This window comes from Rutilus rutilus, assembly GCF_951802725.1.
Source record: "Rutilus rutilus genome assembly, chromosome: 16".
NCBI lineage: Eukaryota > Metazoa > Chordata > Actinopteri > Cypriniformes > Leuciscidae > Rutilus > Rutilus rutilus.
Genome location: NC_140224.1, coordinates 11,561,845 through 11,622,792, shown reverse-complemented (window position 1 = coordinate 11,622,792; position 60,948 = coordinate 11,561,845). Strand labels below are relative to the sequence as shown.

The following is a 60,948-nucleotide window of genomic DNA, read 5'->3' as shown; positions in this document are numbered from 1 at the left end:
CATATCTTTTAGTTTGTCAGTGCGTTGTGTGGTTTTAGAAATTGTTTTTCTGCGCATTCCCGCACTCGAAACGTGCGTACACCACCTCCTGAGCTGGCGTAGGATTTGAGCGTGCCGTACGCCAACGTCCATATTGATAAATCTCAAAGTCACCGTGGTTTTGGGTGTACGCCAGGTGTACGCTGGAAATTTGGTGTACGCACTTTTGATAAATGAGGGCCAATGTGTGCAGTCTGCATTGTGACTGAGTTTAAATAGGAATTCCTAGGTGTGTGTATGCATGCAAGTGTGTTCTGCATCGGGGATGTTCTATAGTCTCATGCCTTCGTGCGTGTGCGTGTGTGTCCTGTATTGAGAGATTTTTATTTTATTTTTTTGACAAAAAAAAAAAAAAAAAAAAAAAAACACATTTCCCCCCAATTCCTATGGGGGTCAAATTGACCTGCAAGGGAAGGATTTGTTACTATTTTTATTACAATCACATAAACTCCTTTAAACCAGTAAAAAAAATTGTGTATCTAAAATTGTGTATTGCAAGCTCAAGAGCAACAATTCTCCCAAGGTGTTGGACCACTCCGATGAACACTCAATGTCTAAAACTGAAAGGAAAATGAATTTCGGGTCAAAATGACCCAAGGAGAGGATGAGGTTTGAACTGGCAAGAATAACAATTCTAGGCTTCAGTATGCACACAATCAAACATATTAATGGTTTGGTTTATTTGACAAATTTTTTCTCTTTTTAAAACATATCAACAGTGTGAATTAGATTAACAAACGAAGCAGATTTATACACAAAACAACAACCAAGAAAGATAATTAAGCCTTCATTAAGGGATGCAACTCCCTTCCTATAACATCCTACTTTTTTCTTTCACTTTCTGCTGCCCTACCCTTCATCACTATCTCTCTCCTGACGCTCTCGCTCTCGTCTCATCTCCTTCAGTTCTTGCCGGTACTTCCTTTCGATGAAGCGCTTCTGATGAGCCATCTGAGGAAAGTTATCTGCAGAAAACAAGAAAAAAAACATGTAAATTAGAAAATCTGCACTGTAACATTATTTCCATTACATGTTTGCTACAGTGCACTTAAACCTAAAGTGTCATTTCTGCACCATTAGCAGCACCAAATTCAATTGCAAAAGTAACGTCCATTGCTCCCGCCCCATCAAACAGGTGTCATTTGGCACAAGACACTGTGGTATTTTTCACAAAACTGTAAATGGTTTTAAAAGAAACATTCTCATGTAGGAATGATTAATAGCTGTGATTATTGATAGAGAATGACAATGTTTATGAAGCTTTTCACAAAATCACCCACATTTCTCCAGGGCATCCATGGCTGCACCCATCTCGGCTTGTTGAATACTGTTGGGATAAAATGGAAAGTTATAAATGTTTAGTAGCTCAAACAATGGATCATTATCATTCTACTGAAAGGATTACATCCAGCATGGATTTAATGACCCAAAGAATCTACGGTAGGGATCTTTATCCACTTTTTCTTGACAGCCAGATATTATAAATTAAAATTCAAGGGAGGCCAAACATTTTAATGCATCTAAATACCAAATTCTTAGTTATAGAGCCTTCAAACATGGCAAACTGATGACATGGTTTGCAATTAGAATGTTTTGTAAAGTTTAAAGGTTTGGGCATTTGCCAATGAGCTCACAAGATACAGGTAACGCCTGTCGCAGAAGCTGTGCGTATGCAGAGCGGGAGCAGCACACACACATTGTGCTTTCACACAGGCAGTGTTTGTCACGCACAGGACTGCGGCTTTTGTACTGCAAATATAGATGAGTATTGTCCGTTCTGTCACGTTTTTCAGGTGTTCTCTGACGACCACTGTCTGTCGTGTATTATGATTATATCATTATATTTATGATGGGCAGCATACTCTGCTGCGATGCGACCGTGTTCCCCTCCTACTGTCCCATACACATGTATATAAAATGTGTATATGTGTGTATATATATATATATATATTATATTATATTATATTATATTATATTATATTATATTATATATTATATTATATATATATATATATATTATATATATTATATTAATTAATATTAGGGATGAGCGAGTACAGCATTATCTGTATCTGTATCTGTTAACCATATGAATTATCTGTATCTGTATCTGTACTCGGACTGGGTGTAATGAACAAGAGTTTTCATCTCAACTAGGGCAGGGTGATATGGACCAAAAGTCATTTCCCGATATATTTAGGCTGAATTTCGATATATGATATATATAGGCTATCCCGATATTTTTTTATTTTTCATGTTTTATTTTTTTTCAAAATTTGTTGACACACACACTGAAGTACTGTCCCCCTTTACTTAACATAAATTGTAAGAATATGACTAATAGTAAAGACTAGTACTAATAAACATTAGTCTATGCTAAAGGTATTAAATAGCAGTCCCAAACTAGTTTTTGTTAATGTTGGTATGAGCCACCACAGTCATTTAAAAAATATAAAAAAATAACACAAAGACAAATAGTGGCATTTTGGGGTTAATATTGAAACGACAGTTACCATGGTGAATACACAATACTAACAAGAACTGTTAATGAAACATGGAAACTGCTCCTGGTGAATAGAATGAGAATTATACCTGCATTACTTTTATTTCGTGTAATTTACAACGTAACGGCGTTGCATGCTCGTAGTTTATTTTGCCCTTTATATTCACCTTATTTTCGAACGCGGAAGTAAACATGGGTCCAGTATCCGGTTTTTGTGCGGCACTTCCGTTTCCTCGCTTCCCTGGGCTAACTAACGATATCAATCGCAAAGGATTATGCAGAATTGACAGAAAAATGTTACACATAACGTAACAGATGAATACAACAAAGATCTAAAGCCCCGCCTCACCCAGTTCGGGTACCGGACCTGGTTGAAAACACTCATGCATCTAGCTGGCAGAGTGCCAACTTCGCCGGCGCCTTCAGCACCGCCCTAAACATGGCCGAGCCAGCGCTGGACTAATATCTATGGAGGTATTTTTGTCATGTCAAATGTATTAATAATGCCATCAGAATGCAACCAAAGCACAGGACAGCAATAAGTAGATGGCTATAAATAATTGTAAATCATACAAAATAAACGCCATGATGACTAGATTTTATACAGGGGTTACTATGATTTTGTTTCTCCTTAGAGTTTTTTATTGGGACTTCATAGCCCAGCCACTTTTCTGGTATCGGGTGGTCTTCTGTAGGTCTTGTGTTCACGAAATGAAAAGAACAAACATACGGTCGTTTCGGCGGTTTCTTCAAATGTAAAGCTTTTAACCACAGGCGAAGGGTGCGGTAAAGTAGGTTTTATGTTGGACATTCGTTAGACATTCGCCAAGCAAATTAAGGGACTGTCTCAAAACTGCACACACACACACACACACACACAAATAAGCATTCCAAGGTGCGAAACCACGCAAAGCATACTAATAAAATGTAAAGATGTGAATTAAGTGGACAATCTATTTTGCGTCAATACTGCCGACGTTGTCTTTGCTGCTATATATTTATGTTTAACATAGGCCTTCCACAACTCTCTCCCCATATGTCGAATATATCACCAATGAGGCTTATCATATGTCACCAAGCAGCAGCAGCGCCGCGTCAGACACGTTTCTGGTGTGCAGAGATATAGAAAACGCCACGCAACAGAAACGCCAAGTAAATCTTTCTTTTGTACCAGTTATTATGACAACCTCTAACTGCACAAACAACCCCGTCTTCCTTGAAGCCATAACGATGAGTTAGTTGTTATGAATACTTGTTTGATTAACCGCTACGGTGAGCTCGCCAGTGACCGGAAGTGCCTGACCGGAAGTCTCGCACAAAATACCGTCAACTGGCTGCGTCCGTATTTCCGTTAAAAATAAGGTGAATACAGTGAGGCGATACACAGCGCGCGCCGCCGCATTTGCGCGTGCAATTGAGTGTGCGCTACTACGACTACAGTATAACGGCTGACAGGACAAGAAAGTCCGTTTTTCTGAGGTGAAAGACTTTATTTCATGTTATAACATAACATGCTCAAAACACGCACGCAAAGTGGAAAAGGATGGGCGGGGGCGCGGGGAGCAGTGCAGAGAGCTCCGGGTCAGGATCACAGCGCAAATTTGAACTATATTGATATATGCGATATGGTCTAATTCCATATCGCATTTAAAAAAAAAATATATATATATTCTTTATATCGATATATCGCCCAGCCCTAATCTCAACATAACTTTCTTTTTTTTTTTTTTATCCGAGCACAGATATTGACTCGTATTACTCGTACTCGACAAAAGTGCTTTATCCGTACCGGATACTCGTTTCAGCCGAGTATCCGGCTCAACTCTAATTAATATATATATATTAATATAAAAAATATATTATATTATATATATATATATATATATATATATATATATATATATATAAAAAATCCAGAAATCACAATGTATGATTTTTTTTAACTATTTATTTGTATGATACAGCTGCAAATAAGTATTTGAACACCTGACAAAATCAATGTTAATATTTGGTACAGTAGCCTTTGTTTGCAATTACAGAGGTCAAACGTTTCCTGTAGTTTTTCACCAGGTTTGCACACACTGCAGGAGGGATTTTGGCCCACTCCTCCACACAGATCTTCTCTAGATCAGTCAGGTTTCTGGGCTGTCGCTGAGAAACACGGAGTTTGAGCTCCCTCCAAAGATTCTCTATTGGGTTTAGGTCTGGAGACTGGCTAGGCCACGCCAGAACCTTGAGAGCCACTCCTTGGTTATCCTGGCTGTGTGCTTCGGGTCATTGTCATGTTGGAAGACCCAGCCTCGACCCATCTTCAATGCTCTAACTGAGGGAAGGAGGTTGTTCCCCAAAATCTCGCAATACATGGCCCCGGTCATCCTCTCCTTAATACAGTGCAGTCGCCCTGTCCCATGTGCAGAAAAACACCCCCAAAGCATGATGCTACTTTCCCCATGCTTCACAGTAGGGATGGTGTTCTTGGGATGGTACTCATCATTCTTCTTCCTCCAAACACGTTTAGTGGAATTATGACCAAAAAGTTCTATTTTGGTCTCATCTGACCACATGACTTTCTCCCATGACTCCTCTGGATCATCCAAATGGTCATTGGCAAACTTAAGACGGGCCTTGACATGTGCTGGTTTAAGCAGGGGAACCTTCCGTGCCATGCATGATTTCAAACCATGACGTCTTAGTGTATTACCAACAGTAACCTTGGAAACGGTGGTCCCAGCTCTTTTCAGGTCATTGACCAGCTCCTCCCGTGTAGTTCTGGGCTGATTTCTCACCTTTCTTAGGATCATTGAGACCCCACGAGGTGAGATCTTGCATGGAGCCCCAGTCCGAGGGAGATTGACAGTCATGTTTAGCTTCTTCCATTTTCTAATGATTGCTCCAACAGTGGACCTTTTTTCACCAAGCTGCTTGGCAATTTCCCTGTAGCCCTTTCCAGCCTTGTGGAGGTGTACAATTTTGTCTCTAGTGTCTTTGGACAGCTCTTTGGTCTTGGCCATGTTAGTAGTTGGATTCTTACTGATTGTATGGGGTGGACAGGTGTCTTTATGCAGCTAACGACCTCAAACAGGTGCATCTAATTTAGGATAATAAATGGAGTGGAGGTGGACATTTTAAAGGCAGACTAACAGGTCTTTGAGGGTCAGAATTCTAGCTGATAGACAGGTGTTCAAATACTTATTTGCAGCTGTATCATACAAATAAATAGTTAAAAAAATCATACATTGTGATTTCTGGATTATTTATTTTTTTGATTATGTCTCTCGCAGTGGACATGCACCTACGATGACAATTTCAGACCCCTCCATGATTTCCAAGTGGGAGAACTTGCAAAATAGCAGGGTGTTCAAATACTTATTTTCCTCACTGTATATATATATATATATATATATTCACACACACACACAATTTTTTGATAAAATGATAAAAGTAATCTTCAAGTTAAGATATACCTCTAGTTTTATTAATTTAAACAGACTTTTGAAGTATGGCCAAAAACTCCTGGCAATGATGTTTCCTAGTTTTTTTCTTTAACAGAGCTGTATGTAATATGGTGATTGTGAAACACTGAAAACCTCACTGATTTTATGGTGAAATGTGTTATTTTTCATGTTAACTCTCTAAGCAATCTGGCTTTAATTTAGATTGATCGGTGCGGCAAAAATATACTCTCCCCCGAAACGATCGTGGCACAGCTGCTTCTGCTCTGCACTGCTGTTTCACCTCGGCGTCAGTGTGAATGCTCTAATCTGTTCATATGCGTAGTGAAAATATGCTCTGTTTAGGTGTCCAGTGTGAAAATCTAATTTGTGAGTTAGTGGATTGTCCATAGTATGTGTGTGATGAGAGGGTTTTTTTGGTGTTGAAGTTAGGGTTTCAATTATGCCATATTCAGGTGCTAAAGCCAAAAACCAAACACTGCACTTCAAAAGAACCACCTCAGTCACACAAGATGGTAGTTTGATAGTTTGGGGATATTTGCACAGTATTTGCAGTTCTGCTTCAAATTCTGAATTAAATAGAAACAGAAAAAAGTTTTGCTAAAGCTGACGAGACTCCGAAGTAGAGAATTAGAATAAAGTATAGAATCAAGATTGTATGACCTCCTAAGGATATTGAAAACTGAAGTCTGATTGTGTCAACATAAAAAAAAACTGAAACAATCAGAAGACCATATAATATCTTGGAATAAATTAGGTAGATGGAAAAATGTATGCATCAGTGGTTTGTGTGAGGGAATTGAAGGTGATAGTGAAGGTTTTCAGATCTTCTGAAAGAAGAAAGGATGGAAATAATGAGAGTTATAAACTCAGTATCTGTACAGTCAAAGAAGCAGAAAAGAGCTGAAGCCAGAAGACAAAGACACAAAATTAGCATAAACATTGGTATGGTGTGGAAAGATTAGATGACAAAGAAAAAGTTGCTTCTTTTTTGTAGGACAAGTAAGGGAATTAATAGTAGTTTAGACCACTCTTAAAATGCACCAGTATCAGTGTAATTTACATAAAACTCATAAAAGTATCCTTTGATACGATCATGCAGATCCATGTCGATAAACGGCATTGTGATATTAGTACTTAAAGTACACGATCACAGGTAGAAAGAGTACTGAAAAATATACACAAGTAAAAGTACAATTACTTTACAAAAAATGTAGTGTGAGTAGAGTAAAATTACTTTTCCAAAAACCCAACAACTATCTTGAGTCAGAGTAAAAGAGTAGCTTATTTAAAAGTGCTCGAGTAGTGAGTACTGAGCTGCGTATTATACCCCCTTATAATAAACACTGTACACTGCAATTAAAAAATTTAGAAATAGTGCACATACTGTATTTCATATTATCTTTTGTTGTTTGTCAGAAAGAATGAAGAAAATCTATCCAACAGTTTTAATTTTGACTGCCAACATTTATAAGAGGAGATACCCAGCAATGTAGCAATGAGGGCAAATAAATGAGTGTATTATTAGTACCTTGGTCCTTTTCCACAGCCAATACGTTCACCTTTGAAATACACTGCCACTGTGTACGTCCTGGCATGAGAGGGTCCAACTGTCTGAAGTGTTCTGTAAAACAAGATGAGGAGCATCACACTGGAGATGAGCCAAACCAGTTTTAACATCCACAATTAAGTGGATTTGTGGTCACATTATACTATTATTATATCAGAATAAAAAAAGGGAGGATAGGACTTTAAACAGTCCAGTGGCCTTACAGCAGTAAATGTAAGTAAACGTATAACAACATGCCTTAAAGCTACAGAAAAAGTATCAAAACTCAACCATTGAACATCCAATGTTTATAAAACCGTTAGTTCCAATCCTTGATTCTGATTGGTCAATAGCTGTGTTTTATTCACAATAAAACACGGCTATGACCGCTTCACCCAACGGTTCTATGTATCACTACACAACACCCCTAGCAACCACTCTTGGACTCTCAACCACTCTTGCAGTAAAGTTATACACTCCCGCAAGTGTATAACTTTATCCCACATAAATACAGTATAGCAAGAGTTCTCAAGGTCCACTTTGGAGGTTACCTCCAACCCTAATCAAACACACCTGAACAAGCTAATCAAGGTCTTCAGGTTTACTGGAAAGTTACAGGCAGGTGAGTTTGATCAAGGTTGGAGCAAAACTCCACAGGAAAGTGGACCTCGAGGGCCAGAGTTGAGAACCCTTTCAGTATAGTCACATAGCGATATACTATATAGCAAGTCTCAACTCTCCAGAGATGTTTGATTAGGTTCAAGTCTGGGCCACTTTCATAGCGTTAGCAGTTTTACGGTCATTATCCTGTCAGAAGGTGAATTTCTGGCCCAGGTTTTTCATTAATATCTCTGTATTTTGCTATATTCAGCAGCATTTTCTACTGTGACTAGTTCCTGCCACTGAAAAACACCCACAGAATAATGCTACCACCACCATTCTTCACTTCTGGGATGGCATTAAAAATGTGATGAGCTGTGCCTGGTTTCCATCAGACATGACGATTCGAATCAAGGCCTCAATTCCAAGAATCTTATTCTCAGAGTCAAAGTGGGATTTAATTTTTATTACGGAGTAGAGGCTTCCATCTGGCCACTCTGCCTTAAATCCTGGATTGCTGGATCGTGGCAGAGATGGTTGTCCTTCTGCAAGGTTCTCCCATCTCCATGCATGAACTCTGGAGCTCAACCAGATTGACCATCAGATTATTGGTCACCTCTTACCAAGGCCCTTTTCTTAAGATTGCTCAGTTTGGCTGGATGACTAGCCCTAGGAAGAGTCCTGGTCCATCCAAACTTCTTCCATTTAAGAATGATGGAGGCTACTGTGTTCTTGGGAAACTTCAATGCAGAAGAACATTTTTGTAGCCTTCCTCAGATCTGTGCCTCTACACAATGCTGTCTCTGAGCTTTGCAGTCAGTTCCTTTGTCCTTGTGGCTTGGTTTTTGAAAAGGTGTACACCTTTTCAAAGTGTAGAAACATCTCAAAGATAATCCGGAGAAATTGAATTTTATTACAAGTGTAGCAAAGGGCTTGAGTACGGATTCAGTTTTTTTCTTTCTAATAAATTTGCAAAGTTATCACAAATCTGTTTTGCTGTTTTTGCTGTCATTTTGGAGTATAGAGTGTAAATTGATGTGGAAAAAACAGCATAAGGCTGCAACAAAAAATTCGTAAAAAATAAAGGGGTTTGAATAATTTCGCATGGCACGGTGTTCGTACAGACTGAATGTGATACTATACAGATCATGTCTTTCCTGTGCAGCAGCATGCCGTGTGAAAATGCAGGACCTTTTTTCCTGTGATTTGCATTCTCTAAGGCCACATGTGTATTCCTTTGTGTCCAGATACTGTTTGGGCTCACTGTAAAGGCCGTTACATAGTCAACGCATCGGTACGCATACGCGTCCACAAGGCTACGCGTCGCTACGCTTCGGCCGCCATTATGCGTCGATGCGTAGCCAAATGTGTTGTCCCTAGTTTTTGATACGCGACGCGCCGATGCACGCAATACTATGCGTTGTCGGCAGGGGTGACATTGCAAGTATTGTACATTAATTCAAGTATATTATGTTTACAGAAGAAGGTTTGAATACAATGGCGGGCGAAGAGAAAAAATTATGCGAGCTTATGCACATACATCTCGTCTACAATGTGTGCGTGTGATTTTGGTTGGGTGACAGTTGAAGGTTACAGTTTGACAAAAGCACAATGTTGTGTTTTAAATAAATAAGTAGGCTAAACACTTGGCAGTTTTAATGATGTCCTGTATGAACAAAATGCACACACACACATTCCAGCATTGCAATCTTGACATCGGAGCCTGTTATTAAGCTGCGTCCAAAACGCGAATAGAGCGTCAAATTCGCGTCTATCGCGTCTAGTTCGACGCTTGAACATTTTGAATCCATTCGCGCGTCCAAAGCGAAAGCGAGCGTTTGAAGCGAAATAGACGTGCGTTCAGAACATAGGTTCAGAACTATGACTCTACTACCCCCTGTTGCGTGAGCGGTGTATTGCATTGCATGCATCGCCCGTGACGCTTGCGTCTGCTTGCGTCCACTGTTTTGACTATGAAAGGGAGCGCGTCGCTCGCGTTGCTTGCTTGCATTTGCTCGCGTTGACTATGTTAACGGCCTAAATCTCTTAAAACAGATAATCAAAGGTGGAAAGAGATGAAGAGGTGAATCAAAGGATGTTTATGGACAGAAGCTTCTTACTTGTATAGTGGAATGTCTGGCTCTTTGCCCTCTGTCCGCAAGGTTAAACAGCACTGCTGTAGCTGCGATTTTGGATCATTCCAGTCCTGGTTCAAGATAAACTCCTGAAACAATAATTAAACTGGTCAAACAGCAGTACATTGAAAAATAAAACATTTTTATATACAAATACAAAACAATCAAAAGATACAGCAGTTATTTTAGGACAAAAGCAGACAGACTGCACATGTCCACTGGCGCAGAGCTGAAGGCTTTGAATGTGGATTTGGATTAGAGTGCGGATCGGGCCGAATTTTTCTGTCCGAGTCCGGCCCGCGTCCGACAGAGCAGTAACCAAACCCGACCCGAGCCCGACAGGCATAAAGATATATTTATGTCCGAGCCCGACCCGAGACCGACAGTTAAAATCCCATTTTTTTCTCATACTAATGACACATGTACGTTTGTTTGTGTGGAAAGCCCGCTTTTATTAAGCAACTGTAGGAAGGCATTCGGAATGTCAACAGGATGAGTGCATCAGCGCGCACGGAGAAACAAGCGCACTTAACATAGGCGCGCATGCACGTGTTTGGTTGTCACGGCTACATAAACAAATTTGAAATTTGCGCACACAGGAAGACAGATGTTATGGTAAAATTTTACATGCATTTTAATCACAAAAACGAACGTTTGGATCAAATGAAAGCATCGGGCACATTGGCTAACGTTACCTACATAATAAGCTGTTTTCAATTTAAAATGTTCAATGCCTTATCGCGCTGATGTGACCGAGCCCGACCCGAACCCGAACATAATTTCTAAATATCTGTCCGAACCCGGCCCGGCCCGTCGGGTACCGACGGGTCCCGTCGGGCTCGGGTCGGGTATCCATCCTCTAATTTGGATGTGTAGGCTAAGACCAGATGAATGGTGAACAGAATCTCATGATGAATTCCTATAGATCAATCTCAGTGTCTACAAACTTTGCAGTGTAAGTGAAGACAGCAAGCCAGTTTAGTGTTGCTGTGTGTCTATGCAAGCGAGTAGCAAGCTGACTCAAGAAGTTCAATGAATCCTGAAGAATTGTCAGTGGTTGTGTGATCTAAACTTCAATAAAAAAAAAATCATAATATTTTAAGTGATCTTTAAAGAAAGATTTGAATGTTCACTTTTTAGTTTTAATCACAGTTCATCTTTACAGGGTACCCTGTTCTCTTCTTTTTCCCAACCACAAGTGCTGTATCAGGGGTGATTTATTACTTTTAACTTGACACAGTGTCTTAAAAGCATAAGACTTTGACAGATAGAAAACACATGAGTGGAGCTGTGAATCTTTGGGTAAACAGTAAATTGATTCAATTTGCGATTCATAGGTTTTCGATTTGATTTCGATATTTGCAAACGATTAGATTCGAGACGATTCTCAGTGAGATTTAATGCGATTCGATTAACAATTTGATTCTACATTTTTTAAGTGCATTCATAAGATTATTTAATGCTTCCCCTAATGCATCTTGGTCAGGGTGCGAATTACACAGCGAACTTCATGGGGTCAGAGAGTGAGGGCTAAAAAACCCTTAAGTCCACTGTTAAATGTTAGTTCATGTTAGTTCTTAATGATGCTACATCACTTTGATAGCCTATGAAAATAGGTATATGTAGAAATGTACATATACCAAGTTCAAGATTGTGTAGTCCCGCCCCTTTACAACGCTGCACTTGTTGTGTTGTCTTCCGGTTTGTATTTCCACGGCATGAAGGAAAGATCTTACGGATTAATGAATAAGCCGCTCATTTTAAAATCTTCCCGGTCTACTGACATTTGTTATGACATCCGCTTTAAACATTACAATACTCATGATAACTTCAGTTAACTCTATAATACGTAAATCCACTTCACTAGCTAATTACTCTTCGACAGCAACGCCATAGAAATATACAAAGCCACCACAAAAACAGAAGTTCAGCTTCAAACACAAAATTCTAAAGACAGCTCCATGCTTGTTTCTCTGGCGCATAAGACATAGTCCACATGGCCTTATTACAGTGTTCCAGATGCATTAATGATTACATGGATAGACTACCCTTGTATATCATGCACTTTCCCAACTATTCCTAAACTTACTTTTATTCACTGAATAGTAAAGAAGCCCTCTTTGTTCTCTTTCTCATGTCTTCATTTGTAATTGAAAGCTTAGTGCATTATTCTTAAAGTATTCATAAAATGGATAGTTCCGGTCCATGATTATGATTGGTTGAGCCACGTTCAAAGCAGTTGTAAATTACTCTACAAATGCTTTAATTTACACAGAACATCTCATAAGATGCCTCTGCATGACATGAGGTTCTTTATCTTATTTAAAATAAAATACTAGTTTTTTACTTTTCCTTTCTACCAGCCAATGATGATTCTGAAATAAAATTTGCCAGGTGTCTACTGTTGCTATCCACATTTTTCCAAGACTGAAACAAAACATTTTGTGTTTTTTGTGTTGAACACACAAGGTTGTGCTCCAGATAAGTGCAGACGTGTGAATATGGGTAAAAAATATCAAGTAACCTGATTCTTTGTTAATCTCCAAATAAGTTTGCCATACCTTGAGTCGTGGGAAGAAGCAAACATTCATAAATGTGTGCACAAACTCCAGGTCTTTATCGATGTAAAGAGCTGCAATAAATGCTAAAAAAAAAGAAAAAAGAAAAAAAAGTACAGTGAATAAATAAAAATAACAGTGCTTGCACAAAATCATTTATATAATAAATAACGAAACATTCTGTAGGACTGCTGGGATTTGTAAGGATTTCACTTCTTGTAATTTTAATTTTACTTTTCGTTCCTCTGATAATTATTATATTATTTATAGTATATAATATATATATATACACAATTTTTGTTAATGTTGAATGCAGATAATTGCAAGGGAGCTTTGATTTTAGTATCTTGTCATACTTACACTCCAGTAGATCGGCTAAAGTCTTGGTCCGCAGGGCAACAGGCCGTTTGGTCTTGTCGTTGGTGATGGCATATTCCTGCATGCCCAATTCCTCTGCAACCTTTGCCTGAGTCCGGTTATTCACCAAAGAGCTGCGCAGGAGCTAAAAATCACACAAATCAACACACTTTATACTTTAACTGACTAAACAGATCTCATCATCTTGATTATATCATTCCCTAACAGTGGGATGGCCAACCAGTGACTGAAGTGGCTTGATTTTTTTTGGTACTATATAGTAGGGGAGACCAGGGAGTTTGTTGGCACAGGATTCACATATTTACAATGTACAATATTTACAAACTATGGTAGACAGATGTAGATCCCTATCACGGCTTCCTCTAACATCACTTATGATGTTGAGCCTCGTAAGGTGGTGTGCAAAGTTCAAATAATTTCCTGGTTTAAAACCTGGTTTCATTCCTGAAAGATTCTACAATTTTGAATAAACTCTTTCCCCGCCAGCATTTTTTTAAAACGTTGTCAGTCACCACCAGGGTTTTTGATAATTTTCACAAAATCTTCATGGCCCCAGAATATATTTTTTTAAAGGGCTCTAATATCAACACGGCTGTGATTTGGCCATAAAATGAGCACCAGATGATGGATATACTCACTGTCAAATGTCCTTCATGATGGTCTGGGAAGTGGATGAACAGATATTCCGTTGCCACCAACTGCATGATAGAATCTCCCAGGAACTCCATCCTCTGATTGTGGCCTCTGCAGACACATAAATTGGCTTCATGAAGCTCTAGTCGATAGTTAACTAATAGAGCTACATGATATTGAAGAAAAATGCAATATGGGTTAACACGTTAAATAATGCAATATTTGTTTTGCAATACGATAATGCTTTAAGTATGTAAAATAAATTACATTTATATTTAAATATACCGATATTTAAAAACTAAAATTGATATAACCAACATAAACTTTTTTACATTCTTTATGTGAGAAGAAAGCATCCCTTCAACTTCTGAAAGTGTACAGGAGTGTTTTACTGTAGCATTAGCTACATAAAAAGTAAGCGTCATTTTTACGTGATTGTAAACCAGGGAGTTTAGGGTCTCAGGTAGGCCAACATTAGGGTTATTTAGCAACAGAAATGTAATAATCAAATGTAAAAATAAAACACTGTTTAGACTTCACTGAATGAATTAAGGCTATCTATTCACTGGGCATTCTTGTTAAAGCTACAAAAGTATTATTTATTATCATCAATATTATTTATCAATTATTTATTATCATCAATAAATGAGCCTGCAACATATGAAACTGAAACCACTCAGAGTTTGAAAAGCAAAAACAGAAGTTATTTTACAAAAGTCATCAAATTGCAAAAAGCAGGAGGGCATGCACTATCCTCCGATCACCTGTGTTTTAGGGCTGGACCCGAATATTCGTTCAGTGGGTTGGTATTGGATTTGAAAATTTGACATTCGAATATTAGTTGTTTATTTTTTTTTTTTGCACACCTGGCATCCCCCGCGAAACGGTTCTCATTCGCGCTTGAATATATTTAACACTATAAAATCTGGTGAAATACAATACTCTGTTTTTTTTTTTTTTACAATTATCTTATATGGCCTAGCCATTTTAATAGGATGGACAGTTGAAGGAACCCAACCTCGTTATACTTAATAAATATATTTGCTGCTTCTTGGCCTACTAAAGTGTTCCTGCAACGGGAGTATTCTCTGGCTAGAGCACAGCACAGCGGAGTGTGTGTGGACAGAAGTGCATGCCTGAGCTTGTATTTTGGGTTAAGCTGCGTTGCTTTGACATTGTGGAAAATAGAATAATAGAAACAAAATGTATTAAGCTTTTTACCCGTTATTATCAATCTAAATTAATCTCGTTTTTAATTTAACTTAATTTCGTTTTTCTTTATTTAAATAAAATTTTTTCTTTATTTAAATTTCGTTTTTCTTTATTTAATTCTACCCTTTACTGTGTCAGTAATTTGTTAGTCAGAAAAATATTAGACTACCTTAAAAGTATTGCTTAAGTTAACAGACCTGTGTGTGTGCGTTTTATATCACTAGTGCAGTGTCCGTTCTCGGAGCATATAAGCCCTGCCCGCGTGAAGCCTTGTTTATACTTTCGCCTGGCTCCGCAGCACGAGTCTCCGCAGACTGCGCATGCACCTTCCCAAACGGACGAGGTGTTTATACTTGACGCGCTCGCCGTTGTACTATTCTTTGAAACGATAGGGGGAGACTCGAGTAATTGTCCTCTAAAGTTTAAACCATCAGGAATCAGCGGTGAGAAGAAGAAAGCTATACACACGTGACAATGTTTATTTTAGTACACCACCACCAATACCACACTACAAAAAGAATCGTGTAAAACCCAGTAAACCCTGAGATTATTACTCGTGACAATAAAACAAAATATATGGATATGAGAATGTGTATACAATATAAATAAATTAATCTCTTATATTTTCTAATTTCACTAAACATTTCATTAAGTTTTGTTAACATTTTTATTAAACATGGACCTTTATGTTCATTAAAAATACTTTTTATGCTATTGTATGCTCATTTTTTAAATGTAAGCAACTAATTTAGACATTCAAACTGGGTGGTGAGAAGTTCGAGCTCGGCCAGATTCGGCTCGAAGTCGTTCATCTTCGGATGCGGAGCCGCGCGCGTTGTTAAAAAAAATGTCGCGCACACTGCCAGGCAAAATTGGGTCTTGCGAACCCAACGCGCACGACCGCCCACACCGCAATGACGTCATTTTAGCCGCGCGCACCTTCGCGCTCATTATACTTCTGCGTTGGACCTACGCCGGAGCCTCTACGCTGTAGGCAACGCGTTGGTTTTCATTTATACTTCTGCGTCGTTGTCCGCGTTGACACGCAATTACACATGCAGAGGGAGCATGTGAAACCCGAGGAAGCGGTCCTAGCAGACCAATCACAGCGCTTGCGTCCGCGTAGAGTTGACGCATTGTTAAATTTTTGGAGAGGTGCACGTCAGGGTACGCCGAAGGGTACGCGCGCTACACACAGCCTACGACGTAACTACGGCGTGAGTTCGACGCAGAAGTATAAATAGGCCTTTAAGGCTCGCGCTGTTCTGTAGTTTACTAACTGGACGCGCGAATGAGGCGAATTCGCGTCCACCGCGCCGCGCTAAACGCCTCATTCGCACCGCAGGACCTCCAGACGCGCGTAAACGCGTCTTTGCATTGTCCACTACAGCAGCAATACTCCGCTCAGTGCCACTGGCAACGCTGTAACGTCTCCGCTTTGGGGTGTGTCTGTTGCGAGTGTGTTTAATCTAAGTTTTTTTCAACACACGGACAGTATAATCATCAGCGATGCACGCGATTACATTTAGAAATAGACAAGCTTTGTTTCCAAATGCACCAAGCAAAGATCCTTTAAATTTTATAAACTTTTATAAACCCAGCCAATAATCACAATAAACACATCCAAAATAAAATCTTTAACATAAATATAACAACTGCAAAGCATCTAATTTGTAATCAAAATGATTTACACATTTAATCCAGCTTAAACTCCGGAACAATTAGCATATTTTTTAAACTCTCAAAACAGACGTCACATCCCGAACCTCACAGCAATTGGCTGCCGACCGCGTTATTCGCTTGATATTTGCATAAAGTCGAGAACTGCCCAACCTTTTGACGCTCTCGGTCGCTCTCAACGCTTTCTCCGGTCCGCTGTCAATCCCAAAATGCACTGCGCGAGCGTGAAGCTCGACTTCCATAGGAATGAATTGAAAACGCTCGCTCCGCTCCGCTCGCACCGCTCCGCTCGCACCGTGCCAGTGGACACGCACCGTTAACACTGAAATCACTCGCGTTTGGTGTGAACGCAGCATAAAAGTTTATTAATTCTGAATGTGTCGCGTCTCGCGTGTCTATCTCTATTGCACCAAATGCGACACTGCACTCCCTTGTGAAGTCGATTGGATGAACGGTTCTCGAAATAATCAAAATGCAAACAGACGATTCCTGCCTTTATTAGACAGAAGAATATGTTCAGCACCCTTTCTCAGAAGCTTCGAATATTCGGTGTTCATTACTACCAAAGCTTCGAAGCTAAAAAAAATGGTATTCGGACCATCAATTGTTGTTTGATTAACATTGAGAAAATCACTTATTGCTCTTGACGGAATAACAATAATGGGCTTGTTTGGGGCTTGTTTTTTAAGCGGCGGTTGCTTATTTGATTTTTCATAGTAATAAAAAATAATTTAGTTCAGTTAGAGAACAGACACTACAATAATAAAAAAAAATTAAGGCGTTTGCTCAATTTAGACTTTTCCTAATGAGAGTTGCAGCACAGATCAGCAGCAGTCGTCAGATTTCACCTCACTTCGCCTCACTCTTGGCTGAATTTAAAAGCGAAAGTAAAATGCGCACGGCCATTCAGGTGTGTTTTATAACGGTGTGTTTCACTTAAAGACATTTGTGCAGCAGTGACATGGTCCTCTCCTTGTACATTTGCGAGGTTCTACAGCGTCATTGTTGCTGCTTCTCAGGATGCAAGTTACTTTCCTCGTGACTTTGTTGGTATGGGTCATCCACTAATATAGGACCGTCTCTGGCGGTCAGGAGGAATGAAACAGAACGGTGGTTACATTTGTAACTGTGGTTCTGTGAATTCCGGATGACCCCCAGAGTTCCCCATCACTGCGAGAGGTGGGGCGCTGAGCTGCAGTGGCTTAGATTCCTTCAGCTCACGTCACTACGTGACTTTGTCGGTAAATATTTTTTCGACCTATCTGGCTGGCACTGCGATTATCCACTAAAATAAAACAGTTAGTTCCAGTCCTTGATTCTGATTGGCCAATAGCTGCGTTTTATTCACAATAAAACACGGCTATGACCGCTTCACCCAACGGTTCTATGTATCACTACACAACACCCCTAGCAACCACTCTTAGCAAAGTAAACATGTTCTCATTGATATTGTTCATTGAAGCTTATAGAGTATTGTGAGAGATCAAGTAAGTGAGTGTACCTGCATTTACAGTAGACATCGCATTTTCCACCAGGTCAGTCCTATATTCGTAATAAAAAATCCGTTTGAATGTCTGTTTCCATATCTTGTCCTTTTAACAGTTAAGGGGTTTCCCGTGCCCTAACATGCTAGTCATTTGTCACTTACGTCTCGCTTCTCCGTGTTAGTTTCAGTCCTTTCAATATAAAAATCTTCTCTACTGACTCACTTACTCATAAAGACAGTCTTTGCCTTCATCTAATGGCAAAATAATGTAACTTCTGTTGCTATTTGCTTCGCGTCGTGCCTAGCAATGCCCTTGCGGTACCAACATATAACACCGTCTCTGGGGGTCATCCGGAATTCACAGAACCACGATTACATACGTAACCAGCGGTTTGAAGCCAAAAGAGGGTCCAACCCGGTATTAGTAAAGTGTCCCTAATAAAGTCGCTAAGTGAGTGTTCATTATATACATTATATCATTACAAAGTCCCAGACGCACTGAAGCACTCACAGGGTGAGGTGGTTGAAGCCCACTGTACGCAGAGTGAAGGCCCGTGCGAGGAGACGGACATGAGTGAACAGCACTCCAATGGCGTCCTCAAAACTAGTGAGTTTCTGCAGAACTGGAGACGACTCGATCAACTGCCTGTCTGTCAGTGTCTCCTGCACCTAAACATACAACAGAACATGACGTGTGAGCTTTCATGCATTAAATAAACTGAACTACTTTATTAAAACAATAAATGTTACAGTTTTCTGGTAACACTTTATAATAAGGTTCATTAGTTTTTGTAGCAATGAGCAATACATTTGTTACAGTATTTATTAATCTTTGTTCAAGTTAGTTCACAGTGCATTAACTAATGTTAACAAATAAAACTTTTGATTTTAATAACATATTAGTAAATGTTGAGATTAGTATTAACTAAGATTAATAAATGCTGAAGTATTGTTCATTCTTAGTTCATGTTAACTAAGGTTAACTAATGAACCTTATTGTAAACTGTTACCAGTTTTCTTTAATAAAAACAAAAAAACAGCTGAAATGTCATTAGTTTATAATAAAACTTCAGTTCTATTTCCTCAGTACAAAATGTTGTCCTAATTCATGTTTGAAACCTATAAGACCTCATTCATATAATATTTTTTCTTTTTTGTCCATCCATTAAAAGTCTAGGCAATCAACATTTTCAAGCTTTAAAAAAAAAGTTCAGAAAGAAAATCCATATGAATTAGGCAGTTTTATTTCAAGCACCCTGTTATTCCCCTGTGCATCAAGCATGCATGTTTGAGATTCCAGTTTGGTCTCCTCACAAGATTTGGATTATACCGCTCAATTCATATGGACTCCTTGTACAATGTTTTTATGTACTTTTTGAAGCTTGAAAAGTTTGCCTGCATGGATTTTCAATGGATTGACAAACATGATTACAGAATATTAAAAATATCTTCACTTGTTTTTCAAAGATAAATAAAAGACTTAAGAGTTTAGAGCAACAAGAGGGTGTGTAAATGACGACAATATTAATTTTGGGGTAAACTGCCTTTAAATTGCCCTGCACAAATGAACATTAGCAAATATTGAAACAATAAATAAATAAATAAATATATAAATATATATATACACACACACACACATTATTTTTAATGTAAGAGCAGGCACAGCCATTTTGAACTTGAATGTGTGAGGCTTCTGGTCTCAGCCACTTCCAGTTATTTTATCTGTACACACAAGAATGCATTATGCTGCTTGATTTTGCAAAGTGTAATTTGTTATCATGGTTTCATTTATTAGTTGAATTTATTTATCTTAAACATAAACACACTGGTTTGTAGCACACATATTTTTACTATTTACTGCACTTTGTTATTTTTCTAGATATTTACCCAAGTGTCTGATGAATGTGTATGTATGTGTTTTAACACTGGTACATGACAAACATTAAAAATCAAGTCTGCTCACACCTGTAAAGGATGAGGTGGGTAGTTGAGCCAAACATCCCTCAGGTCCTGAAAGACAAAGAGAGAGGAAATTAACTGAATAAAAGATGACAGTCCACTTGAGAAGAATCTGAGTATATGAGGGACAATTCAGACTTCTATGACAAAACATTTATCACATGCTGGAATAAAGATTGAGTCATGGACAATTTTTTTTCCCCTGTGGTATTGTGTGTGATTAGTTTTTTTATTTTTTATTTTTAGGCAACAGTCAATTAACTGATTTGATGACACCAATAAAGTTACTCGCAGATCATATTAAATTACATTTGTGCTCTTCGAGCTATCACTCTGCTGTGCTTCTCATTTTCATCATAACAAAACAGTAACTATGCTGAAAAAACTTGACTGTTCTCTACCATAACATTAACATTTGAATGACAGCAGTATGAGTACAAAATAATTGCTTTAAAGTCCCCATGTAGTCGATAATTTTATCCCTTAAAATCCATCTTTGATCACCAAAATTACATATTTAAATGTTTTTTTCCTGCGAAAAAAATGTTTTTTCTTAATGCCTTAAAATAGCTTGAATGTAACTCTACACCCTTGCTTTATTTAGCATACGTGGAACCAGAAATATATGCATATTAGCCCCGCCTCCACTCACTCACACCGGCTCAGACCCACTCAGTTACTCAAGTTACTGTAGTAAAAACTGCACAATTGTATCGCTCTTTACAACGACGGACATGTAACGGTAATTAATATGATAGCCTTTGGCTTGACTACTTTATCAAACAGCTAATAATTTGCTGCTAATGTTACACGAACCATGTTCCCGTTCGCCATCTCAGAGTCAGACAGCTGCCTTCTAACAGTCAGTATCCTTAGAAACTCAGAACGTCAGTAGAGAAAGGCATATAGTTCATCATAACATCGTGATATACATCATATACATATTTCACCCGCTATATTGCTAAATGTACCTGATTTTTCATATCAACAGAAAAATATACCTGGCTTCACTTGAGACTCCCCTGCATAGTTAATAATATGCTAAAGCCCGCCGGCACGTTGACGTGATTGGTTACAAGGTAGTTTGTGACATAAGAAACACCAATGAAACACCAATGATTTCAGACATGATTTGTTTTCTTTTTACATCTTATAAAAAGTATTTTAACAATACAAATTATACTGGGGATGTTTCAAGAGTCTTGGTAGGAGAAAAACCCAAATATAGAAATAACTTATGAAGAAGTAGGAAAAATATATTTTAGAGAGACAAAAAGTTATAAAACTATTATAAACTATCCTTCAAACTTGGATAAAAATTTTTCCCCCCAAAACTGAATCAGTTTTAAACAGTGCTGAAAGTGGGCCGGTACGCACTTCTATATTTTAATCTGTAGTGTACCCTCACTTTTTCCTTGTGTACCGGCACTTCTCACATGTTGCCGGTACTCTGACTGCCCAAACGAAACAGAATTGGACTATTAATTAATTGTATACATTACATGTTTGGAGCTTTTATAAGCTATACGAGCTGAACGAATCAATTATTATGCGCAATATGACTGAAGCCCAATTGTTTAAATTTGCATGATCACCATCCTCCTGCACCAACATAAAACTTTTTAAACTACTCATAACCACCATGACTAGAATTTATCACGTTCTATTGTATTTATTGTGGTAAATTTTGACTAACTTGTTGTAGAATTTATAAAAGAATCGGTAACACTTTATTTTGATGGTCCCTTTTGAACATTCTGTTGACTATAAGTAACTTTGCAACTACATGTCAACTAAATCCCATGATTAGAGTATTAATAGACTGTCTGCATAATATCTGCTAAATCTTTATTGTGATGCTCCTCCAACAGACATTCTACTGCCTTTAAGTAACTTTGCAACTACATATCAACTCATTCTATCCCTAACCCTACCAGTCTACTAATACTATACTACCACTCTAACGAAAGTAAGTAGACATGTAGTTGCAACGTTACTTATAGTCAACAGAATGCGTTAAAGGGACCATCAAAATAAAGTCAAACCAAAGAATCTGTTAAGGGAATAGATTTTTCACAAAAGATTTATATTAAAACTGTGGCATGTTTATAGTTTCTAAACACGTGGATTGCTGTTTTTCATAACAAATGCTATAGATAAAAAAAAGAAAGAAAAAAAAAAGTTAACATTGGCCTAAGCTTGGTAATGAGGAGCCATCAGTGGTCTTGCCTGTAGGCTAATTGTATCCTTATTGTAAAAAATGCTATGGATAAACAATTACAAGAACGGTTACTTTTTCATAAGGCCAAGAACAAGTTAGATTTAGAATCAAGACTCAAGAGCTTTAAAGTATGGACCTTCTTGAATTATTCTCCATATGTACAAAATGTGTCCTGCTAATAATGAAAGATATTAGGAAAAACCTGCTTTCAGTTATCCCAAGATATCCCAAGAGATGACAGGAAATAAACATGTTCAGTATAAGAACATTTTAAGTAAAGATAGTTTGACTTCCCATGGCACTTTTTAAACAAGTGATTGTTAACTATAGGCTATTACTTTATTGCAGTTATGTTATCAACCTACTTCCCATGTGTGGACCATTTTGCAAAAACAAACAAATAAACCTCACAAGGAAGCATGCCCTGGGAACCTGTTAAACGGTTCACACTTCAACCCCTTAATGTTCAAACCAAAACTATGTAAATCCAAGTTTACAAATGTTTGTTTTTAATGCAAACCAGGTTTAGCCCAAAAAAAAAAAAAAAAAAAAACTAACTCACCTCACTGTTGAACAGCAGTCTCCCAAAGAGTAGTTTGGCTTCCTTTAAACCACCTTCTAGGTAAACGGCCCCTAAAATATTAAATAAAAAATACCACAGAAGAAATACTGAATTATAAAAAATACAAACTAAAATAATTTTGTCTCATTTTGTGCTAAAGCAAATCAAATTTAAAATCAAAGAGTTCAAGTTTACTCAAACAAAAATTAAACAAATACACCACCGTTCAAAAGTTTGGGATCGCTATAATTTTAAAGAAATTATACATTTATTCAGCAAGGACACATTAAATTGATCAAAGTGACCATAGAGACACTTATGATGTTAATATTTCTATTTCAAATAAATTATATTAAAAAAAAAAACACACAAAAAAAACACACCCTTCATTAAGCAGAACAACCATTTATTTTAACTGTGAAAATAATAAAATTATGAGTAGCAAATCAGATTTGATTTTCTACAGTTTTAGAATGTATTAGATCTGGTATTAGAATGTTTTCTGAAGGATCATGTGACTGAAAACTGGAGTAGCTTTGTATTGAAATAATATTTTACTGTTTACAAAAATACTGTTTTGACTATTTCTGACGAAATAAATACAGTCTTGGTGAACACAAAAGAATGTTTTCTTTTAAAAAAACATTTAAAAAGTATAGATCTAAAAGCTACAATTTTTAAATTCAGTGAAAAGTGAATATTCGTTTGCTCTGGAAATGACCTCACTATCTTCAAACAGATGAATTCAATAAAGACTGTCTCTTACTCATCCAAACTTACACAGGAGTTCTGTGTATATATAATGTGTAGAATACAAATTAAACCAAGAAGTGTTGTTAACCTAATGTTAACCTAACTAACATATACACATAGTAATGTTAAGAAATTAGTCTATGCATAAACAAATGTTAACAAATACAACCTTACTGTAAAGGGTTACTACAACTTTTAGGCTTAAATTAAATACCACATTTGCTGAAATGAATAATTAATCATGTATAGAAGAAAAGTCTGCTACTACTAATAGGAAAACATTATATTAGAAGTTCCCATCAGGTATTAAATATGTAGGCTGCGGTATAATGAGTCGTGACTTTGTTATATATTCTCGACTAGCTGGCACTTCAATCATCCACCAGTGAAGTTAACACACCAGGTATTAGGTAACAGCTCCATGAGCTGAACTTAGGCTACGGTCAGACTGCAGGGAAAGGTGTCCCAAGTCCGATTTTTTTGCTCATATAGACTCAAAATACTTTTTTTTTTTCTTTTTTTTTTCATAACAGCACAAACCACATGAATCTGGGCCCGTATTCATAAAGAATCTTAATGCAAAGAGTAGCTCCTAGTGACAAAATTCTAAGAAAATTCTTAGAAATGTGGGCGTTTACTCTTAAAATTAAAGAAAAACTCCTAGTAAAGAAAAAAGTAATTCAGAAAGCATCTTAACCCTTAAAAGAGGTCTTAAGGTCAAAATTGTTAGGAGCACGGACGAGGACTTTTAAGAGGCTTAAGAGTTTCTTTAGCAGAGGAGAAAATGGCAGAAAGACGAAGAGGGAGAAGAAATGTGTTGCAGACAATGGATGACAGTGAGTTAATAAGACGCTTTAGATTAGATCGTGCAGGGATCATGTTTGTGACTGATCTTTTTAGAGACACGCTAATATCTCCGACACAGCGCAGAAATGCCATAGCGCCTGAAATGAAAGTAATCACTACATTACGATATTTGGCAACTGGGAAAATTCCATGTTTGATACATTAAAACCAACATTCAAACCACCACTTAAATAGACATGCCAACAATCAGTGTAACTGGAAAGAGTGGAACAATTTTTATCATTCTAAGCAATCAAATACCTTATAGGAAATTAACAGCATGGTAAATAAAAAAAGGATTTATATACACATATATAATGTGTGTGTGTGTGTGTGTGAGAGAACGATCAAATAGGAAAAATTACGCATGTAAGTTCAAAGTGGAGGCTTAGAATAGACCCTATACTTAAAATCACTTTTTTTTTTTCTTCTTGGACAACCAACCAATCACAGTCTTCAAAAGATTGTGTCATACATAGCAACGGGGTCAACCCCGCCTTCTCACTAAGTTTTTGTATTTTCCTTACTCAGAGTTGCTCTCAGATCGGTCCCGAATCGCTCTTAAGCTAAGACTCCTACATAAAAGTTTTTAAGCTAAATTAAAAGTTTTCTGAGAGGATTCTTAGAATCTTTATGAATACGGGCCCAGATCTTTTCAATTCTGATTTTGGACATTTCTATGTGTGGTCCTAAATCGGATACAGGTCTGATTTCATGCAACTCTAGATCAACATTCGTCACAATTCTGCACACATTTTACATACTGGTAGTCCTTTGGTCAACTCTGTGAATATGGAAGACGGGAGCCAAGCTAGTCAGTGGAGAGATGGTGAGCTGTAATATTAATAAATATTACAGAGACAACTCTATACAAACAAAAATGTAGGGTTACACTTTATTTTAAGGTGTCATTGTTACAGTGTAATTATATATTTAAGTACTGAGTAATATTAAGCAACTACATGTACTTACTCTAGGGTTAGGGTAGGATTAGGATTTGGTTGAGGGTTAGTTGCATGTAATTATGCACAAGTTACTGTTATTACTATGGTAAGTACATGTAGCATATGTAACAAGGACACTGTAAAATAAAGTGTTACCAAATGTAAGGAAAAACTGTACGAGAAAAACTTCTCATCCTCGTCTGCTTCCTCCTTATAGCCGGCGCACATCCGCGGCACATCACCTTATATATGAACACGTAAATGTTGATTTCAGTAACCTCTGTTAATTCCATGCTGCGTGCCGTCTTTGTTATTGTTCTTTTGCGTGTGAGGGTTAGTTTAGGATCGTGACCTGTTCAGACTCGAACCGGATACTGGCAACATTTTAAAAAAAGAACATGACCAGCCAAAAAATTAATAAATAAATCAGATCATAGCCTAAGTGTGTCAGATAAGAGACACAAACAAAATGTGCAGAATGATGGGTCGCCAGGTCCAGGATTAAAAACCACTACACTAGTGATTTGCACTGCCTCTAGCGGTGATCCAGAGTTCACAGAACCACAGATACACGTGTAACCTTTTTTTTTTTTTTTGGCTTATTGCACTTAACTTTCTTTAACAAGCACATCAAGTACTTTCAGTGACTTCATATCAAAAGCAACATTTTGACCTCAGTGTGTTGAAATACAGTATGAAATAAAGACAGACATGCATGAGAAAGCACTTACCTATCAGGGCTTCAAAACAGTTTGCCATAGCATGTCGGAGGTCTGACTCTCGGCAAAGGTCAGGGCCGTGAGCATATAACATGAACCGATCCAACTCCAATTTCTGGGGATCCAAAACAATGATAAAGATTAAATTAACACAAATATGAAATTATGTGCTAAATGCACTCACCAATGCCTTCAAATAAAAATTCATTAAAATGACTGAATTTCATTAAAAAATCTATCATTAATACAATTATAGAAAAATCAGCTAATTTTAAATAAGCAATATATCATTTTTAGAAAGCATTTTCGGTTTTGATTTCGGTTCTCGGCCAAGAACATCCAGATTTTGCGGTTTCTGCCCAGAATTTTCATTTGGGTGAATCCCTAACTGAGATATCTTAAAATATGTCAGTGCCATTGTTGTCTCAAGATGCACCTCAGTAATGTTTTTTTAAGGCACGTTAATAACAGCTAATTGAAGTAAGTAAGGTCAAATCCTGGCTTAATCTAAACCCGTCTGTGAAACCAGGCCTTACAGTGTGTGTTTTTTGAGAGAGGCTTAACGAACATACTTATTAGTGCTGCACGATTAATCGTATCACAATCGCAATCGCGATGTCAAGCCTACGCGATTATATGACGCAAAATGCTGCGATTTTATATTAAATAAACAAATTAGCGCTGTTAACGCAATTAACGCAGCATCTGTTAATTTTTGGCATCCTTTGGCTAGTGTTACATGATCCCGCTCTTATTCATGCAAATACTTTTAAACCATTCATGCGCGATAAGACAAAAAAGAACGCGCTGTCAGTGAATGTCCTCCTGACACACACACACGACCCACAGATAGACGCGCGCCAGTATCGTACAGACAGCGCGCCAGTATCAAGTTCTCTTTCGCGGTAGAACGAACAACACACATGTATGCCAAAATGACCGCGCTGCCTGTGAATGTCCTGACAGAAAGACTCGCGCTAATATCGTGCGTGCGCACAAAACAGCATGCCAGAATACAGTTCTCTTTCGAGCTTGAACGAACAATAACACACACAATTATGCCAAAATGTCTTTTTGTCGAGTATCTTCATAACATAAGAGTAGTCTTATGATGAACGTGAAGAGTTGTGACTCGTGAGAGAATGAGGCGCGTGTGAGATCCGCGTCTCTGACAGCAGCGACTGGTCTTAAAGGGACAGTACACAGTAGCCACTAATTATATCTGTCGCTAAAGTTAATCAAAGAACAGAGGGAACAGAGAAAAACACTCACTGCTCTTGACTAAAGAACTTTTTTTTCTGTGTGTGCATTTATTTTCCTTGAGAACCAAGCAAGTTGACTCATGAAAGTTGAAACCATTTGTTTATTATATCGCAATCGCAATATTGACCTCTATTATCGCAATATGACATTTTCCCCAAATCGTGCAGCCCTAATACTTATTACACTTTCTTTCCAAAAGCACAGCTTTGAATATCTAGTAAACAGTCACCTTAGCAAGCATAGCAAGATGCTGATTCTGAACGATTGCTGTGCGATATGTGGCGAGTCCTCCCTCCTCCAGACTTGGGAACAGGTAGTAGAGATGCACACTGGAAAAGAAAGTACGACAAATATAAGACTTACAACAGGCAGACAAACGAAAGCTTGAGAGAACAACAGACTGCGATTGCAATCTGTGAAACAGCTCTAAAATCATAAAGACTTCAAGAACTTCAAAATCACTTAAAAGCTAAACTCAGTGAGACATGCTCTATGAAGCCACAGATGTATAGCAATGGTGAAAGGTCAGAGATCTCACCTGGTCAGGAACTCAACAACTGCATCACCAAGAAACTCTAACCGCTCATTATGATTGATTCTGTTAAAGACACTGGGATCAGACATTTACAAAATCCACCTATTTGCTTGTTTGAGTTGTTATAATGCCTTTTCATGGACAAAACATATACATTTGATTAACACTAAATGGACAAAGTTACAACAAATACATTTCTTTCACAAAAAAATAAATAATAATAATAAAAAATAAATAAAAAAACTCCACAAACCTGGAGGGTGATGGGTCATCCTGGCCCAACCGTGACATAATATTGATTAAGGTGTTGATTCCTAATGGAAAAGGGACAGAACCGTCAGCAGAGTGGGACTTCTTCAAAGAAATGCTCTCACATACATGAACAGAGAGATTTGCAAACCTTTTTTCCTCATGTACATATGATGCACTTTCCGGTCTCCATATTTGGGCTGGCGTATGCCACAGTTGGACAGAGAGTTGCGAGCATGGTCAGGATTCATCCCAAAATTAAGATGATGACTGGGGTGAGTCATTGCCAACTTAGCAAGAAAGAAAAGCAAAAGAGAAATAAAGTGAGAATTATAAGACCTGATGTGAATCACAGCACTGGCTGTTGAACACAGTCTGCTATAATTAACTTTTATGGCCATTAAACACTTTAAAGCAAGGCTACATGCTAACACATAGTTGTAATTACATTGATCCTGCAGAACAGTTTTCAGTTCTTAACACGTTGTTGGGTTAAGATTAGATGAAGCCAGGATTAGGCCTTAGTTCAATTAGCCTTAGAAAAAAACATTACTGATGTGCATCTTGAGACAAAACAATGACACCGACATATTTTAAGATGTCAGTGTAAGTTTCTTTCAGGTAAAACAACTCAAACATGCATTTTAGTCCAGGGGTTAGTCTTTTTATAGTCTATCAAAGACTTACACTATCAAAAAAACAACAAATATAGTACTATTTTGCATTTTAACATTGCTAATGTAATGTTATACGTATTAAAAGTTTATTTCTCATCAAGTTAGTACTTTCTTAGCATTTTTTACATTTATTCCAAAATTACTATAAGAATGCATTAACAAATGTACTATTTAATGAATATTTATTTGTTAACTGATGTTTGGCTGGTCTTTTTAACAGTCAACTTGTTTTTGGATCCTCATTTGGAAAACACCTGAAAACGGTACTATGGATAGAGAACGTTTTTAAACGTAAACGCATTTTTCAAATGTATCTGGATTAATGTAGACGTAGCCTTAATTCCACCAAGCTGATTTCACACTTGTTTTCAAGTAATTTCAGGTTTGATATCTAAAGCCCCATTCACACAGCGCGTTGATCCTGGGAAATTGCCATAAAATTGCTAGAGTGCCTTCTGTGTGAACGCAAACATGTCCCGTGGATTGATGCCGGGATGGGGACCTAGTAACATTGCCGGGATGGGGACCTAATAACATTGCCCCGTGTGAACAAAAGCCAGGACTAATGCCGTAAGGGGTGTGTCGTAGTGATGACACACATGCCATTGCACAGGCCTTTCTACAACCTATGCTACAGCATATGGGGAACGAGCCACTCGGTAAACCCAGTGGCGCTACTAGGGAGTATGGACTCGTCTTCGTGTAGAAATGACGAAGAGGAGTTATCAGCAGAACTGACATCTGACAGGAGTTATCACATCCTATCCGTATCGCAGAGAGGTGCGATAAATTGCATTTATTTTATATGCCAAGCATTTGTGTGATGCATGCATGCATACGTTAGGTTGTTTATCCAAATTCGACCAATCAAATGGGGCCTTACTATCTTTATACCCGCCTCCCCAGTAGGTGCTATTATGCTATTGGCTAGATCGAGCGCAAAGGGGAATCTAGTGGCTCAGAGCAGAGAGTGGAAAATAAAAACTAATGGCGGGAGTAGAGACAAGTGAGCAAAATGACAACAGCGAAGAACCTGTGCCTAAAAAGAACTGTACGTCTGAAATATGGCAATATTCTGGCTTCAGTAGAGAAGACGTGTCATAAATGCAGGTACTGTGTAACCGGGGCCGTTCACTTATCGTGTCTAAAAACGCATGGAAAGCGCGGACGCACTGCTATGTCCTTCTTTCCACAAGCGCTTGCGTCTGTCGTTGCTATGCAACCATGACCTGCGTGAGCTTGCAGAATTCTGAAAAGTTGAGATGTTCTCATCTCATTTTGTCGCGGCATAGGTGGGCCTGGAAAAATGTGCTTTCATCTGAGCGCGCTTACTGCGCGCCTGCACTTGAAATAACGAATTTGCACGTGCAAAAAAACATGATATGTGAACATAAGTGACGGTGTCACTAAGTCGTGCCGAAAAATGTTGGCCACGTTGAGAGGAAACTAATCTCCACAGTCATCTGGAACGCAACCTGAGGGAACTATATGAAGACTTCAAAAAGTGTAAGCCCAAATCTATCAAAACTGGTAACGAAATGCCAACAATAACAGAGTCTCACAGACAACCATTAATCAAAGTGTTGCATGTGTAACGTTAACTCCTTATAAAAAAATGAAGATCAGAGGAAAGAAGATCAGAGGAATATCTATTAGCCTACCTGTTTATTTTAGTATGATCATTACATGTATAAATGATTAAAAAAAAAAACTTAATAAAAATTGCATTTCTCTGGGGAAATGTTATATCGCAAGAAATATCGTTATCGCAATACTCAACAACAATATCGCATATCGCATATTTTCCCAGTATCGTGCAGCCCTACTGTGAACGCACTCACAAATTCCGGAAAATCACTGGTAGTGAAATCCCGTGTATTTTCCGGAATCTCTGTGTGAAGGGGCTTAAGGGGCCATTTACAAAACCACCGTTTTCAAATAAAAACAGAAATTTGAATGTGTTTAGGCCATTCATATACACAACAACAGTGTTTTGAGGGCTAACTTTTGAAAACGGGGTTCAAAGTGCAAGTTTTTAAAAACGACACCATTATTGTAAACTACAAAATCTTGAATTTGAGAAAACGGTACTACGTGTTTAGTCTATAGGTGCGTAGCATCTTCACAGAGTGACCAACTACTGAATGCCAACTACTGGCCTGGCATGCATAATACACTGTTTTTATCATTTTGACAACGTTGTCGTCTGTATGCGAAAAACACAAAGGAAAAACTTTTCCACTTTTAGTACATCGTTGTCATGTAAACGTATCATAAGCCCAAGGATATAATGCCCAAGTACTATGACATTTTCCTAGACATGCTAAAAACACACAATATCACAGGAAGAAAAACAACCCTACAAAAGTCTTTACACTTTCTCTCACCTGCAGCAAGCATCGTTCCTTGAACTTGTAACCGATCAGCTTGTCCAAATGCATCAGGCACTGGTGGTAGCGGATGTGGTGGGTGAGAACTGGAAGCATCATTGCGTGCTGCAAAAAAAGCAAAACCTAAGTCCTCTGAACACTCTTAAGACAACAGCATGTGCAAGGAAAAGTGTTTTGCACAACACATTGAATATCTACAATAAAACAGAAAAATAAAATATTATAATATTATAAATATTCTAATATGGACATAAATATTTTATCCAGATCATTATTTATTTAAATATTTAGTGCACTAATTTAAATATTGCTCAATTCACAGATAACTCAATTACCAAGATTTGAATGATGAATCATTTGTCTTTTTTCATGCATATTTATAATACAGTCCGCAATTGCAATGAAATGCCAATCAAGTAGTTGTCCTATCGATTTTTTTGACTTTTCAAGTGAGTTTTCTAAAAATGGTTTTAATTTTGAGACAAGCAGAATAATGAGTAAAGTGACAGAAATGTAAAATAATAATCATTTAAAACATTTTAGCATAGAGCTGCAACAGAACAAAATGTGAAGAATATTTTTATTATTATTCACTATATATATATATATATATATATATATATATATATATATATATATATATATATATATATATATATATATATATATATATATATACATACATACATACAAGTAATTTATAAAATCACTGTTTTTATTAAAATCTTAAATTCAAATGAACAGTTTTAAATTCAAATGTGCAAGTTTATCTGGAGAAAAATTCAAAGTTTGATTTGTGTGTGTGTGTGTGTGTATACCTGGCAGACATCAGAGCGGATACCAGTCTTCCAGAAACTCTGACTGCTGAGCTCCACTGTGACCTCCCTTCTCATCGTATTCTTCTGCCTGATCTTCTGCAGAGCTTCCTGTAAATCACAGTTTTGGACACAGTATTCACACCATTAAGACAATGTAATTACATGTAATGCACAGCCTTGATGTGGCATTAAAAAAAAAAAAAAAAAAAATCTATAATTTTTTTTTACAAAAAGTAAATCATGCTACCCTTCCATCGTGGCCATATTTATTATTTTAATGCGTCTGTCACATGAGCTATTTCTAAATACATAAACAGCACACGCAGACACTTACCTCCCTTTGCGTTAATTTCTGTTTGTCAATTTGTTTAACCTTCGGGCTGTTGGCCAGCAGGTGCCGCAATTTCACGTAACTCTTCCACAACTTTTGATACCTGCAATGAAAGCAGTAATCAGCAGCATTTAATCTATTTCATCATTATATTATTATAAAAATCATTATTCATGACACTCATGGACAAAAAAGAGCCAATCCCATATATAGAATTCAAACTAATACTAACTAACTGCTGGATTAAGGATAAACAATTAATCAAAATAAAATGGAAATCGTGATACGGTTTAGTGAAATTATCAAATTATACTTCTAGGCTGCTCTTTTATAAAATAAATAAAAGTGTTTCAGAGTGAAGTGCAGCACTGTGTTCATTTAAACACAAGCAGCTCATGATCCAGTGTCAGGATCAGCAGATTTACTGAGTTTGGGTCGCTTATAACATGCATTTGGGAGTGCAACATGCAATACCCATTTCACCAGATTTGCAATGAAAGGTTTGCCAACAAAAGAGAATCTTCAAGGGCTCCCTGCAGTTTTTCACCAAAATAAAAGCTTGAAGATTTTATTTAAATTTTAGTATTGTAATTTTACAGTTGTACTGCAAAATAAATTATTTTCATAAAAACTTTATTTTACAGAATAGCGTTATCACAAAAGCAATATACATATTATTATAAATTGAGCAAAATAAGTTCACAATTTAAAAAAAAAACTGATAAATTATTATCTTTTGAGATAACTCAATATTTTTTTTAACTCTTCCCTTTTTCCCCTGAACTGAAAAAGGTTTGAGTTGGATGCATTTGATCTGTGCAGCTTGCGGTGGGCTCAAGAGAAATATTCACTCAGAAGATGAACTTTCGTATAGGCTTGGTATACTACCGGTTATGAGGGACAATAGAAGTATGACATTTTATACAGGTTTGAAAGGGAAACTATGTTTATGAACTATTTAGGGCCTATTTTTCAGTGGCATTCAGTGTGGGATTTGTCTGTTTGATTCATATTAAATAGGACATTTTCAAATGGATACACAGTTTTTTCTTCTAGGGGTTTGTTAGACTAATCAGCTGCAAAATTTCTGTTTAAACTTTAATGAAATTAGATGTGGCGCACATCCCTAATTATAAGAAACACTTCAGAAAACCTTTACCATCAGAAGTTAACCTAACAAGCAAGAAGAGAAGTGGCGAGTAGGGGTGTAAGGATACCCTCATGTCACGATTCGATCGATACATATCACGATACTGAACTCACGATACGATATTATTGCGATACTCCAAGACATATGATAAAAGGTTAGCAAAAAATGAACTGTAGTTTAAAATGCTAAATTTGGTATTACATTGGGTGTGTAAATGAATAGGCTTGGACTTGTGCTGATAACCCAATGCACAGCACAAGAGACACCAGAATAAAAATATTCATGATTCTGAAGCTGAAAATACTGAATTATTTTAGATGAATATGCTGCACTCTGTCACTGACTAGTTATATTTAAAATAATGTAGGACACTTTTTACTGGTAACATCAGACATTTGGCATTATCAGGACCCACAAATATTCCCCCTTTGCATTATTATTCATTATATTCAACAGTGTATATAGTAGTTTAATGTAGTACTGACACTAAAACTCTGTAAACTTGAATTTATTCACACACAGTAATTTTCATTTTGGGTGAACTATACATATTCTCACTGTCCACGATACATATTGTTGCATTTTTGTATTGCGATATATTGTGACACGATATATTGTTACACCCCTAGTGGCGAGTACTCGTCACACTTACTGTGGGTCTCCGGCATAGCTAAGCTGAGCAGGTCGGATACCAAAGTGCACAATGATGGGGAAAGTGATGACACTGGAGTTGAACTGCTCGCGGTCTAACTGGTCAATCCTCACAGAGCTGGGTTTCTGTGTGAGTATAAGCACACACATAAAAACACATTAAAAGACATGACAGCGGTATTGAACTAATAGACTGCAACAGTCAGGTTGCAAATTGCACCAAAAGAGCCTTGCTGTAAACGGCTTCTCCCATGAAAATGTCAGTTTTCATTCAATTACCATTCACAATGCGTGGGGTTGTAGTTAATTCCTTCAGTGAAGTAGTTCTTTTTGTATTACTTTTTTCACCTCGTTGCTGATTGGCTTGGTTCATAGCTCATAACGCTTTAACAAAGGGTGAGATTCAATCAGCTCCTTAGCTTCGTAGGCCGTGAATCAGTATATCGTGTTCACGAATTCGGGCACTGGTAAGGACAATATAAAACGCTGGCTTACTACACATTGGGACCTCAGTGACTATTTCCCATGACATGACAATGCCCTCAATGTGCACCATCACTACTGGTATTTATAAACAATAGCAGAACTGAGATCTTTCTGACATTATTTTTTAATGCCATTTAAAGTACAATATGATAAATACTTTGCTATGTGTTAGCTAGACCTGTCTATCGATGTATGTTTATGCTGAAATATAATTAAATAATGGTTTGTATTTTAAAAAACATATTTCACGTGTAATTATGTGTGCAACTTCAGTTAAGGGGGAACACAGTGAGCACCATATATGTCCCATGGTTTTCAGGGTGCATTGTGGGACTTTTTAGGGACTTTTTTGGCCGACACTATAATCAGTGCCCTGACTACTGAACTAAGGAGCTGATTGAGATGTACCAAAAGACTTTAAGATCCCTATGAAAAAAAATATTTCCCAGATCAACTAAACTGAAAAATTGGATGGGCATTAATGCACACTTTTGACACGCAGAATATTTTAAGCAGAAAGTTTTTAGCTACTGATGTCAGTGTAGAAAGACTCTATTCACAGACGCATCTCACCCATTTCTTATTTTATTCCACAATGTTTCATCATATTGAAAAAAGTTCATTGACTTCCTCTGTGCCATTATCTCACAGAGGCATTTAAATATTCAGTCTGCTCCTGACTTGTGTAAATGTGTTTTACCATGCCAGGGTTGGTGACAATCATGCCCTTGCACTCCTCAGCATATTTCTGCCACTCCAGCTCCTCCCACTGTAGCATATTTGCGATCTCCTCTTCGGGAACCAGAGGCGTGCTGCTGCGCAGCAAATACAGTAGTACCTGGTGCATTGACAGCACCTCCTTTCCTCCATCTGACACACATGAGCAGACAGGGAAACCACTGTAAACAGGATTATAATTTTATAATAAACGGAGCAATTCGCTCCCTCACAACATTGGTGCTTGGGCACAAAAAAATATTTTAAAACACCTTGTGTGGACATGCACATTATTAAGCTGAATTGGCAACCAAATTTCTTCATCGAAGTTTGAATAAAACAGTGGGTTTCATTTGTATAAAAGCTCATTGGTGTTTACACAAGAATCTTGTCAAATTACTACTACCATGTCAAAAAATAAATAAATGTATTCCATATTTTACGATTTTTATTTACTTTCCCCAGCAGCACTCAAAAGGAGATAATACAATGAATATGCTGATGGGTTAATTCAGTACAACACATCATGATTCACTGTAACGCTTTATAAAGCACTGAGAGTGTCAACAAAAAAAAAACTACATGCAGCTCGCTGATAAATCACCACATTCATTTTCAATCATATTCTTCTTCTGGTGCTCAATGGCAGTTTCAAACCACCCTTAAAGGTTAATCTCCACCACTATGATTTTACTGTAAAACTACTTAAATATAGTTTGGTTTACAACTTTAAATTAACTTTCACCAACAACTTTTTTTGCAGACACTGGCCAACATTTTTTTTTGCCCAACTGGACATTCATTAGATTCATCTCCTTTTGTATTCCATGTAAGTAAGAGTCATACATAATTTCTTTTATAAATCACTAAGATTTCTGGGCCCCTTTTATTGTTTACTGCTTTAGGTCCCAATTGGTATAAATCACTGTCTGTGATTTAGGCCACGTACACATTCAGTTGTCAATTCACCGTTTAGAGCTTCAGCCTGTTCTGTACACACAATTCAGTAATTCACGGGAGTCACAACCACATTCTACAACCGAATTAACTCCCCCCCCCCATTGTAATAATAGTTTTTATTACATCTAATTTCTCCCAATTGACAGTTGTGACACTCTTGAAGTGGCTTCCAAATTATTATTATATATATATATTTTTTTGATAAAGTGTTTTCCTTATTGGACATTACCTATTAGAACAAAGTCGTATGGGGCATATCAAAGGACTAGCCCCATTATTTTTTTTTATAATGCAATGCAATTCAATGATGATTGAACATTCCTCAAAAGCCTGTTGTATTATATTTGACACTTAAAATTTTAAATGTTTTTTCTAAAACCGATGTATGGATAATCAATTAAATCCAAGTTAATTCAGTTTAGTAAGTGTTTCTCTTGAAATAATACTAAAATGATAAAAAATATTCTTGATTACTTTATAAATAATATCAGTAAAGATTTCACAGCAAAAAGACGTGTACTAAAGGCTTTTTTGCTATCAATCAGACAACAGAAGGCATGTAGTAGATTGTTTTGTAGTAGAACATGTTGAGAATTTAGAGGCCTTAGAAATTTGTGTATCAAATATGATACAGTCTGCTTTGTAGGGTTATCATAAAATTGATAACATTTTTACACAAAAACTTTAGTAAGATTTTATCTGATATAAAAAGCATAATTTATTTTACAAAGTGGATAGCAGCTTTACATTGCTTCTGTCATTAGTCATTCCATTTAAGTCATAAGTTCACACAAAGAAATTGTTAAAAAATATTTTTTTAAAGAATGCCAGTAATAATAAATAAAAATCAATCAAGTAAATGTCTTTTAAATGGTTAGCAAAATTACATTTAGATTTTTTAAGACTTTTAAATCAGCCATCTACCAATCATTCGGCATCTGCATATGAGGAAATGTTCACTTTCAGCTGTAGTGTATTTGCCCAGTTTAACAAGCTGTTTGACTGACACAATCACAAAGCAACATCAATCAATTGGAGAGAGGGGCATTTAAAACTCACCCGGGAGGAACCGAACAAACCGTGGCATGAAATGAAACTTCTGACAACCTGAGGGGCCGTTTTCTTCAGGACCTGGACGACAGCAAAACTATATTACTATGGCTATATGGCAGGAGTTTGCACCCCTGGCCAATAATGTGTTTATGTATAGCTGTGTGTGCATGTTACCTGTGAGGTTCCAATCGTACAACTCTAAGATGTCTTTAAAGAGGTATGAGGAAAACAGCTCCAGGCCTTTAACGCAGTAGTTCTGGTCAAACACAACATTACAATAGCAGAGCATTTGGGTCACTTCATATGTGCTAGAAACAACCAAGATGTCTAAAGTATCACTCAAATTACAAAGTGATTGGTAAGGACAGCAAGAAAATGAAATTGCCATAAAATCCATTTTCATTAATAATTGTTAACAGTTAAAAGTGTCAAGATATGTTTGTCTCATTATGAGAATGTTAATTGTATATATAAAGTGAAAGTTATAACAAATTATAACCATTTGAACTGGAGAAGATGTGGACAGTGTCAAATTTGATAACAGACCTCAGGTGACATCTCTTCTATAAAGTGGATGGTGTAATCAATGTTGAAGCGAATAACCCGACACAAAGGGATCTAAAACAGGGAGGAAAACACATGTCGGCATGTTAAATCTCATCAATACTCACCCCCATCGATACTGATTTTACTCCATAAGCATTTTTGAGTTCATGAACTTAAATACAACTGATGATATATAACAGTATCTGTGGAATGTTGTCAATTGCCACTGAACCTCCTTTTCACACTTCCCTCAACAAAAAATCCACAATAATTCACTCACAAGTCAATTAGGCGAGACATTCACAAAAGTTTAAAATCAGAGATCTACAGCACAGAAGAATTTTCAAGGTATGCAAGAACCAAAAAGCACTGCAAACATTCTACTAAACATTTTTTTTTGTGCTCCACAGAAGAAAATAAGTCATTTGAGTTTGAAATATCATATAAATGAGTGAATGATGAACTAGAACATCAAGAGTTATTTTAGCTGTTGGACTACAGTTATAAGCAGAAAAACTTCTTATGTGTTGCTGATGTAATTTCTATTAGTGGAGTTTGCTTTACTGACAGTCGCAGCATGGCTCATCTGCTGTCCTTGTGTATATCATGACATGGTTAGATTATTTTTTTAACTATTACATAAACCACGTAAGTAGATGGTGTGGTTATCTAGTTTGAACGCAACCATGCAGCAGTCGTATGCTTACGTTATTAAGTGGTGTGTGAGAAAAGCAGGAAAAGCCCTCAAACAGGTACTCGTGATCATCATACTCAATAACCGTGGGTCTATCTGTCTGAAAGAGAGAGCAACGGTTACATTGAATGGTAGAAACAATATGAAAACATAAAAATGTTTTGATTGAATTTGTTAGTTTAAAGGGACAGTTTCCCCAAAAGTGAAAATTCTGTCATTAATTGCTCACCCTCATGTCGTTCCAAACCCGCAAGACCTTCGTTCATCTTTGGAACACAAATGAAGATTTTTTTTTTTTAAATCAGAGAGCTTTCTGACCCAGTGGTGTACTGTGCACAGGGGGCGCTTGAGCCCCTGCCCCTTTAATCGTGAAAGCAAAAGTGCCCGTTCCGGTCGTGTAGCACGATTTCCCCCCAGGTCTGTGCACACCATTGTTCTTACCCCACACTGAAACGTTATCACCACTTTCAAGGCCCAGAAAGGTAGTAAAGACAGCGTTAAAATAGTCCATGTGGTTCAACCTTAATTTTATGAAGTGACAAGAATACTATTTTTATGCCCAAAAAAACAAACACAAAGTCACATGGACTATTTTAACGCTATCTTTACTACCTTTCTGGGCCTTGAAAGTGGTGATAACGTTGCAGTCTATGGGGGGTCAGAAAGCTCTCGGATTTCATCAAAAATATCTTAATTCGTGTTTCGAAGGTTTGGAACAACATGAGGGTGAGTAATTAATGACAGAATTTTCATTTTTGGGTGAACTAACCCTTTAAGACAGCACAGAAACCTACCAGGAAGTTGGTAGGAGGGGACACGGTTATTCTGTAGTGGAACAGCTTGCCGGCATTGTTATTCATCGGACGACACTCTTTCACCAGCTGTAAGAGAGAGAGAATCACCAATACAATCAGCTTGATATCCCAGACAGGTGACTGACATTTCAAAATGCTAGGGTTAAACACAACATTTTATTCTCAGAAAAAACCTGAATACCAAGAACAGCACAATTATGATAACACTGTAATCACCATTATGTCTAGAATTTACATTAAAAGTTATTTTGTGCAACTGCATGTCAAATTCTTCATATAGGTACACATCTAAAATAAAATGAGAAATAACAATAACAAAATTGTTACATTTTTGTTAAATAACAAAAAAAAGCTAAAATTCTGTGAAGTATCCTACAAATAAACTGACACAACAAGTGAAATCCGACTCTTGCTGCACTGTGCTGCAACTCTGCAGCTAAGTTTATAAGTGTAGCATCCGATTATCTAACTGAACTAAACGGTTTTTACTTCTATAAAAAAGAAAAACGGCAGTGGGGGCAGTGCCCAGGTAATGTAATCGCTGTACGGCCGGTAACACCGACTACAGCAGCAAGCCTATGCTGATAGGCGATGCAGAGTTCAACCAAAGTACTACATGTGAGAGTATTTACTACCAAGTGCTCGCAATCCTAGGTACATCATGGTCCCGCAATCATTTAGCCCATTCATGTAAAAATCTAGATCATTGTTAAGGGTTCACAACTATCATTTCAGAATATTACATTTTTTTCTAACTCCTCAGCACAAGCTTCTAAAGCTTCTCTCTCCTGTACCCATATTGTTTGCGCCTTTCATATTCTACAGACGTTTTTTTTTTTCCTCTCCAGTTGTCTTATTAATTCTAAACTTCAGAAACATTCAATGCATATGACAGCGTCTAACCAAATTCTAAACTAGGTTTTTAAAACAGATGAGGTGACTCAAAGGCATGTAGGCCTATACCTGTTCACCAGGGTAAATACTGTGTCGAATTCCAGTTCGTCTGGCTTTGGCACTGCACTTGCATAATGGTCCATCATTCATCTGAGATTTAAGCATATGATCAAGAAAATAAGAATACATGTAACTTCATCTTAAACCATAGAAATACACTTACATTAAACAATTTAGAATTAGTGGTTAATTCAGGAACTCTTTAGATTACTTTTCCTCTCCAGATTTGAAATCAGTTCTGAGTGAACATCACGGGCTGTGGCATAGATGTTTACTATTGCTTAAAGAGAACCTTGCAGAGCAAGTCAGTTAAAAGTGTTTATTGATAACAAATATAATATTAATAGAATTTGTTTAGTTATTCCAAAACTTAAATTAGTATTTCTGGATTCATTTTCTGGCCTATAGTGTCCAGAATGGTCTGGTTTTAGTTATTTTCATTTTGATGCATCACTAGTTTAAAGGGGTCATGAACAGCATCTTTTCTAAATCTTATAATGTTCTTGGAGGTCCTCTTATAATGTTAGCAAGATTTTTTTTAAATATCCTAATTTAGAAGAAATATGCTATTTTCTGTCTCATTTTTGACACTCCGGTTTGATGCCGCATTTGACAAGTTTTGAAAGTAAACGCCCACTGCTATGACTGGGTAACAATAATTTTTGCATATTAAAATTATTTTCAACATTCCCACCATTACACGTGGAAATGTTTTGAAAATAACAACCACCAGAGTCTGATCCTGAATTGGAAGCCAACTAATCAACCTACAGATCAAATTCTAAGGATACTCCAGTCTGCAACAGCTTGGTAATTAATCATCTTTATTTATAATTAAGTATTTGTAAAGTAGTTATTATATTAGTGTTTAAACAAAGACAATATAGAAAGGTATTTATCTTGTTACATAGTTGAAACATTTTCTTAATGTTATAATCACAAAAAGGGCAATGCAAAGACTATGTTTTTCCACACCTTGGCAAAACGTCTTGTAACGTCTACTTCTAGGAGCTTGGTTTCAACAAAAGCTGTTTTTTTAACTTACGAGGAAGTTTTGAGTTCTGAAACTTACAGGATATGTTTATAGTACAACGACCTCTTACATGTCAAAAAGATCAAGGACATTTAGATTTCTCAATTCATGACCCCTATAAAATGGATTTGAGCAAAACATACCATAAAACCAAAATTTCTCAGCAAAGAGTCTGCAGTGAAGGTGAAGCATACCTGTCCGGGGTCATTATACCACAGCTCTTCATGGAGGCGGTCAGGGTGCGCTTTCTTCCTCTTGATCTCAGCGATGACATCAAACACATCAGAGTCAGAGCTACTGGAGCAGCTACTACCACCTCCATCAGACTCACACTCTGATTCGCTGGAGCTCTCTTCTTTTAAAACAAACCGACAATCATCTTTTACAGCATGTCATTTTTGATTGTATAAAATCTCATCTTAAACAATCTCTTGTCTTAAACATCTGCTTAAACGTTGATAATATTCTTTAAGGTCTTAAGAGGTCATGAAACACTAAACCACATTTTCTGAGATTTTAATAAGGATATGTGTGTTGCACATCATAGAAGACCATGTAACAACCATCCGTTAGTTTTAATTGTTTAATTTTAAAGCTAGGCTGTGCAGTTTCGCAATGATTGGACAAACCTTTTTTGGTCCTGAGACTTCCAAAGAAGATATACATACATACAATATTCAGACAACTTTAATTATTGATTGCTATCAGGACGTTAAGAGACGTTCAACAAGTATAGTGTTATTTTCATTTTCCAGGTTTAAAATCTTCGTGTTTGCGCCACAGGATGTGATATTTTCTTGCACCTATATTACATCGATGACTCATTGGTGTCTGTAAGAGATGCATTAACGCAGGGTTCCTCAAACTCGGTCCTGGAGGGCCGCTGTCCTGCAGAGTTTAGCTCAAACACTGATCAAACACACCTGAGCAAGCTAATCAATGTCTTCAGGATCACTAGATGTGTGTGTTTGGTGTGTTTGATCAGGGTTGGAGCTAAACTGTGCAGGACAGTGGCCCTCCAGGACCGAGTTTGAGAAACCCTGCATTGATGGATCAAAATCAGTGTTTGTTTTTTGCTTTGTAAGAGTAATAAGTTCTCTTCCATAGATCCTGAGTCCTCGACAAATGCAATTCATCCACACTGTGGCTGCAATCGGTCTTTATGGCTCCATTATATATCCAATCAAACGGCGCAAAATAGGCCTCAAAAGTTATTAAAGATGCAACAGTGAATACATTTATTTTCAATGAAGAGTACAAATGTGAGCGGATGTGCATTTATTTTTGCATTAAATTGTAGTTGTCACAGGATAAGTAAAGTATGTTTAATTTACGGTGAGCTTAAAAAAACATGTAAAATAAACGTTCAAATTTATTACGTGTAATGGTAAATTGCAGTGTGTGGGAAGCTTTGATGCTTTAACTTAATTTGAGTTAAATAAAACTGTTTGAATTTGAAGCCTTTTTGTGGATTGTAGCACTTTTTGTAGCAACTGGTGCTGAAACAGGGGGTCTCATGACCCTTTAACAGACAGGATGAAACCCTCATTCGGTTTTGAAGTCCATATGAACCACTTAGTCATGTCTTCACCTTTCACCTCAACACCCTTAGTATAACAGCACTGGGAAGTTTTACTCCTCTCGACTATGCTTGTGGCTTTCAAATGACTCTTTTTACATTTCCAATTCAAGCAAAACCTTTTTTGTTGCTTTATTTTACATACAGATTGAAATAAAAAATGGAATAAACAATATTATGAATTATAAAATAAATATTTCGTATGGAAACTATATATGGAACCGAGTTGTTTAGAAATGGATTTGAGCCATATTATGTTGGTAAATATTATAGAGTAAATTGTGCAAAATCTTGGGACACGATACCCTGATCCTGGTCCAGTTTGGTCTTGGGTGGATCCCATTTAGGCCTGGTGGATTTGGCCCGCTCCTGCCTTCGGCCAAGCTCTTCCTCAAAGCGCTCGTACAGATCTCTCAACTTACTGGTTCCCACGACTGTAGAGTCACCCTACGAATGAACAATAACATGTGAAAGATAAGTAAGAGCTCCTGAAGTCAAAGTATCTGATGTATTTTGGTCATAACACCATCACAATATTTGGTACAAAACTCTTCTGGATCATCTATAGTGCAAATTTTAAAGGTGTAGTGTGTAATTTTGTTTAATGGATTAGTTCACTTTAGAATAAAAATTTCCTGATAATTTACATCCAAGTCATCCAACATATTCATGTCTTTCTTTCTTAAGTCGAAAAGAAATTAATATTTTTGAGGAAAACATTCCAGGATTTTTCTCCATATAGTGGAGCAGGTTGAAGGTCCAAATTACAGTTTCAATGCAGCTTCAGGGTTCTACACGATCCCAGCCGAGGAATAAGCGTCTCATCTAGAGAAACTATCTGTAATTTTCTAAAAAAAATAAATAAACATTTATATACTTTTTAACCACAAAAGCTCCTCTTGCACTAGCTGTGATGCGCCACACATTTCGTGAACTGAAATTGGGCCTTCAACCCGTTGGTTCCCGTTGAAGTCCACAATTTGGAGAAAAATCCTGGAATGTTTTCCTCAAAAAGATTTATTTCGACTGGAGAAAGACAGACATGAACATCTTGGATGACACTGGGGTGAGTAAATTATCAGGAAATTTTAATTCTGAAGTGAACTACTCCTGTAATGAGTCTCTATAAGTAAATCATTGATATTTTGATAGTTCACTCCTGTGATTACCACTTGGTCCATTGGGTCATTGGAGTAGTAGTTCTCAGCATGTGTGCAGCGGATCCAGGCAGGTTTGAGTAACTCTTCCTCTCCTTTCTCCTCCTCGTGGCGGTCGGTGGACGTCTCCTCTGCCTCTCTACTCCTGCTAGAGTTCACAGATCTCTCTCGACTGCTGGAGGCTCCATCTGTTCTCCTCTCTTTCTCATCCTCCACACGCCGGCGCTTTCTCTCTCGACTGCCTGAGCGACTGTGAATGTGTTTCCTGTGTCTGTCTGAGGGGGGCGAACCTGGCTCGTCTCTATGCCGATATCGTTCTCTGGTGGATGAAGGCAATATTACTGTGGTAAAAAATAACGGAACAGACAACCCAGCGAAAGTACTTATTAAACTAAGTCTATAAAAGTGTGTATGTGTGTGGTGAAGAGGTTTAAACAACTGAAATCACACAAAAATGCAGTAAGATGTCATTACTTGGTCACCTGTAATAGTGTCAAAAGGACCCAGAGATGACTAGCCAGGGAAAACCCAGACAACTTCCAGCAAATTTAGATTTGCTCTGCAAGTAGTCTGGCAAAGAGCTCATTCAAGCCCATTTCTAATCCGTCGAAATCGCGGCACCATTCAGAAACGTTGGGGCGGGCTTTACACAATGACGATCGCTCTGATTGGTTTTAAGGCATTTGAGGCATTTGAGCGACATCCGTTGGTGAAGCACACCAACTTTTAAATGCATAATTATATTCAAATTGCAAACACATGAGGACAGTCTCCATGAAAGACCCACTGGCAGATGAACGTGCTACTACATTTCTCTCTGAAACGGTAGGAAATTAAATTAGATTTAATAGAGGATTTTAACTGTGACAAGATGATTGACAGGGCAGTTTACGTGACAGGATGCACGTGACAGATCCGTCCGATAAAGATGATGAAGTAGTATGTCCCAAAGCTTGCCTACTTTTTTGCTACATATTAAAAAGTAAATACCTTTTCTTCACAAAAAGAGTACATACTTTTATGGCGTAGTGTAACTTAGGCGAATTGGGCGAAACACGTATTAACGATAAGGTACAGCTTAAGGTGTAACTTAAGAACGACGTAGCGTTAAGGAGGAAACCCAGCCCTGGTTTTAACCAGGCTAAGAGATGACACAAGCAATACTTCTTTTCTTTACATAAATAAAAAATTCATGCAGTACCGGTAGTGTACTAATGACTCATAACTGGTGTTTAAATATGAAAACTGTGGGTCCCAAATGTCGTGTCACCACTTACTGTTGGGAGCAACTTGCAAAATGAAAGGCACAAGGAAAAATATTAATAGAGAGCAGTGAAGCGCATTACCTGCTGCGGTGTCTTGATGGCAAGCGCCCTCTATCGTAGTCCGCTTTACACCGTGGGCTGTCTGACCGCCTGCGCTCTGAACTGCACCCTCTGTCCCGGTCCCGCTTCTCTCCTCCAAACTCACGGTTATGTCGACTTCCATATCCTCCGTAGCTGTGGCCTCTGTGCCGGTGATCGTCATGGTGACGGAGTCTCTCGGGCGACCGGGAGGATGTGTCCGTCTTGTATTGAGTGTTAGGGCGGGAGCGTTCAGATTTGAAGGAACCTCCGGGCTGCACGTAAGCTGGGTTGAAACTGGGTGGAGGGGGAAGCTGTGGCTGTGGAGGGTAGCTCATGGGATATGATGGCGAGTAGGGCATGGAAGGTGGCACTGATGGGGGCTGAGGGGGCAACGGTGGAGGGGGGACGGTGGGCATCATGTAGGGGTAAGAGCTCTGAACCGGGACGGGAGCCGAGCCATCTGAGCTGCGAGGAGCAGGTGGAGGAAAAGGGGGCGGATCTGGGAAGCCCGGTGGGCGTAAGGGACATTGGGGCAGAACGTTAGAACCCTGTGATGGTGGAGGGAAGTGGAAAGGCATGAAGTCAGGATGAGGTGGCATGTAGCCACTGCCTCCCTGAGGGTTATAGACAGGACCGGGAGCAGCTGGAGGGTCGTAGTGATAGCGTGGTGGAGGGGGCCGGTACATTTGGCCTGGAGCGGGTGGTCTTCCCCAAGGGCATCCGCGGCCAGCGTGAAAAGACATCTGTAAAGAAGACATGGACGTAAGAAAGATATGGATATAGAAGATTTTCATACAAAGATGGGTTACACTATTTCACTGGTCCACTTTAGACATTCTACTGCTATAAGTAACTTTACAACTACATGTCATTAGAGTAGACTTAAGTTATTAGTAGACTTTAGAATACTATTAAGTTAGGGTTAGATATTAGGCCTGGGGTTTGTGGAATAAGTTGACATGTACAGGTAGTTGCATTGTTACTTAGTCAGTAGTAGAATGTCTGGCGGGGCACCATGAAAATGAAGTTTTAGCAGATATTAAGCAGACAGACAGTCTACTAATACTCTAATGAGGGTTAGATTAGCAAAGTTACTTAGTTAGTGGAATGTTTAAGTGGACCATCAAAAAACAAAAATGTTACCCAAGTATGCACTAGAACTAATCAGTCAGAACTGGAGAAAACCACATCTGAATTTTGTTATTTGTTATTGACTGTTTACTTGTCTTCAATAAATCCTTGGTAATTTGTTTTTGTATAGTATAGTTTATTACATTAGTTAGCCTATAATTCGCCGTGCAGTGCTACAAAGTTGGTACCAAGAATTGTGAAGTTTCATCATGAGTATCTAAAATTTTGATAATCTAACAATTTGCAGCAAAAATAACTACTGTGATACAGCCTTATCGTGAGATAAAATTACCCATAGCGTGATATTTTAGTAATCTTAAAAGTAGATTAAAAGTAGTTTTCTACTACTTTAATGAATGTTGTGAACACCATTGATTTAAAGGGATAGGCCTAGTTCATAAAAAAATGTAAATTCTGTCATAATTTACTCACCCTCATGTCTTTCCAAACCTTGATGAAATTTTATATTTTGTGGCACATAAAATAATGTCCATAAAGTGGAAGTCAATGGTAACCAACAGTCCAACAGGGTTTGATTACCAACATTCTTCAAAATAGAAGAATAGCATATTAGGAAACGACATAAGGGTAGACGCCATAAGAGTTATTTACGACATAAGAGTAAATAACAGAATTACATTTTTTATGTGAACTGTCCCTTTAAATAAAATACCCTCGAACGTACCGATTAGAGCGAAAGACATAAAGGCATTTTCTAATTATGAGGCCAAAAGAAAACGACGTTTCTAGCATCGTGGATGCAGCGATTTACATGGGCCCAGGTTTTTTGTTCGCTTTTTTGGTTGAGACAGTGACAATTTTGACATGGCAAGTGAACAATTGAAACACTGGCCCTGTAAGCACAGGGTTTTGGCCGAGTCACGTCTTGTAGGCGTATCGAAACAATTTATTATCCCTCTAAAATGCGTCTTTTCTAATGCATTTTCACCTGGTGTTTTAGCACACTGAAAACGCGCTCTGAAATATATCTAAGCTAACGTTACATCAATTTCAGCATCTCCTATGATTCAATGACAGAACAGCACTTTAATAATGATGACGACAAACTTCCTGAAGAATCAATCTTACCTTTAGAAGTCTTTGCTAAAGCTTGGGAAATAAATCAGTGATGCTGTTTATAATGTTTTATGTTTACAGGGGAAAAAATCATACAGTGGAAAAAATGCTCAGTTTATGACGCTTGCAACGCGGTGTGTGCTGCTGCCAATCAGATTTAGGCTGTGTGACAAATGACCAATGAGAACGCGAGAAATTATTCCTCGCTAAAATAGTCTTCTTCTTGTTATTTTGGCCCATCACTGCCACCAACTGAACCGGAGTGTGAAGAGTCGATGCAGAAAGACATCTCATACAAGGGGGAAGAAAACAAATGCGTATTGTATTCTTAATTCGAGTACATTTTCGCTTTGACAACAATTTTCCTATTTGTACATCGAAGGACAGTTTTTTGTTCACCCATAACGTTACTCCCACAACTTACACCACATCAACATGTTCATTATATGCACACACATATATTTTAAGGAAGTATTTTTTCTCTTTCTACAGAAACACATCACTTGTGTCTTTGCTATTCATAATCATAAACCTGATGTATTTCTAATAATCTGAATCTTTATCTCAATGTATGTAATAGTCTACTCTCTCTTTTACAGTTGTGTCCTCTGCATATTGATCATCCAATCATAACAGTTTCAGAAGATCAGTCTCTTATCAGATTTCTCAGCAGTGCAGCCATGATGGGTGTTTGGATGCTTGAGCAAACACAAGGGTAAACAGTTCATAATTGGATTTTATATTGCAAGTTTGTATTGATTGTATGGTTTCAAAAGCGTCAGACCATGTGTGTAGAATTTTATCAGCATTTCAATCTGAGTGATAAACTCAATTGAAAAATTAATGTTCTCATCAAGTCATGACACCATTGTTTCTGGATGTTCTCAGAACATTCAAAAAGTCAATAAAATAAAATAAAAACATTCCATTTTATCATGTTGCAAAAAATATGAGAATGATACTTTTGAATGTTCTCAACGTTCAGAAACGAGTAGTAACATAAAAATAATTTTAAAAAAAAGTTCTTTGAACATCCGACTAAAACATTTCAGGAAAAAAGTTCCATGAACGATGTATTATAATGTTTTTGTGCTAACATTTTGAGAACATTCGATTAATGTTACTGGAAGAAAACTTTAAGAGAACCTTGCCAGAATATTTCCCAAAGTTCTGAAAACATTCCCTGTTAGCTGGGACATTTCTTGTCTTATTTTCATTTTAAAAGTTTCAAAATCCTAAAACTTTCCAGGTTTAAATGAAAAAATAAAATTAATTTTCCCAACTCATCAGTACAATATATTTTTTCAGTATCCTTGAAAAGTTCATGCTGAGTAAAACTACAGTGGCATCAGCATTTCTGTATTACAATAAATTACATTGTAGCTCTCAAAGGACATGCCTGCTCTTGATGGCCAATTAAAGGACTTTACATTTCATTGAAGAAGTCAAAAATTATTGGTACCATGCACTGCACATTATAGTTAATTACATTACATTAGCATGTAGGCCTATTAATTTACAGACGCTTTTGTCCACAATGAATTTGTAAGTAGTGTAAACTAAAGTGATGAATTGTAAAGGAAAAAATGTACTACAACTGAACAGTGTCATCTTGTACAGGTGAAAACACAAAACAACGAACTAGAGACAAATGCATACAGAAAAATGGGGTAAAAAAATAAAAAGGAACCTGTTATTGGAGAATGTTTGCTAATTACTGTCTTCTGTCTTGAACGACGAACTCAAACTCAAACTTCGGAAGAGCCGCAGCACCTCCTGCTGGTGAGTGCCAGCCAAGCGCGTTTCAAACTATCTGACATCGATTTCTCGTGTCTGTCATTCGTTTCCGGTGATCGATTATTCAGGTCTAATATCAAAATGGCGGCAGTAGCAACTACAAACCCTTCGCAGCTTTTACCTCTCGGTATGTGCGACTTTCATTTTAATTGATTGTTTGCTTAATTTGAACAAGTTTATTGTTGTTGTAGTAGGGAGCATAGAGTTCTCTGTAAGTCGCATTCAAACCTCAGTACTTTTTATTTTATTTTATTGGACACACGTGTACACAAACGGTTTATATGCATAATCGTTTAACATTTTATTTAATTCAAATGAATCGTAGGATATAAACTGAAATCAGCCCCTACAGTCAGTATGGGTGAATTCTGTTAAAGTGCCTGCATCACCGTGTCTGTGTCCGAATTCGCACCCATAGCCTCATTCACAATAAGGATATTTCATTAATTTATGTGCCTTTCAAGTATCGTAATTACGAGTTACATGCACATGTATGACCAAGCGTCATTATGACTTAAGTCGTTTTACAAGTGGGTAAACTCAGAATTCTAAGTTAGATGATAGACGACCAGTTGCTGAGTTTTGAGGGGCGTGTTGATTTTAAACATTGTAAAATGCAATTCTGTATGAATGATTTGGCAAATTGCAGTAATTTGTAGAGATGCGATTTTTCGTTATTTAACAAAAATACTTAGTTTTGATACCATGTATAAATAAGTGATAAAATATTTATAATATTCAATTTTGAATTCAGATGTACTTATTTTGGTTTATTGTTCGTAATATAATTAATTTGTTTTATGTGGGCTATCTAGGCTATTTTATTCAGCATGACATGATGAATGAATGCCCCTTCATGGGCCCTGTCCCAGTTGGAACTCTAAAGCCCAAAGTGTATGTATGTGTATATATATGTATATATATATATATATATATATATATATATATATGTATGTGTATATATATGCATATATATATTTGTGTATATATAACAAATTATTATTATTATTATTATTATTTGTTTTTTTGCACATATGCTAGTGCAGGGGTTTTCAATCGTTTAGATGCCACGGACCCCCAGATATGATCATCGTCATGTGAGGGACCCCTATCCTAAAATTTAAAAGTTTTTTGTATAAAAAGAACCAATTTTTTATGTAAAAAATCATTTGAATAATTTCAAAATATTATTTTATAGTTACATGTACATTACAAATATATTTTTTCTCATAAGTACTGTACTTTTAGATTCATTGTACTCATGTTTGTATTTTAATAAAAAAAAAAAAAAAGTATTGTGTGTGTGTATGTATGTATATGTAGTCCCAGGACTCTACTTCGAAACCCCCTGTGCTAGGGTATGTGTGCAGTGCGTGTGACATGAATATCATCATTACAAGAAGGATTAAACTTGATAATACCGATGTTGAATTCTTGTTAAGGACCAACTCCATGTCTTCATTCATGTTGCTAAATAGGATATTTGAATTTGTCACATACTCTCACACATATACAGGTTGGGCCGTCGGCGAAAGCCTTAAAACTGCTACTGATAGAATGTGCACTGTAGCACGATACTAGATCTCTCAGTAAAGGCGGGTCTTGGAGACATTTTCATGTTCACAATCTAATATTGTCATATCACATGCACCTTCTTGTCACAAAATTGTCTGACTTATCTAATAATACAGCAATTTTTTGTCGCAAACTCCAAATATAATTAACTCTAAAATTAGAATTAATGTCAAACTTGTTGAAGATTAAATTATACATTTGCAGTTAATAAACCTTTCGAACTATAGGCGTAACAATTACAGCCGATATAACTGCTTTATTATTCACCGTTTCGGAAAGTCAAACACATTGTGTTGTGAGATAATGTGTGTCTTTGCATCTGTTAGCTTTTACACATTCTGAACAGTATGCACACTGCAAACATCACACAGCCTCAGTCTCACACTGCTTCTATTGTCTTTGATTGTGTTTGTCATGACTTGTATGATGTCTTTCAGAGCTGGTGGATAAATGCATTGGCTCTCGAATTCACATCGTCATGAAGAACGATAAAGAGATTGTGGGAACTCTCCTCGGGTTCGACGACTTTGTCAGTATCCTTTAACAGCTGGGAAAAACGCTAACACCTATCTGTGATTGTTAATATTTTAGGATTAGATTTAACTTAATTGAGCAAAATACAAGTAGCCAATAATACAGGTACACATTCACTTATTTTACAATGCCATTGTTGTTACTGTTTTAATTAAGTGAAATAAAAGCTAATAATCTCTATAGCAATTCTGCTGACATGTAAAGAAAGTGTGGCAGGAATGTACTAAAGATTCTCATTTCATAATGTAATGCATTCTTCGTGATGTTTTTCATTTTCTTGATTCTTTTAATCAGACATGGTCCTTGAGGATGTGACTGAGTTGTAAGTAGATGTTCCTACCCAAAACATATAAATATATGCCTAATAATTTATGCTAAATAATTTTTTCCCATATTTATGCATCCAACTTCTTTGACTTAAACTTCACAAACATGCAACTAAATATACATGATATAAAACATATTGTAATGTAGGCTAGATGTTTCTCTGGGATATTTGGGGGCCAGACACCATGGCGTTCTTATTAACACGGTTCAAACAGAGTTTGGAAAATGGCAAAAAAAATTAATCTCCTTAAAACATCCAGCGTTAAAAAAAAAAAAAAAATTGAACATTTGAGATTAAAGAAATGCTGTCTTCACTTGAGGTTCCCTTGTGTCTCGTGAGTGTCTTTGCTTTGTTTCCCCTAAAAATGGCATCCACCTGTCTTGTCTCCAACATATCAGTGTATGTTTCAAAAGCATAATTGAAATTTCTGAAAAACATCTTAGTATTGCAAAAACCGTTTGTGATGAAGAAGCCTTTCCATTCAATGTTCAGGTTATATAAAGTAACCCCATGGGAACCTTATTATTATATTTTATATTATAAGGTGATGCTATATTATACATTTATGATTCAAAAACTCACTTGGAATACATTTTTGAAAATGAAGTGTACATTGTTTTCAAGGTGTAAGGAAAACTTACTTTATTTGTCATCTTAAACATTATTTGTTATTGAGCCATAACTAAAGTTGTTGTTGTGTCCCAGTGAAATCACTCCAGAGGGAAGAAGAATCACAAAACTGGATCAGATTCTGCTCAATGGCAATAACATCACAATGGTATGATCAATGAGTCCTTCTTGAAATCGTCATCTTTACATATCAATCCACACTTCATGAATTGACAACATTTGCTTTGAGATGGATTTAGTATATGAATATGCATACGGGTGATATGAGTAAAGCTCTTATGCAAGTTTATTTTTTGTTTAGTTATAGTATTTTGCTCAATTTTATGTGTAACTTGAATTTATCAAACATTTAAGCCCAAAAGAACACGGTCTCTTTAATTTTACCGATTTGTAATTCTGTAATTCCAATTTAATCTTTTAGTCACTTGATAATACCATAAGCATGCAAATTAAAGATAGTCGCAATGCACCAAATTTACACTGACATCCAACTGTTAGGATTCAGTTGAGCTCGGTCATTCAAGTCTTTTGACAGTTTTGTTTCAGTTTATCAGTTTTCACTAAATGAAAACAATATGTTTCCACCCACCTTTTTTTATTCACGCTGGATGGAAATGCCAAGATGCGCATAAATGTAAAAAAATGTGCATTAAAAAACGTATGCACTCAATTCACCCTTTGTTGGGAGTTTGATTGACAGGCCATCTGACCAATCATAGCATCGAATCTGCCATTTTGTCTGACAAACAAACCAGACAGGAGTTGGTTGATTAACGTCGGTAGACTTCAACTTGAAAAATGGTGTATACTGATGTCTTTCCGTGGTTGAAACAACATACCTTCTGATGTTCATTCATGTTTATTCCGTGCTATAACTAGTAGGAAGAGGCGATCAGTTCACATGCCGCTTGAACTGAGGCGCCACAGCGATCTGTCACGACACATTGAGCCACAAAACCATATTTATTGTTTGAATTTCTTAAAAAATTATACAATTTGAAAGCTGAAACATTCATACCAAAAGTAACGTGCTCTGTGTTGTCTGTCGGCGTGTTGTCAGTGTCCTCTGTTGCACGATGTATTTTAAACTGCGTGAGAACATGATGTGTGGCATGAGAGCACCATTGCTTGTCAGACGTAGCAACAGTAACTAAAGGTCAGTTGAGGTGGATCATTTTTTTTAGAAGACATGCACATAAACTAAGATGGATTCACATTTACTGAATAAGTCCATCAATGCACAACAAAAAACTCTCAGGATGTGATTGGATAGCTGGCCTAACCAACAGACCAATCGAAGCGTCTCATACAATTGTGTTCCCAAACACCAGCATCCGAACGCAAGAGCGTTTCGTCTGCGTATTATGAGGCACAAGTCATTTTATGATGAATGAAAAAAAGAGCCACAGTTTCTTCTCGGATTGCAGCAATTTCCATTCTTATTGCAGATATTTTTGCATCAATGTCCTAGGAAGATGATTTTTTTTTTCTCTTGAACACATGGGATGAAAACGGTGCTTTATTCACACGTTTTATGTTATATTGCTATTTTGCGATTAAGTTAAATTTGCAACCATAGCTAATGATACGGAGTCATTTTCTTTTATATGGACCTGTAAAACTAAACATAATTAACAGAAATACCTGCCTAGATCTATAAAGGCTATAGAAAGACTAGCTATTAACCCATTTCAGATTTCATGTTTGATTTGTTACATCTGTTGAAATGCGGTTTTAATTATTTGGACCATATATTCCATTTAATAACATTACCAAGACTCAACACAATTAAACATTGCATTAATAGATGAACGCTAATTAACATGGCAGGTCACTTTGTTATATGACGAAACCATGTGTTTCTGCTGTTTTCCAGTTGATTCCAGGAGGAGAAGGACCAGAAGTTTGAGAAACGTGCAGCACATGACAGAAAATAAATGTACAAATTATGTTCCTGGTTCATGGAAGAATTGATCACTTCTTTTTTTTTTAAAGAGGCATTTTCATTTCATGAGGGGAGTTTTTCCACAATAGTTCTTTTATTCTTTAAGTGATCCAAAATGGTTTTGTAAACATTTGTTGCTTGTTACAATAAAACAAATAAAATTAACTGGACTGTGTTGGAATTCATTGTATACCAGCATTTTGTGTTATATTCCTGAAGTGGAATCTGTAGATAAAGAAACTGAAGATCTTTTGTGAAATCATTGTTGGTTTTAATGTTTTTTTGCTTTAAGAACATGTCTTACGGGTGAATTTGCTATTAGGTTTTCCTTTAATTTTGTATATGCTGAAATAGATGTACATGTAGCTTTGAATTCAACTACCACTGTGATTAATTTAACAAGTTTAGAAACAAACCCATTTAAAAGATGAATCTACTGTCAGAAGTGTCATGCAACTACTGTATCTAGAATGTCAAAAATGAGGAAAAAAAATGAGAAATTCTTAAAACTGGTCTAGTTGTACAACTGTATGTATATTAAGCTCCCAGTAAGTATCTGTCTCAGTACATGGATGGCTTCTCTTCTCCTTTGGGGTTTGTCACTTTCTCCAGGTTCTTGCTGATGACGTCATATAGTTCAGCCTGAGCAAAAACAACAGAAATCTGAATATACAGCCGTACAGATGATTCCACAATTATCGTGATTCATTCATAAAGGCCATATCGACCTTGAGTGTCCAGAAAGGCGCCAAATAAATAACATGTATTATTGTGTTGTAGCGTTTCTCATTTAGAAGCTGTTTGCTAAATAAATAAATGTAGACAACTCACGTAGAATCCACGTATATCAAGCACAATCACTCTGATCTCAGAATATGCTGCTTCATCCTTCTCGTGCACCAGAGAGCGATAATCCATCTATCAAAAGAACATGTCCTTTATTATTACACAAAAACGGTATGAAAGTGACTTGAAACTATGAGGTCAATGCATACATCTGTGGCCTGTTCCACGAAGCCAGTTTCAGTTGCTACCCAGGCAAGTTTGAGATTAGTTTGAGCAAAACCAAAACTGACCAATCAGTTGTGAGTAAAGTGACATGTATCTGATGCACTAAAGCCACTCTCCTTGTATCTCTTGCTCCAAATTAAAGCAGTTTCCAGTGAACAAATTTTAAAGACAAAATTACCTGCTAATAATTATATTTACATTATGAATTATATTATTATATTATCTTAAATAAATTGACAATATTAACCTTTGCATTTAAATGAATATAAATGTATACATACAAATACTATAAAATATAAAGCATTTTTAATTGTTCAAACTTACACATTTTCTTTTGAGCTCTTGTGAACATATATACATTTATTTAAATTTAAATTATTTAAACTTGCATTGATACAGTCAGAAATTTTCTTTCAACTGCCTTATTAAACTTTTGTTGCAGCTGCAGTATTTATTCCTGGCTTGTTAATGCATTTAAATTCATGATATTTTTCATAATGATCGCTTAATCCTCAACAGAGAAATTAATTTGGTTGGACTCGCGAGAGGAGAATCAAACTGATACTCTCCATGATCCATGTGGTTGGATGTCCTCAGCATATCACATGTTCAGGTGCACGCGCTCCAGAGTTAATTACAAACTCTGCATCAAACCCCGAGTTGAACGTTTATATAACCAATGTTGTAAGACTGCTGAACCTGATGTAAACCAGGGCTGTGTCCGAAATCGCCCCCTATACCCTTAAATAGGGCACTTTTTGAGGGGACAGCCATTTGTAGGTGCAAACCAACTATAAGTGCACTATCGAGTACACTCATTCAATCCCATAATGCACCACAATAATGAGCATACAACGGATGAACACTCAACAGCTAGAGAATACCCATAATGCACTGTGAATTTAACTGTTTAATTACGCTTTATACATGCTATAGTTTCCATGACAGAGTTCAAAGTCTTTTCACTACTACTGGAGCTGCCAGTTTGCTAAGTTTCAAATGATTATTAAACAGCAAGCACAAACTGAAAGAGCAGCAGCCCTTTCAGCACAGTCAGAGCCCAGATTCGCTCACTCGTTTTCATTCACTCCTTCAAGAGCGTATATTAGTGGATTAATGTAGGGAATAGTAAATGAGGGTATAGGGGGTGATTTCGTTGCTCAGGTTGGATTTGCATGGTTTTGTCAACTCTAAAGCTATTCTGAAACTCTTCATGCAGCAGGCCACTGGTGATTTACCCCCAAACAGTTAATATGCAAATCATGTAATAATCATGTATTATTTTAAAGCAACCTTCAGATAAAACTTATTTATTAAATGAAATAAATAATATACATTTTAATAATTAAAAAGGATTTCATTGCTGTGTACACGCCTTTTCATATTCTTAAAAGGTGAGGGAGGGTGATGTTTAATGTGTGTGAAAATACAAAAAATCTACTAAAAATACTAAAACCCCCTGAGAATATGATATTGAAAGCCCTATTTAATAACTGTAGCTATATACAAAAAAAGTTTACACTAATAAGTGGATTGGATAGGTAACTCACCACATGTGTGTCTTTGGAAGCTTTGGCCACTGCATCACCTCTCTCTGAGAAGTACCTGCAGATAAACACACTTTGATTACCAACATGACAACATGAATAAACGAGGGCAGTGTAAAACATGTAAACAATGAAAGCTTGTTTCCGCCACAGAATAAAAAAAAAAAAAAAAATGTATAAGCTAATTTTCTCACAATTGTTTATATCTCAATATTCTGATTTTCTTTCTCGCAATTGCAAGAAAAAAAGTCACAATTACAAGATTAAAGTTGCAATTACTTTTTCCCTTTTTTTGTTACGTGCCTGAAACAAGCTTCCATAGTTTGCATAATCAATGAACTGAAATAGTTAGGAATTGCGCATACTTGTTAATGTTGGTCTGAAAGCCCTCCACCTTGGTCTTCACAGCAGTAATCCTCTCAAGGATTTTTTCCTAAAATTTCAACCAGTCATGTTAACCATTCAGAAACAAAAACATAATGTGCCATAGTCGATCACAGTCTATGACTGTCTATAAACCAGCCATCTTCAAAGAAGAATTAAGGGTTAATAACCTGAATTGCAACTCCAAAATCATTTCCATCTTCAATTTTTGGAATCAGATGAGCAATCCAGCAAGAGACCTGAAGAAAAGTAAAGAAAAAAGCTGCCAAACTACGGTCTTGGAAAATGCTGAAAACGTTTCTACGAGTCAATTTTGCCCACTTACAGTGATGCAGGTCTCCTTCAGAGCCATTATCTCCGGTTTTACAATATCCAGCAACTTCACAATCCGCTCATTTCCTTTGATGAAGCCACACTTGGGAGCTGACACAAGAAAATGTAACGTTACAACAAAATTCCATATTTACAGTTAAGGTTTGGTTCTTACATTACCATCACTCTGGTAAAGATACATTTTCATCGAATCAGTGCATAACCCTTTTACCCACTTTTTTAGCAGATTCTCCAGTCATACTCTTTTGTTGATTACCAGGTATTTTTGTCGGACTGCTTCAATAATCCACCATCATGAATATATATGCTTTTCATTTTCTCTTTTCACTTATTTTCTGTCACTATTCACAAGGATAAAGGTGCACAAAGTAACTTTACTATGGTAAAACCCCACCTACGGCAGCACTCCGACATGTGGTGCGGAATTCCCCCCCTCCGCCCCTCCCTTCCTGCCCTTTGCAAAAAAATAATTTTTAAAAGGTATTCCACCTAGTCTAAAATGCATCGATGGAAACAAAAAGAAAGAATACCAGGATCATAATAAACAAATTGATTAAAATTGATTCAAGGTTTTTAACCTCACTGGATGATGTTGTGAATCAATAATTTTCCATTGCTTTTGGTTTGGTATAACACACTTTGTTTGATTTGTGCTGTAAAGGACAAAATTTTGATGGTGTACAGATGAAGAAGAGAAAAAAGTACAAACCCATTCCCAGAGAAGTTGGGACATTTTGTTAAATTTACTAAAATTCTAAATCTGTGATTTGTCCATTATGAATTCTATAACTGATAGAATTAATATTTTAAGAATGAACGTTTCCCACTTGTAATTACGACTTTGCTTAGTCAATCATGTGCTCGGAACTAATAATTACACTATTGCCTCTACTTGAAGGGCACATGCCTTTCTGTCAAGTTCAGCAATCCTTATTAAACACACTTAAACTAGCTAATTAAGATCTTCAAGAACATTTGATATTTACAGACATGTGTGTTGAAGCAGGGTTGGAACTGAACTCTGCAGGAAGGAGGATATGCAGGAATTACCTTTCTTCTTTTTCTCATCATCTTCATTTTTATCTGTCTCCATCTCCTATTAAAATATTTGAATAAATGTTAGGGTAAGGGACATCTATTTCTAGAATTATTATGAATCCTGATCTGGATGCCAACCTCCTCCTCTGCAGCAGGGGGGTCAGGAATGGGAATGTCCAGGGGTGCATGGAGAGACGAGAGGTCAGTGATACTGAACTCATCCCCCTAAAACCATAAAAGAGAAGCATTTTTCATTTCACTTGTTGCTGGAGTACAATTTTTGTTTTTTTCCAAAAAATTGGAGCACATACAGACTGACATGAATACCTAAAGGTACAGGTCACTTTGGATAAAAGCATCTACCAAAAAAAAAGAAAGAAAAAAAAAGTACCTTCAGCAGGTTGTCAAGCTGTGAGATCTTCAAAGGTATGTGATTGGAGAACAGCTCTTCTGCCTACCAATACAATGAATATTGTAAGCACAAACAGCCACAGATCTCAAATAGCCTATGTTTGTATTATTTCAAGTGAATTCATACCTGCTTATACAGTGACTGGCGGTAGTTTTCTATCTGGATTAAGATAACACAGATAAACACATTTTTATATATATTTAAATGAAATATTTAGGTTGTCTTTGTCCATGAAAATGATCCGCGCCTTCAGGTAATGGCCATGTTTACTTTCACTTTCAACATTCGTGGATGAGGAAGTGTGACTCAGGGTTTTTTATTTTTTGTTTGTTTTTACATATAAACAGAGATTTCCACTAGTGTTTTATTTTCAACAATCATTAAACAATCAACAAAGAGCCCTTTAAATCTGCTTAGGAGCCATACCGTCACAGCTCAAACAGACGCAAACGCGTTTACTTATTTGTTCGACTCTGCATGTTGACAGTGGATATACTATAAAATCTATAGAGATGAACTTACCCTCACTGCATTATCAGAGTTTATCTTCAGTACTTTAGCTCTGGACATAATGAAAGCAATTCTGCGTTATTTTCAGAGGAAAAGATCACGGTACACTTAGCAGCAGACGTTCAGGTGGCTCGCGCAATTTACTTTCACTTCACGACACTTTCGATTTAATAATGACGCCCACAATCCACTACTAAAGGATAAAGTGAAATAGGCTACGCATTTTTTTCATCATTATTAATATTTTAATTTTTGTATTTACGTTTTTAGATTAATGTGTTAAGCTTTGCATAATTAATTTACACATTCCTCATTATTTCATTTAAAAAGCGCCGTTTTGTGCACACACATGCAAGGCATGCGCCCACCAGACGCTAGGGGGATCCAAAAACACCACTTTGGAATGAATTTTAATAGTTTATTTCTGTATCTTACACACATGAACACGTTTTAACCATTAATAGTGAAGTGAAATAAAATTTGAAATTTGAAAACCATTCTCCCTATACAGTACAAAATAAGGCGCGAAGAAGAACAACATGATGGACGGAAAAACAAGGCAGTGAGTAGATGAAGCTGTATTTCTAAACATACTGAGCACACACACACACACACACACACACACAGACAGACACTCACGCTGGTCTACTCATTATCATAATGGTTTTTATACTGGACAAACTATATTCTATTCCCCAAGACTTAACCTAACCATCACAGAAAACTTTTCTGCATTTTTACATTTTTAATAAAACATTGTTTAGCATGTTTTTCATGCCATTTTAATCATGCCATTTTAATGTCCACATAAACAACCTTTATGTTGTAATCAGTGGCATAACTTTGTACTGCTGCCACTGTCACAGGTAATGTCAAAAATAACAGCAGAGCAGTGCACACCTCACCATAGGTGGATGTTATGGAGTCCACAATCAACATCTTGGCAAGTTGATAGATTGAGGACTGCTGAGCAATTTTTGCTCTAAAACAGGCCCTGAATGACCAACGGATTCTCATCCTAGGAGGCGCCTTCTGGCCCATATCTATCTGCGTCTCATATTGA

General features: G+C 37.0%; 3 protein-coding genes across 4 annotated transcripts; 1 reads left to right on the top strand and 2 right to left on the bottom strand.

Moving 5' to 3' along the window:
• Nucleotides 1-387: 387 nt before the first annotated feature.
• On the bottom strand, nt 388-47,994 carry drosha (drosha ribonuclease III). Of its 2 annotated transcripts, none has more exons than XM_084433818.1 (31): nt 47,854-47,994; nt 45,634-46,376; nt 44,300-44,606; nt 43,436-43,577; nt 41,746-41,906; nt 40,528-40,608; nt 39,544-39,630; nt 38,763-38,849; nt 38,056-38,127; nt 37,684-37,765; nt 37,516-37,587; nt 35,480-35,649; nt 34,295-34,419; nt 32,496-32,595; nt 32,162-32,269; nt 31,341-31,448; nt 28,428-28,566; nt 28,281-28,341; nt 28,031-28,090; nt 27,722-27,821; nt 26,242-26,344; nt 22,968-23,038; nt 20,191-20,235; nt 18,737-18,894; nt 13,853-13,958; nt 13,197-13,338; nt 12,840-12,922; nt 10,264-10,367; nt 7,526-7,618; nt 1,320-1,366; nt 388-1,004 (listed from the first exon to the last, which is right to left on the bottom strand). In XM_084433818.1, exons 2-31 carry the CDS (start codon nt 46,374-46,376, stop codon nt 889-891), a joined length of 3,873 nt encoding a protein of 1,290 aa, XP_084289944.1. In that variant the 5' UTR covers nt 47,854-47,994; the 3' UTR covers nt 388-888. The 2 variants fall into 2 exon arrangements, with proteins under 2 accessions (XP_084289944.1, XP_084289945.1); XM_084433819.1 differs by having other exon boundaries at nt 41,746-41,903; nt 47,854-47,990.
• A 1,628-nt stretch (nt 47,995-49,622) lies between these two features.
• lsm5 (LSM5 homolog, U6 small nuclear RNA and mRNA degradation associated) lies at nt 49,623-54,815 on the top strand. The gene is made up of 5 exons (XM_084433821.1): nt 49,623-49,765; nt 51,651-51,746; nt 52,042-52,069; nt 52,781-52,853; nt 54,582-54,815. Exons 1-5 carry the CDS (start codon nt 49,720-49,722, stop codon nt 54,612-54,614), a joined length of 276 nt encoding a protein of 91 aa, XP_084289947.1. The 5' UTR covers nt 49,623-49,719; the 3' UTR covers nt 54,615-54,815.
• On the bottom strand, nt 54,722-60,067 carry psme2 (proteasome activator subunit 2). The gene is made up of 11 exons (XM_084433820.1): nt 59,898-60,067; nt 59,502-59,534; nt 59,355-59,417; nt 59,102-59,188; nt 58,976-59,021; nt 57,918-58,015; nt 57,763-57,831; nt 57,574-57,641; nt 57,212-57,266; nt 55,482-55,568; nt 54,722-55,292 (listed from the first exon to the last, which is right to left on the bottom strand). Exons 1-11 carry the CDS (start codon nt 59,943-59,945, stop codon nt 55,212-55,214), a joined length of 735 nt encoding a protein of 244 aa, XP_084289946.1. The 5' UTR covers nt 59,946-60,067; the 3' UTR covers nt 54,722-55,211.
• Between the last annotated feature and the right edge of the window lie 881 nt (nt 60,068-60,948).

What these genes read in the sequence shown, in the direction of transcription:
- drosha (XM_084433818.1), bottom strand. Translation starts at nt 46,376, where the DNA reads ATGTCTTTTCACGCTGGCCGCGGATGCCCTTGGGGAAGACCACCCGCT. An exon ending in GGCTTCAACCACCTCACCCT is followed by an intron (nt 13,959 to 18,736) that starts GTGAGTGCTTCA and finishes ATGTGTCTGCAG; the next exon opens with AGGCCACAATCAGAGGATGG. An exon ending in CATGGATGCCCTGGAGAAAT is followed by an intron (nt 1,005 to 1,319) that starts GTGGGTGATTTT and finishes TGTTTTCTGCAG; the next exon opens with ATAACTTTCCTCAGATGGCT.
- psme2 (XM_084433820.1), bottom strand. Translation starts at nt 59,945, where the DNA reads ATGTCCAGAGCTAAAGTACTGAAGATAAACTCTGATAATGCAGTGAGG. An exon ending in TTTCAGACCAACATTAACAA is followed by an intron (nt 57,267 to 57,573) that starts GTATGCGCAATT and finishes GTTTATCTGCAG; the next exon opens with GTACTTCTCAGAGAGAGGTG. An exon ending in CTTCCAAAGACACACATGTG is followed by an intron (nt 55,569 to 57,211) that starts GTGAGTTACCTA and finishes TTCTTTTGATAG; the next exon opens with ATGGATTATCGCTCTCTGGT.
- lsm5 (XM_084433821.1), top strand. Translation starts at nt 49,720, where the DNA reads ATGGCGGCAGTAGCAACTACAAACCCTTCGCAGCTTTTACCTCTCG. An exon ending in TTCGCAGCTTTTACCTCTCG is followed by an intron (nt 49,766 to 51,650) that starts GTATGTGCGACT and finishes GATGTCTTTCAG; the next exon opens with AGCTGGTGGATAAATGCATT. An exon ending in CTTGAGGATGTGACTGAGTT is followed by an intron (nt 52,070 to 52,780) that starts GTAAGTAGATGT and finishes GTTGTGTCCCAG; the next exon opens with TGAAATCACTCCAGAGGGAA.